The sequence below is a fragment of the Nanorana parkeri genome, unplaced genomic scaffold (assembly GCF_000935625.1).
Source record: "Nanorana parkeri isolate BGI_ZX_2015 unplaced genomic scaffold, ASM93562v1 scaffold69, whole genome shotgun sequence".
Classification (NCBI taxonomy): domain Eukaryota; kingdom Metazoa; phylum Chordata; class Amphibia; order Anura; family Dicroglossidae; genus Nanorana; species Nanorana parkeri.
Genome location: NW_017306337.1, coordinates 2,683,542 through 2,738,952, shown reverse-complemented (window position 1 = coordinate 2,738,952; position 55,411 = coordinate 2,683,542). Strand labels below are relative to the sequence as shown.

Here is a 55,411-nt window from a genome sequence, read left to right as displayed (position 1 = left end):
AAAAGTAGATCTTAACACAAAAAAATGTGGGCACCCCTGTTCTAAGGTATAAATTGTTTTTAAGATATAGTTTTATTGATTTATTATTTTATCTGCTGTACCAAAAACCTGTCATCCCTAACACCACCTATTTGATGTTCCCTGATTATAGTCCATGGTGAATTGATAAGAACTCCCCACAGTGTATAGTACACAGATTATGAATTATGTAATCCATGATATCTTATATATCATATTAATAGTGATTTGGATTTTTATACATCAAAATAAGATGTTGCAGCTTAAACAGCTTTGTCTTGTAGCCCTGGAAAAGGGAGATGTGTTTTATCTGTGAAAAACGTTGATAGCTTTATTGATCTAACCAAATTTTAAATATTAAACATTTTATGGACTCTGCGAATTGGCCAGTGTGACGTCTTTCTTTTTGATCCTTTTTATTGTCAGCGTGGGAAGCTGCAGTGTTGGTAAAAGAGTAACCCCCAGTAATAGCATCACCACTAAGCAGTAACTGAAAAACGTGGCTGAGAAGGTGCTATTTTTGTAGCCTCCTCTAAGTCCAAGCCAAGGTTTAGTTATAATACATTGAATATAGTTGATATATAAAAAAAAAAAAAAAGGTGTCGTGGGAAGCTGCAGTGTTGGTAAAAGAGTAACCCCCAGTAATAGCATCACCACTAAGCAGTAACTGAAAAACGTGGCTGAGAAGGTGCTATTTTTGTAGCCTCCTCTAAGTCCAAGCCAAGGTTTAGTTATAATACATTGAATATAGTTGATATATAAAAAAAAAAAAAAGGTGCACAATCAAAAGAGGTTTTGTAGTTTCAGGAAGAAACTGGAAAATTACACTTCTCCTTCACTCCACTGCTGACTGGTAGAGGATTCTCTCCAAAAAAATTTGTTTAAAGTGTACACAAAAGTGTTAGGTCTTCTTCAGATGACAAAATCCACCTTCAGAAACCCACTGTGGATCGTAGGTACATTCCACCTTCACAAAGCCAATGAAAAGTGATGGGAAAACTCAGGGCCGCTGTAAAACACAGCAGGAAAGTAAGCCAGAACAGAGATTTTTGCCTGAAGTAGGACACCAAGGGGGTTATTTATAAACACTTGCACCGCTCTTCACTGTGCAAAAGAGATTCAGAGTGCCGTATGGCTTTGCCAATTCTTTCTGGAGCTGCGTTTTAAATGACACTGCTCATCTGAGTGAGCTATACATAAAAAAGCGCCTAGATGTACAGAACAGAAAGGCCATTGGCTTTGAGCTAACAGGAGCTGGTAGCTCTTGGTTATGTATAGTACAGCTTACTTCAATTCCAGAATAAAAATGTAGAGAAATAATGAAAATCAGACATTTCTCTTATAAAAGTCTGAGGTAATTGTAAAAGCCAATGTCTATTCAAAAACCTTTATTTATGATGTGCATTACTACATGCGTTTTCACCCCTTCATGCAAGAATGCACTTTTTATAGTGTGTTCCAGTGACGTGCGGTACCTCTTACTCTGGGGGAGGAACTCCCCAGCCAGGCCCCAAGCCGGCCAAAGATCCCCCCTTTTCCCCCCAAAGCTCCGCCTCATGCCGGCCGAAGCCCCACCCTGTCACAAGCTAGTGTAGAGGAGTAAGGGAGGAGCCTCCCTGTCCCTCACTTGCTCCTCACCGCTGAGGCTCCGTGACAGGTTCCACAGCGGGGAGGATTTCCCTGCTGTGTAACCCGTTAGATGCCGATCTGAATGGAGAAAAAGCTGTCATCTTCAGACATGAAGCCGACAGCTTTTTCCTCCGTAATTCTAAACCTGCCTCCCCTGACCGCACGTCCCTGGTGTGTTCATAGGCGTTTTAGGGCCCATTTATTTACACTTAAGTGTTTTAAAGTATTATGCATGTGTTCCGAGTGTGCTGATGCACACCTTTGTGTATTTGTTATCCAAAGTGAGGAAAAACGCTTAAAGCTGAATTGCGGGCACAAAAAAATGTAATTTAAATATATTCCTCAATAGCCACAAATGATATAAATCCACTTTTTTCACACCACATGCAGTTACCATTATTACCACATAAAAGTAGCAGTGATCTCATTACTGTGGTGCACATAACCTGCGCAAAAAGCACAGCTGTGGGAGTGGTACTGCAGACCCACAGAGAACAGAAAACTACAGAGGGAGTGGAGAGAAGACCAGTGACCCTGCACAAGGGGAGACCAAGAGCAGTGACTGGTCTTTATTTCACAGTAGATTATTGCACAGATCTGGAAGAAATACACAAAGCACACAAGATACAACTAAGAATACACATCTCCCAAATACTGATTGTTATTGTTGTGGGGGCGTGACCGCAAGCCGATGTAGGAAGACGCTGGGATAGCTCTTCCCTGCCGATTAGCTGCTATTAATCAGCATAGAGGGCATTGACCTTTTCTTTACTCCCCGGCTTTAACGATACTGGCGGCAGGGTGATTCAGAGATCTGTCCGGCAGTAAATTGGAAAGTGTAAGAGCAAGATGACAAGGAAAAATAAAGAGGGTCAAGCTATCTCGGATCGATCGTTTCACGACGGTGTCAGCTTAAACACTCAGCGTGCGGTGAGAGAAAAAGAAAAGGCAGAAGGAGGCTGCATGTAAGTTGGAACGCTTTGCCCGTAGTACTCCAAGTTAAGAAGCGAAAGACCAGAAACATAAAACAAGTAATCTCCCTCATGTGCAAACGGAGGGGGATGGGGGCATGATGGAGTCTTCAGCAAGTAAGGATGGGGGGTTAGACCCCCGGCAGCAAGATTCAGCTACTGCAGGTACTGTGAATATACAGGACAGTGTGGGCGCTGAAAATGCTCTGCAATCTACTATGCAGCCAGAGGGGGAACCAACATTAAAGGATGTGTATAATGCAGTGCAGGACTGTGGCTCTACATTATCTATTCTTACTGGTCAAGTTCAAGGTCTTAGAGAAGACATGGTGATTCTGAGACATGACTTACAAAAAAATAAGAGAGCGTACTGCAGCTGTGGAGGGGAGAGTGGGTATGCTGGAGGATGAGGTTACCCCATTACGCAAAGACATGCGGTCTGTTAACGCTGATCTATCAGTATATTCCTCTCGGTTGGAGGATATGGAAAACCGTCTAAGAAGAAATAATGTGCGCCTTCTGGGGCTGCCAGAACAAGCAGAAGGGAGGAATCCTACAGTGTTTATTGAAAAATGGCTGCTGGATACTTTTGGAGTGGACTTTTTTTCATCAATGTTTGCAATAGAGAGAGCGCATCGAATCCCTACTACATCGTTACCTCCTGGAAAATTCCCTCGGCCATTTAGCATAAAATTCTTCAATTATAAGGACCGTGAGCTTTTGATCTTTGTTTGTTTGTATAAATTGTTAAAAATTGAATAAAGAGATTTAAAAAAAAAAAAAGAATACACATCTCTTGTATTTATACAATATTTGCTTATCCCAGAGATTAGCTTTAAGAATATACATTTTTCTATGGTGCATTTCCGCGTGTTCATCATTTATTTCAAAGGGCCTGCTCGGCCAGCTTAACCAGCTAGTAATGCAAAGGATTAGACACCAACGGGTTGTCTTTGAGCTCTTGTCTATGCAGTATAAAGTAATATAGAGACTGATAACACTAAAATGTTTTATACTAGATTTTTTTTTTTTTTAAAGGAAAAAGAAAGGGCTTTTATTTTAGAAGGCAGTGCTGTTTATGGCCACTAGAGGGAGGATCTCCAGTGAACACAATACAGGACAACTCTCAGTAGCACGGACCAAAAAAAAATACCCACTGCTAAGGACGAGAAAATTGATTCAAAGTCAGGGAAAAATAGCAGAAAATAAAGTGAAATATCCCTAGAGAGACACAGATGGCAAAAAAAACAACAACTGATACCCATTTTAACCCTCCCCTACTCTATCCACAAAAAAGAGATTCTCTGGCTACTGTAACCCTTAAAGAGGTTGACACATCCTGCAGTGTGGGTGGCAGGACAGAAGGTGACAGGTAGAGTATAACATCTCTGATATCCAGGGAAATCTTTTTTGCTCATTTTTAATTTTTTCAACAGGATCACTTTGATGGGAACGTATTGAATTTTTTTCTTTTTATTACATTACTTTTCTTTATTTGTTAGATTCAAGATTAAAAATAAAAAAAATCTTTAAACATAATATTTTATGTGAAATAATAAAACTGAAAAACAGTGTATGAATAATCCATACATCAGTGCTTACCAGGCTAATCTTAAGTGCTAAAGCTAGGATTATACGGCGTGACGTGATGTAACGTCAATGTGTTAAAGGAGTGACTTATTCCCCACAAAGAAAAAAAAATGTGCTGCTATTGGAAAACTGATATTGCCTTGTGAAACCAGTGTCATGGGTACCAACTTTATTAAAGGAGAACTATGGGGTTAAGGCTTTTCCCCATAGTTCTCCTTAGGGTAACGGGAGGACACAAACTAGCGTCCTCCCGTCACCCTAGGCTCAGTATACCACGAGCTGTAGCTCGCGGTATACTGAGACGCCGCAGTATAACGCGAGCTACTGCTCGCGGTATACTGAGACGCCGCAGCTGAAGTGGATCCCGACAATTGTGCCGGGATCCGCCCAGCTGCGTGACTGACAGCTGGCTCTGCCTATCTAGAGGCAGAGCCAGCTGTACCCGCCCCCTCCTCCCTCCGATCCGCCAGTCAGCGCTGGCAGATCGGAGCGGGGAGGGGGGAATCCAGCCCCTCCCCTATCATGGCAGAGAGCCGTGACAGGATCGAGAGGTGAGCGAACGCCGGTATGTGTTCGCTCACCTCCTGATCTACTGAGCCGACCTGTGACAGTCTCATTGTCACAGGTCGGCTAGAACTACGAGGTGAGTGAAAAGCACTCACCTCATAGTTCTCCTTTAAATGTTTATTTCCAAAAGTAAAATAGTTTATCTTAGTAGCTGATCAATTCAACAATCCAAACATAAAGAAAGAAGCAAAACTGGTCCAAAGCCATTATGATTTTCTGTAATGCCTTCTAACTCAAATATTTCCTATCCTGTCAGAAAGGGTAAACTGTTGGTTTGTGTACCAGAGCTGTAACTGTCCTTTTAACAGGGGTTCTTGATAAGGTGGTAAACCTTGCTAATTATATAGACAAGAGCTGTCCCTACCTCAGTTTAAGTCATAAATACTAGCCAAATGTTTTAGGACAGACAGAATAATTTTAGGTTCACTAAATGAATTGTCTGTTAATTACATAAACCCGAACCATGTAGGGGTCCTGGCCATCAGAACTATGTTGCAAAATGCTTTCACTGGAAATGTTTAAAATAAACACCATAATGAAACTGGGACAAGTAACAATTCATAGTAGTTCATTTACTTGCAATATAAAAAGAAGGCCACTGGAAACAAAGGTGTAAAATAAAAAGGTGATACCGTTTAGTTCCACTTTAGGTACTTACAGTGCCAGGTCGGGTAAAGTCAATGCTCTGTGCAGCACTTTGTCTCATCTGGCTGTGAAAAAGTCGTACACACACATTCTGCAGGTACTCTGGAGTTATCTAAAATATAGATGGTATATGGCACAATTGTGAAACAGGAAGTTAATGTAATGCAAGTCAAATCATACTGGTCTAACAACAATGCATTATAATATGTCTTAATACTTTCTTATATGTGGTCAGTTGTGCACAACAAAATTGCTTGCTGTAAAATCTAACACATAAAGGTCTTTAAAATACGCACCCTCTCAGGCAGACCTAGGCATTTGACATCACGCATGCCGTATCCGGCTCTTGGTCTGCGGTTGTCCAGCACTCTGTTATGGCGGGCTGACAGTGGATGCGCATCCACTGCAAGCCATAGCCCAGCGCAGGTCGGTGATCGGTCCATGTTGGGACCGCGTTTCTTTTGGGTCCTTGGTTGTTAGGACAGCTGGCATCCTAGCAATCAATAAAATCAAAAGTTCTCCTCTGCAATCATTGGTTGCTAGGACTGCTGGGTGGTCATAGCAACCAATTACATTGGGGACCTTCTCTGCGATCATTGGTTGGGTAGGTCCTGGCATCTGTAGGTTCCCGCCAAGCAGCAACTAACACACAGTACTGTACAACATGCCTACTGTGCACAATTTTTTTCAAATGCACCACAATGCATGGCATCACAATACCACGTGTTACGGCTGTCAATCGCATTGCGGCCAGGAGGTGCGTTTGGGGTGCCATTCAAATAAATGGCAATGCAAAGCACCTGCCGCAATGTAATACATGCACGGTCGGTGTATTGTACGATACCGTGCACTGATCAGTTCACACCTGTATATTGCAGTGATGCACTGTGTTAAAAAGCCCATTCATTTTGAATGGACCACAAACACACTAAAGATGCTGTATGCCACAATGCACCGTAACACTCAGATCCTTCACATTTTTGTGCTGTAGAGCATAACCACACACATGAGCGCTCTCAGTGCATTGGGGCATTATTAAAGATAAATAGCTACAAAATGCACTGCACTGTGGTACAAGCGTTGCTGTGCGATTGTAGAAACACATTGTAAAATACATATTTTACAGTGCATTACCACAGTGCAAATGTGTGAACAGGCCCCTTAGTGTTTTACAAGAATCAAGACTTATTTTTTCCTCCTTAATCCCTTTTCCCTTTATTAAAGTCAACAGATTTGTAATCCATTTTAGAAGCTGATTACATCACTTACAATGGATGCTGCTTCTTGATGTTTAAAAGTTTTAGTTTCCTGCAGAATCAGCTGGGCTCCTGAGTTTGTAAAGATACACAAAGCTTACTAGCACACACAGGGGTGGCTCCATAGGACTAGGGAAAGGGAAAGAAGCCACCTTAAAACAGGATGTCTGGACCAGCGCTTAGGGGACCAGATGAATCTGCAGGTAACTCATCATCAAGGAGCAGCATCCAATGTAAGTCATTTAATCAGCATCAGAAATAACTTAACAACCTTTTGACTTTAAAATGAATGGGAAGTCAAAACTTTTTAAAATTCTGCACAGAGCAGAGAAGGGCTAGAACCCCTCAGGTTTTAACTGCTATCTGGGATGTCATTAGACACATTTTCCTTCACTTTCTGCTCCACTGACAAAGGTTTATCCAGGAAGTAGACAAGAACAGAGACATGAAAAAAGGAGACAGGGATACTAGCCTTTTCCTACTCTGACAAAAAAAAAGTTTTGATCTATGTTGCTATAGGAAACTGTCTGCAGAAACCTTTGTCAGCAGAACAGGAAGTTAGGGGTTATCTTTATAAACAGAGTAGACAGAAACAGGAACCATGCCGCACTGCTTACCGGGATTCCCACAATCTCTAAAAGGTGCCCACACACCTTGCGATAATCGTACGATAATCGCAGGAAATCCCGCGATCATACGATTATCGCAAGGTGTGTGGAAGGCGTGCGACCGTTTCTACTGTGTTTATCTTAGGAACATGTTCGAAAATCCGCCGAGAATCGTACGATTGTCGGCGGGTGTGTGGTATGCCACACACGCGCACACTGCCCGTTCAGCATTGCGGTCATCAGTTGTCAGGTCTGTGGCACCTTAAGCCTGATGAAGGGGGCCCTGGGTGGCCCCAAAAGCGCTTGCCAATGAGATACAGCTATTGGCAATAAATGAACATTTTGCTTTTTCAACTTGCGGTGTGCTGGTGACGTTTTTCTATTATCTTTATAACAGAGACCCAGCAGTACAAACCTGATAGGGGTTCTAAACCCTTCCACACTGTTCAAAACGTTAAAAAAAAACGAAACGTTTTGCCTGGACATCCATTTTAAAAGAGACGCTAAAGCTGGCCGTACACTGCTTAGATTTTCGAAAACACTTTAAGAGAAAGTCAATCAAAAGATCTTTTGTACAAGTTGATGGGGTCAAATTGACAATCGAATCCAACCGTAGTAACAAAACAAAAACAACAAAAAAGATCGAAGGAGCAGAATGTAACATTTTTCTCAAACGAATGAAATTCTAACTGTGAACGTGGTTTTGTTTAGGAAACTCCATTCATTCCAAAACCAAACGTTAAAATAAAACGAAATTTCGTTTGACATTCGGCCTAGTGTCTGATTGCATTACTGTTTGGTAAAGAAAAATCTTTCGTTCGGAAATCTTCTAGTGTATGGCCAGCTTTATGGTTTATAAACCCATAAGCAGTATGGTCCCACTCCTCAAATGCCAAAATATTCCTACCCACCTTTTCTCCTGCTCACCAAAATCTGACTGATTATAGAGACAAACTAGCAAAGCAGAAGGGAACTGCCTTTGATTTAGGCTATAGAAGCGATTTTAATCTCTTGATACTACGTGATTTGACTACTTGCTGACAATCACATAAGAAGCATATGCATTTCAGTGTGCTGCCGTTTAGGGGACTGCCATGTGGTTAAATCTCTCAGTAGGAATAGATTAGCATAGGTAACAGTTTCCTAGCTGACGACAGCATCTGCTGCAACATTATCAAAAACCATGGATACTGCTTTAGAAATCTGCGCCATCTGCTGGATGTCATTTCAGTCTTCAAAACTTTAGAGTAATTAAAAAAAAAAAGCAGCTTTAGCATGCCACCTGGTGGAAGAACTAGGAGAAACCAGCATGATTGCTACAAACTATGGTTGCCATGTAAAAGTGGATCTAAACCCAAGAATAACTATTGAAACTACTGTAGCTTACCTGTCATGGCTGAATTCGGTTTATTTTTATAGACTCTTTTCCATTTAATTATTATCTGTTGATTCTGCTCGTAATATACTTCCTGTACTAGGGTGACAACACAAGCCATGGAACTGCTGATGCCGAAAAGTTGGTCTTGGCTGGACTGAAGAGAAACTGCCTCCCCACAGACGTAACATTTAGAAAAATTGACACCTTTAGGGAAATTCTTTTGGGGACATTCCCGTATATATACCGTTTAGTGTGGATGGGGGAATTGATATATTTCTATGTTTGGTTGCGGCCTGAACCAAGGAAAATCTAGCTGTGCATGATTAGCATAAAAGGTACGTTCACACCATATGCAGTGCGTTCCGGCCCGATTCCGCCCGGAACACAATGCATCGCATTGCGGCCAGCTCACTATTTCATGGGGCTGGAGAGGGCGTGGCGGGCCATTGAAGTGAATGGCACCATAGCCACGCCATCGGGCCGCAATGCGATTGCCCGCACGGGATCGCAGGGCACATTGTGCCTGCGGTCTGGTGCGATCAAAATGCTGCTCTATTTTTGACATTGTGCCTGCGGTCCGGTGCTTGCAGCATTTTGACCGCACCAGACCGCAGGCACAATGTGCCCTGCGATCCCGTGCGGGCCGAAGGGCGTGGCTACGGTGCCATTCACTTCAATGGCCCGCCACGCCCCCTTCAGCCACACGAAATAGTGAGCCGGATGCAATGCGATGCGTTCCGGCCGGAACGCACTGCATATGGTGTGAACATACCCAAAGAGAGAAATATTGGGATAGTAACATTTACTCTTCCAAATACTAAAGCCGGTGTGGGACACTGCAGCTGTCACACACTGACTATGTATCGAGAGCTGAGCAATCACAAACGGCTCACGCCTTTCCCTGCAAAGTGCGGTTACACCTCTCTGTAGGGATTTCTCCCTTCCCCTCACTCATGCTCCAGCGCTCACTGGAGGGACAGAGACGGGTCTGAATTTTCCAGCCACCTTCTCATGTCTGTAAATACGTTAAATCTGCAAGCAGTAAATTAACCTTATCCTGCAATCTAAGCAGCATTCCCCTCAATGTTACAAACGCTATAATTTCTTACCAGCTTTCCATTGATGGTTGCCTCCAGAGAATCAACAAGCTCAGCTGTGACACCAATCAGATTATGGTAGTCAGACTGCATCTTATTAAACCGCTTCATGTAGGTGATAGCTCTCTGCTCAGCCTCCAACAACTGCTGCTGTGATTGTAAATCTGTACAAAAACAAACAGTTAAGCTATGTTTTGTTTCTGAAACAAGAGAATCATAAAAAAAAGGCATTATATCATACAGGAGCTGAAGGAATAAGCCCACCCAAAATTCATAAAGCAGCTACATGGAAGCAAGGAAGTCATCTAGCATTGTTTGAAGATCCCATGGCAAAGTTCTTTCGATGGAATCCCAGCCACCAAAACTGAGACAGTCAAGTTAAAAGGTGGCTGAGCACTACTCTATAGGCATGAAGAAATCATCAGTCACCATGCTTGGTAGCTAATCTATCTAACAAAATCTTGCTGCTTGAGCCCCAGCACTAAATAAGTAGCAAAATGTTTTGTTTTTCATATAATTTCACTGAGGAATATGAGGAAAAAAAATGCCTTTATCATAAGGTTTACATGGCTCACTAGCCAAGTATTTACAGGTGAAACTCGAATAATTAGAATATCGTGCAAAAGTAATTGCAGTAAGTGCTGCAAAAGGGGTCCAAACCAAGTACTGAGTACATATGCATGCTTGTACTTTTCAGAGGTCCGATATTGTTCTATGTACAATCCTTGTTTTATTGATTGCATGTAATAATCTACTCTTTTGAGGTTGTGGATTTGGGGTTCTTGGGGGTTTTCATGAGCTGTAAGCCATAATCATCACAATTATGACAAATCACGGCTTGAACTATCTTGCTTTGCATGTAATGAGTCTATCTCATATATTAGTTTCACCTTTTAAGTTGCATTAGTGAAATAAATGAACTTTGCACGATATTCTAATTATTCGAGTTTCACCTGTATGTGAAATACATAGGAGACACATGTTGTCCAATATGTTCATGGATAGAAGAGACTAGCTTGAATCATGTCAATTTGTATCATAATAAACGATTGCCTCTTTAGCTGTGTGTGCCAACAGCATAACATTATTTTAAAGGATTGAAAGAGAGTATATAAAATGTTTGCTGGTCAAGTCGGGTAAATAGACACCAAACATGTCAAGCCTTAAAATTGCGTGTGGCCGCACAATCGCAAAAAATGACCACACCGAAAATTGGCCATAGGTGGTGCTTTAAACGCTTTTACTGCTCATCAGTTTAGTGTCATCAGTGATTGATGGCCCTAAAATTATTGCTCTCATTCCGACGCTCACGGCGATATGTAATATGTGCGGCACAATTGTCGTTTTTGCAGTTAGGCGCACCCGACGCATGTTTGCGTGTGTATGTGGGGGGCGGGGGACTTAAAAAAAGTTTAGTTTCTTTTATGCATCTTTCATTTTTTATTACTCTTTTTTTAACACTTAACTTTATTGCCATCACATGGGGGGCTAAGAAGCCCCTTATGTGATAGGCAATTTATATGACAGGTCCTCTTTATGGAGACATCAGGGGTCTCCAAGACCCCTAATGTCACCTAGAACCGCTGGAGAGTGACATCAGTATGCGGAAGTGATGTAATATACATCACTTCCTGCATTCCAGGACTGGAGATCAGAGGGAGATTGTGTACAGAGCTCCCTTTGATCTCCTGTCACAGAGCAGCCGTGTCGGTCCCAGCGGATCTCGTGACTGGCAATAGCAGTGACAGCTGCTGCGAATACAAGCGATTGGGCGTCTCTAGAGACACCCAATCGCTTGAATTTAATTGCAACGGCTGGACTGGAAGCTTCCAGATAAATGCAGTTTCTGGGTGCTTGAGAGTTGCTATTAAAAATAGGTCTAACTAATGCCATACCTCATTCTATACCATATCATAAAATAAACTCTGTATGAACTTGATATTAATATTGAATTGCAATAATTAAAAGTCAATTAAGACAAATAGACACACTTAACCATTTGAAGACCAGGGTGTTAAACCCGTGATAGGAACCCATTTCTGAGTTGTCATGTGACCCTTGCAGAATAAGTGTAAGAAATATTGTACCTACTGAGTAGGGAATGCCAATCTATATAAGTGTACCAGTAAAGTTTCAGCTTCAAGTGGCCTTCTCTATTAAATTTTTTGCATGGTTTACTTGTCTTTACAAATAACTTAGTCCCATGACCAACAATAAGAAACAGTTCAACATCGAGATGACTATGGGGAGTTAATAAATTAGTGTTGATGTTTCACACATGCCTATGGAAATATTATCCACAAAACAAACCTAAGTTACCCAAGTGTCAATTCTCATAACATAGTCGTGACTAAGGTGGAAGAAAAGTACAGGTCAAAATCTTCCATTTCATCATAGCATACATTTTTAAATCATGATCCAATAGCGATTTTATATGCTCCAAAAATGTTGATTTACTCAAACTATGGCCCACTACCAACTAAAAAACTCTTCAAAGAACAAAAATATCAAATTAACCCACTGTGGTCTTTGTCAGAAGAAAAGCACATCTTTCTTAATTCTTACAATTATAGTTCAAAAGGAGAACTATGAGGTGAGTGAAAATCACTCAGCGCTGACTGGCGGAACGGACGGGGGAGGGGGCGGGTACAGCTGGCTCTGCTCTAGATAGGCAGAGCCAGCTGTCAATCACGCAGCTGGGTGGATCCAGACAGTAATGTAGGGATCCGTCCCAGCGGCGGTCTCAGTATACCGCGAGCTGTAGCTCGCAGTATACTGAGCTTTGGGTCACGGGAGGACGCTAGTTTGTGTCCTCCCGTGACCCATAGGAGAATTATGGGGAAAAGCACTGACCCCATGGTTCTCCTTTAATCATTTTTAAAGGTCTTAGAAATGTAGCTATAAACATACTTGTAGCGATGCATATGTTGACAATCAGAAATGACAATAAAATGACAATGCAATTATGATTACCTTTGTTGTATTGGTTACTCTCTTTCTGTATGATAAATGTGTCAAGGTAAACTGTACAGTTCAGGTCACTTATATTCACATCGCTTCTCTGTTATAAACATGCTGTGGGGTTTTTGTGTATATGTTGGACCAGAACATGATTTTTAATCTTTGTGAGCATCTCACAAGTTCAGCCAAAGAGTGTCGACGCAATCCCTCCATTACTACATATGGTATATTTTAAAATACATATAATATAAAACACAAAAGCATCACAGCTTGTACATGATGAATACAAGTCAAGTCTAAAATGAAATCCGCCTAGAAAGTGATATTTGTAAATGCCATCCAAATGTGCTTTTAAAGAAACCCTGTCAAAAACTTAAATGAATTGCAGGTAAAAGCACAGACAATAAAGTATTTTAAATGCTTACTTGCAGTGTCTTTTCTATCCATAAATAATTTATTTTTAATTTGCAAATTTGGAAATCACGAGGAAATGTCAATTTTCTAGCAGAACCTCTTCCCTCCTTACATGTCAGAGCCCTCTTTATTTCTAGGAGTGTCTAATTACTCTATGTGCTAACTCTCTGGTAGCATCTCTGCTACCCCCTCACCTCACAACATAACCTTTTATGTAACTGATGGAAAGAAAGGAACGGAATACATTATAGTGTCACTTTAGAGCTCTAAAGTCGGGTATACACGCTTCTATTTTCTGAACAAAGAAAATAGAACAGATTCCTCCATCAACGCTTACGAGTGTTGATTGAAGGAATCTCCTGCTGTTTCCGTTGTATTCTGACAGCAGCCTCCAGCCCCTGTCAGAATAGCCTAACAGAGTAAGCAGCTCATTGGCTTCTAGCTCTGTTTGCCCGACAATTTTATTTTAATATGTTCCTCCGATCAGCTGACCGAAGGATACTGGTCGAAAAGGTCAAGGTCACTGGCTAAAATTCGAAACGTGTATACCCGGCTTTAGTCTGCTGGAGCTGCTGACATCATATCCAAGATGGTGGCGCCCAGCATCATCTTAGGCCTTTTGGATGTTGACACAAAAAAGCTTTTACAGCTAACAACATATATAATATAATAAATACACATGTAATCTTATGGGAAGATTTTTGTTAAAATTCATTGTCTAGAGATAGGGTCTCTTTAAAAGAGAAGTAAAGCCAAACCTTTGCTAACATTCTCGGGTAACCCAAAGTCAGCAGATGCATGCTATCTGCTGACAGCGCAGATCCACCCCACCTACCTAAGTGACAGCTGGTGCTGCCTCTATAGAGCCAGTCATGCCTGCCTCCTCCCATCTGTCCCTCCACTGAGCACTGGAGACACAGAGAGGTGGGAAACCCTGGAGCAGTGACTGACGGTGCTCTCCGCAGGAAGAAGAGACAGCTGAGCGTTCAGCAGATCCATGATCAATCATCTCTCAGTATAGAGCCCACATGTGACAGCTGCAGTGTCCTATGCTGGCTCTAAGCAGAGGAAAGAGTATGTTTTACTCTTCCTACACTTCTCCTTGAACATTAAACAAACATCTAAACAAACAAACAAACAAAACTTAGAAAACTAAAGCCATACTTTTGTTTGACTTAAGTCCTCTTTGGGGTCAAAGGAGCAAATTTACTAATGTACTCCTGTGACCCAAAGTCAGCATCTAGCGGACTACTGCCTCCTATCTGCTGACATCATAGAGCTGCGCCTCAGCTGGAAAAGGTCCTGACAATATTGTCAATACCCACCCTGATACCTGATGGACAGCTTGCTCTGCCTCTCTAGAGACACTGCGAGCTGTGCCAGAACCCCTCCACTGTCTGTCCCTCTAATAAGTGTTTGAAGAACAGAGAGGGGGGAATCCCTGTGGTTAACGGTGACTGTCAGAGACTCTGGAGGGAAACGTGATCGCACAGCTCTCAATCTATAGAGCCAGCATGTGACAACTGCAGTGTCTCAAACCGGCTCTAAGTATTGGAAATAATATATTTTACTCTCCCAATACTTCTCCTTTAGGTAGAATAAAGTGACATCTAGGTGATCTGCTATTTAGCAAGTAGTCTCAGACAGCCCCACACTTCCCTTCTAAAAGGAAAAAAGTAACTACAGTAGATAAGTTCGTAAACTTTTTCCAGTTGCTATTATGTCCCCCAAAATAAGCTGGTACCAGGACTGCATGCATGGTCCCCGTCCCTCATTAACTGCCTAAAAAGGAATACTTGTGTGACCCAGCTTTCCTGCTTAAAACAAAAGTTTTGCTTGCAAACAATGTAAAACGGCAGGATCATGCACAAAAATTCAATTATCCGTGTATGTCTATGACCAGCTTATCAGCTGGCTGCCATTTTTTCCCATATACAAGAACGTTTTACAAAGAATAAGATATGAACTTGCACTAACATTTCTGACACTTAATTTTTGCTATATTTAGACCAGGGGTAGGCAACCTCAGCACTTCAGTTGTTGTGAATCTACACATTCCATGATGCATTGCAAGACTGACAGCAACAGACATGACTCCCAGAAGCAGAGGCATAATGGCGTGTCAAGGTTGCCTACCCCTGATATATACTTAAGAAGAATGTTATTTTGTTGTTACAGGAAATGCCCAAACACTTTTCAGTATATCTTAGACAACATATAGACCATGATATCATGTAGAATTGGTGAAGATTTGTAGCCAACCCCTTTGGTACCTCCCCTTCAGGATGTCAGAAATGCCTCATTATTGCTTGCAATCATAAAAGTTGGAGCTATGCTTACTATTATCTTTACAGGTTACAGGTCTCTTTACAGGTTAATATATATTTACACATAACTTACATTGGTCATTAAGATTCAGTATTAAAAACTATAATGGTAGAACAGAAATACTATCACACAGCTTACGAAAACAATTTAAAAGATACATATAATGTAAGGAGTCGAGGTGCAGTCCCAGCTTTAAGGGTCACCGACAAGAACTTCTCCAAACGTGATTTCAGCTCAAGAGCCCAGGAATCCTGAAAACGAGACACAATGTATACATTTTAAATACATCAAGCTTGTAAGTTCACATCACACAGTGTAATGTCAACCATGCTGATGCAATGGGAATTATATAGGGCCACATGGACAATCTCAGACAGTGACAAGCAGTAGTAGAATATTATATGCTTGGAATTTACCACAAACTTACATTTACCCCATCACAAAGCCCTCCTCCAGTTAAGCGGTATCAGTGACCTCACAGATAGTAAAGAGACGATTTGATGACTCAGTCCATGGGAATGCTTAACTCTCTAATGCAATTTCTCTGTTTTTTAACAACACTTTCACATCCAGCAAACATCTTTTCTTTTTTCTAGCTCCATGTAATGAAGAGAAGCTGGTAGACTGTATACTGATCTTTCAGTTTGTGGATGAGCATGACAATTTTCTGTATCTATGCCTAAAAAATAAAGTCCAGAAGTGTCCTTTTAACGTGAACCTGACAAAAAAAATAGTTTCCAAGGCAACAGTGCAGAAGTGCAGGTACCTTGCCTGTGCCACCAAATGCCTATGTTAGTCTTTAAATTAATCCCTGCGCTACTGTGGAGCAACCTTTGATTCTAGGCCCAGCCCAAACATGAGGCGTCTGAAGAAAACATCTGCAGAAACAGAATAAAGGATATCCAGAGCCAAGAAAAAAATCTATTATATTGCATCTTACCAGTCCTTACATGTGGTGGATGCATTCATTTTCATCTTACAGGCAAAGAGCGTTTTCAGCAAGTACAGAAAATACCCGCTGATCTTGCCAAAAATATTGCGTCTTTTCATTTTCTGCAAGCTGCACTGAAAGCTCACGCAATGGTAACACTCTTCTGTAAACTACTATCCCCCAGTAGTCCAGCCTAAGTGACAACCAAAGTTCCCTCTATAGATACAGTGGAATAGGTAGGCATAGTCACCCTAGGACAGGAGTGGTATTATTTTCAAGAGGACCAGGTCAAAATAAAAGAAAACTAATGCAGCCACCTCATCCAAGGACTGGTAACTGCAATATATTAAAGACTCTGGCTTCCACCACGAATATAGAAAACAAAAGGCAACAGAGCGCCACCTCCGTGTATAAAATCGTTTATTAGGATTAATAAAACAAGGGATAAATGTACTCACAAGCAAACGTTTTCATCAGGCTTTAGCGACAAACAAGAGGCCACACTGTCTGTTAACCCACATGGTATCACCCTGACTATGCAACACGGTAGCCTCCGGTCACATCACCGTCCACTGGGCCGCAGTCAGCCAAGATTGACGCGTTTCAGGGGCAAGCCCCCTTCATCAGAATCATAGCTTGCTTACAAAGGTTAACAGGCTTACGAAAAAAACAGAAACCTGGGGGGCTGTCTGCGACTCAAAGTGCTGCATGAAGGACCTAACACTCAAAGCTGGCATCAGGTGGGGCCTGAATATCTGCCTGATAAAACTTAAGAAAAAACCCAGAACACCATGTGGTAGGACCTTGTGCACCTTAATAGAAAAAAGTGGAACCCGATTCTTAAGACCATGAGTTTGAATGATCGTCTGTCAGAATCACCTAGAGATGGTTAATAGAGAAATCGATGTACCCTTAAGGGGTCCATCCGGAATACAAGAAGAAATCAGGCCTCTAATAGATAATGGTCACGAGATAGACTCTTACAGTCTGAACCACATCCAGAAACTCACTCTTGGTGAACTGGAGCCGAACAGAAAGAAGGAAGAACAATGTTCTGGTTGATGTGTTAAGGCAAAAACTATCTAGGCAAAGGCAAGAATGAGGTTCTGGGCCTCAACATCACCTTGTCCCTAGGCAAAACAAAGAGGGGATATGTTACAAGATAGGGCCACCAATTCAGACAGCAGCTAACTTCCAATGCTCTTCTTTGTACAATGCAACCCTCCCAACTTAAGAAAACAAAGAGAGTAACAGTTATTGAAAGGTTACATGTAGACGTTAGCACAGCTCTGTCATTAGAATTGTTAGGAAAGTGTTTGCTGAGGACAGTTCTTTAAAAGGAGAACTATGGGGTAAGTGTTTTCCCCCATAGTTCTCCTGAGGGTCACAGGAGGACACAAACTAGCATCCTCCCGTCACCCTAGGCTCAGTATATCGTGAGCTACAGCTCGCGCTATACTGAGACCGCCGCAGCCGGGACGGATCCCGACATTAAGGTCGAGATCCATCCAGCAGCGTGATTGACAGCTGGCTCTGCCTATCTTTGAGGCAGAGCCAGCTGTACCCACCCACTCCCCTGTCCGTTCCACTAGTCAGCGCTTGAGGATCGGAGCGGAGAGGGGGAATCACTGCAGGGAGCCGTGAGTGACGGTCACTGCTCCCTGCAGGGAGATGATCGAGAAGTGAGCGAGCGACGGCATGTGTTCACTCACTTCCCGATCTATTGAGCCGACGTGTGACAGTTTCATTGTCACACGTCGGCTCGAACTATGAGGTTGAGTGAAAATCACTCACCTCATAGTTCTCCTTTAAATAGATACATTGAAGAACATTCAAATGTATTTTAGCTGCCAACAACTGGGCATGCAAACCAAACCCATTGTCTTTAGTGTTTTTTCTGACCTGCAACAATTAAACAGATCAGGGGTTTTGACATCACAACGACCCACCCTGCAGCATGCTTACTCCACGTCAGTGAAAAGTAGTGAAGCCATAGACTAGCCAAAAACTAGTATTTTTCAGAAGGGGGATCAGCAATAGCAACCGAATTTCATATAAAGAAATGTCCAGGTCATCATTTATATTTCCAGAATAAAATAAAAAGGAAAATATCATATTAATAAAATGGTAGACTTTTTAAAATAAGGTTATTTATAAAATGTACTGGATTCAGCAAAGATTAGCTGTATATTCAGCAGCAGTGCAATTGATGGACTTCTAAAACACATCCACCTTCAAGATTTACGAGCTTGCAATCTCTCTTCGTGAAATGAGCATTATCTCACAAATCAGTCTTGTCACCAATGTGTTTCCATTCTGCAGCCAGGTAAATTATTTAAATTAACATTTACCTGGAAAAGCTCTTTGAAGGAGGGATGTACAGCTGGGTTAGGGACGAAGGGGAGGGCATAAAACGGAAGAAATTCTGTAGTCTGGCTTAAAGCAGCACCACTGGTCTCCAGGTATGTTTTAAGATGAGAAATTCGCTCTTCACAATCGGCCCGATCCTAAAAATAAATAGCAAAAAAATTAAAAGGGAATTTATGACCTTTTTAGAGTTTTTTTTTTTTTAATCTTATACATGAAAATGTGATCACCTTACAGGGAACCTGTTCCTGAGAGAACAGGTATTCTACCACTGCTGTTGTGAAAATGTAATTACCTGGCTGTCATGATGATCCAATAGATTTAAAAACCTTCCGAGTCAGTGACGTGGAACGTATGAAAATCACCAGAGTTCACTCTGACTTTTTAATCTGACTGCTTTTATAAAAGTCAGTGGCTTAGAATGCACTGAAACCAGACACAACCAGGCAATTAAATTCTTAGAAAGGGACAGCAATGGCATCCCTGTATTTCCCTCAGTATATATTTCTTCTCATGTAAATAATCTAAAAAAAGCCTTTCTTATAAACTTTCTTCATGTATGGTGTTCATAGGACACATTACAAATGTAAAGTTTTGCTTTACTGTTCCTCTCTGTTCCTACGGCTGATACTTGCCATACACATTACAATTCTCCCATAATTCTGATCACAAAACTGTATAAAAAAAAAAAAAGTGATCTGCAGGAAATCATCTAAAGTTTCAATGTGAATTATTGGTGGTACGGTTGTAGGGTGGCCTGATCTGGTTGTTTCTAGGATCATAGGCTGGCTGAATGTGGGTAAAACTGCTTGAAAAGTGTTCTGTGTATCAGCAATCATAAGGTTGGACCTCACTGCCAAAAATGCTAATGTTAACTCCAAAAGGTAAGAATTCAGCGGTGCAGGCGTTCACTAGCTGGCAAAAAGCAATATCAGTCATGAGAAGCCCTAATCATCACACATATAGCTTTTCCAACAGTATGGGAATTCTTAGTGAAGCAAACAAACCTTCCCTTTTCTTGAGAGAAAAGGCAGGAAAGCATACTAATGTGCACACTGTTGATATATTGGTCTCCAGCACAGCAAGATGTCTAGTCAGTTAAAGTTCTAAGTGAGATCCAAAGGAAACCCATACAAATGTGATGCAGGTAAGGTGGTCCTGGTAGCAACTGAACCCAGGATCTCACTGAAAAACAAAAATGTTGACCACTTAGCTAGTCAGGTCTGAAAGTGGTTGGTTGCTGTGAACCAACACAGTTAAAAACCTTTGATAAATTAGACCCAGTGCAAAAAATTATGATCTGGTTTCTGCTTTCAGTGATGACTAGTGTCTGTGAACCCAGACCCCTTTCAGACCTCGGCCATTTCACTAGATCAGCGGCTTTTTACATGTGGGTCGCAACTCACTGTTGAGGGGGTCGCAGCATCCACTTCTGCTTCGCTAGGTGGGAGGCTACTCAGCCTCCTCCTAGCGCAGCAGTGTCAGCCAGCAGGAGGACAGCAAAGGCTGTGAATAGTGATGGGCTCGGGCGTGTTCGCAGCTCCACATGCCGAGCCCGCCAGGAAGCTGACAGCGCCAATTACAGGCACGGAGACATTTCCTGATCTCTGCAGCTGCGGACCGGGATAACGTCTCAGTACCTGTGATTGGCGCTGTGAGCTTCCTGGCGGGCTCGGCGCGTGGAGCTGCGAACACGCACGAGCCCATCACTAGCTGTGAATATAAAAGTGCCGCTACAAAACACTCCATGGCCGTTGCAGCGACATCTAGTGGCCGGGGAGTGTGTACAGCAGGGGTTTTCTATTCACAGCCGCTGCTGTCCTCCTGCCTCCCATACAATGTGAGCTCTGCAGGAGGCAGGCGTCTAAGCAGTGCTGGGGCTGAGAAGGCTGCATGGAGACAATGCAGGCAACAGGTAGCAGGGCCTGAGGAGGGTTTGTATTCTTGTGAGTGTGCTTCTATTTTTAGTCACAAGTCCAGTGCCTTACTAATTCTGGAGTCCAGCGCTCTGTTGGGGGTCACAACAACTTGGCAAATGTTATCAAGGGGTCCGGGCCCTAGAAAGGTTGAGAACCACTGCACTAGATCAAACTAAAATATTGCCAGTGATAATGAAAATGATTTTGTTCTTTGTCACTGGCATGTTGTTGGCTTTCTGCACTGCCAAAGAGAATGACTTAGTACTGAGAGCTCAGAGATGCCTGAGCAGGGTTTAAATGACCACAAGCAGAAGTTCAGCAATATATCATACAGGACAGAATCTTCACTATTTTCCAAAAAACTGAAATTTTCATAAAATAAAAAATTGGATACATTTGTCAGTTGAGAAAAACAGCACTTCTGCATACTGATCCAGTGACATAGTGACTAAACAATCTAACCCAACGTAAAGACAAAGCTGGTGATTAGAAGGATAGAAAAAAAACATTTGTAAAAAAAATTACAGAAAACTGAACATTTCCAGAATCCAATAGGAATGAACTATTACTGGTATTGTGAACTGAAGATAAGATAATTTTTCGGGTTTATGACCTATTCACGCATCTTGTATATAGTTTGAGCAGAAAGCATTAAGCGTGACAGGAAGCTTCAGGGAAAGGAGAATATGACAAAATGGGAGGCTAGGACATCAATAATCACACACAATAGACCATTAATACACCATTACATGTGGTTGGAGACAAGGATGTGAGAAGTTATCTCTAGTGGGCCAAGAAAAGCAAACCACTCCTGAAGCTGTGATAACATTTACTTATTTTAGCTTAATTTATGTATCAGTAACTTTATATATTGTGCCGACACCCTAGGGAAGGTCCATAATGCTAAATCAACACCCGTTTTTTAATCCAACTTACTCCTTTATTTTTGTGTATATGGATTCATGGCTCCAGAAAGAACGTGTTATTTACAATAGCAGCTTTAATTATCTAGACATTATATAATTAAATATTAACAACCGCGTACAAAGCCATCCACAACTCTGGCCCCGGCTATATCTCCAACCTGGGCTCAAAGTATTACCCTAAGCGTCCCCTCCGCTCTTCACAAGACCTCCTGCTTTCCAGCTCCGTCATCAACTCCTCCCATGCTCGCCTCCAGGACCTCACTAGAGTGTCTCCCATTCTATGGAACTCTCTACCCCAACCTGTCCGTCTATCTCCCACACTGACTAACTTTAGGCGATCCCTTAAGACTCATCTCTTCAGGGAAGCCTATCCCACCTAAACCTAACCACTGAACAATCACTTTCTCAAACAATCATCCCCGCGCAGCTACCTCCTCATGTATCATTTGCCCCTCCCTTTTAGATGGTAAGCCGTCACAGGCAGGACCCTCCTTACCATCTTGTCTTAAATTGTATTGTGACTGTAATGTCTTGCTTATATTGTAAAGCGCTGTACAAACTATTGGCTCTATATAAATCCTGTATAATAATAATAATTTTATGATCAGACACGATCATATGAAAGTGAATCCGACCAGACCTAAAATAACAACTTTATGGTGCCAGCAAACACCTGCGTTGATCTTCAAATTGACACCTGCCCCCCTTGTGGAGGCTTTTAGAAACTAGTACCAACCAAGCTGCATATGCGGCTTCGACTACAACCCACGTCAAACTTATACCCCACCACTTCCGAAAATGATGGCCTACCCGTTATTCAACTGGTAAAGTACTGTCAGCACTGGAAATTATATATCCTTTGGAAGGTAAAACAATAAACATATGTACTTCAACTCTGTACTTTAAATAACATCTACTTTTCCCTGTACATTAGTTTTCCTTAAAAAAAAATGTGGAAGATTATCGTGTGCTGGTTCTATAGTTTTTGAGCCCATCACTCCAGAAGAGGGTCATCTGTGCACCAAATTGGATTACAAGGATGCATGACAGGGGTGAGTTGGGCGCTTTGTGTTTCTATTCTATCAAGATAGCCGCCTCCACACAGCCACACAGTGCAGAGCAAGGCATGACAAGTCAGTAATGGGGAGAAAGATCAGTTGCAAGGAGACCACATGCTTTACTGGTGAATAGTCTTTTGAGAGTTTAGCTCCCCTTTGAAGGATTTGTTAACTATTATTATCGCTATTATTATTAATATAAAACACATACAATTCGGCTGGTATTGTTCTTTAGTGGGAAAATGGCAAAGTGGATGTGTAAGTAGAATTCTAGCTTCTGAGCCAAGGGGTCATTGCTGCGAGTCTCCGTAGGTACATGCTCTTCCCACTTGTCAAAAAATGTTTTCCGGTCCCCATCTTCAAAAGCACTGAGGAGGTCTTTCTGCAAGACATGATAATGCATCAGGTCAGATAAATAAAAGATATTAGATCCTGAACATCACATCATGGCGCAACACTATGTAACCTTGTGCATTTGTGCAGAAACACATTATACATAATTTTACATTTTAAGAGGCTGAAAAATAACAAGAGATACATTCCACCCAAGATATATACGCAGTGACCAGAAAACTAGAAACACCAATTTAGCACTGCATTGGGCCAGCTTTGGCCATAATAGTTGGCACACATCCAGGCAGTGGCTCCACAAGGGTCCTGTAGTATTGTTATGTTTAAGCCAATGAAAAAAGGCATCAGCAACTGCCAACAGCTGATGGGTGTAGGCTCCGTTGTCTTTGGAATGAACATCCGTTCATTAAAACCACTCCCAGAGTTTACCATGATGGCACTGAGTGGGAACTGGAATTGGTCAGACAAGATAATTTTTTTCAATGCACCAACTATTCAGTGTTGATGTCCCTCGGCCGACTAGAAATCCTTTCATCTGTTTAGCATAGACAGCAGAGGTTCCCCCCTGCTTAGTCACCTACTCGTTTCCAACATAAAGCTGGAAGGCAACACACCGTGTTTGTCATTCTACCCCAAAATATGTTTCAGATATTTCAGATATTAATTGTTTTACTATAGATGGCGAGTTGCTGTTATGGGTCAAGCCTCCAGACTTCCATGTTCGTCCGCCAAGGGATCCCTCCCACAAAGCAGATTATTTTCATAAAGTGCCTTGTGATCTGGTACAATGTTTAGAAAATGTTAGCTTTTCGACATGTGGACCCCCTTGTTTTAAATACCTTGAATCAGGAACCTTGAATAATAACTGTACAGATAAGGAACGGTCACTTTGCTCCAACTTTACTAATCTGCACAGTTGTTACAGGGCAGTGACTAAAAGTATTAAACCTATTTGACCAGTATAACAGACAGTCAACTAACACTTTCAGAAGAGGGTCAACAATGGATGCCCTCATATTTCTCTTGTACTTGAATCTCACAACTCTAGTCTTCCTGATTACATGGCTGCGCAGGAACTGGGGTCTAATGCAATGACAATGATATGTCTGACACCATATTAAAATTGAAAGTTGGAAAAACTTAACATTTAAAAGTAGTCATTAATATACAACACATCCATTGTGTAAAAGAACAGGAACTCTTTTACAATAAGATGAGGTCAAGTACACTTCTAAAATGTATTAAAGGGTTTAAGTGATTTCTCATTAGTCACTGTATAATTAGAAGCGATGTACTCTTATCATATCCTGTAACTGCACCCACATACACACCAGTGCCAATCCACTCGCCTCCACCACAGGAAGGATGACCTTATCCTAATTCACCCTCTCTTGCCTAAACGGAGAAGAATTAAGCAATATATTCTGACGGACAAGACATTTCCTAGCATTCTCCGCCCTGTCTGTAGAAGCTCCTACCAGAAGGTGAAGATCAGCTCAGACTGGGTGTTGCTGCATTTTAGCAGAAAGGCATCCCCCCAGTGTTAACATTCCACACATTGCAAGTCTATCTGCTCCAGAATTATTCATCACAACAGCTTCCATTTCAAACTACAATAAATGTCCAGTGATATTCTCCGGGGAAACTGTTAACAGTTTACAGCTCAGTAAACATATACATATGTAACATTCCCTAAACAAGAACAGGCTTTCTGTCAACAAGTTATAGAATATGAGTCTGTCCTAAGACATAGAGCCTAAAGTAAATTGTAAGGCAGGTACAGTGCCTTGTGAAAGTATTCACCCCCTTGGCGTTTTTCCTGTTTTATTGCATTACAACCTGGATTTAAAATTGATTTTTTTTTTAATGAGTTTTGTGAGTTTGCATTATGTGATGTACACAACATGCCTACCACCTCGTAATGCAATAAAACAGGAAAAACACCAAAGGGAGTGAATACATTTGCAAGGCACTGTATACATGGACACATGATCTTGCCTTATACTAGATCCATGGCTACCCATTAAGATAACATTTGTGCTGCAGCACGTCATTGTAAATGCATCTGCATGTACAGTTTTCTCTTACTCCCCACTGCCAAGACTCACAAATACATGTTGGTCCAGCCTGTGAGGTCCACTACATACAGCTTCCTCCTGGAGAGACAACACTGCTGCATTGGTCCTGAATTCAAAGCAGTATTGTCACCCTAATGTAAACTGCACCTGCTTCCCCTATAGTGGGATGAGAAGATGTTGCAGGAATTGCGGCCATCTGCACCGTCACTGTTGACTCACCTGATTCACGCCTGTAGCTTGTCAAGTAAAAATGTAGCCATTGCAAATGGCTTTATTTGTTTCTGCATTCCAAATGCTGACCTGTGTCAGAGAAAAACTTGCCTTATAGTCTCATATACATCATTCCTTCACTTAAACACTGATAAATAGTATGTGTTAAAAGCAAACGAAGAACAAACCTTTTTTGGCCATAGTTCTCTTTAGGGTCACAGGACGACATTTTTGTGACCCTAAATAGAACTACAGCCAAAAAAGGTTGCAGATGCGGACGGCCACAATTCCTGCAACATCTTCTCAGCCCACTGTAGCAATTTACAAATGTCCTCCTGTGACCCAAACCTCAACATATAGCGGGCTATATTGCCTGCTATATGCTGACAGCACAGAGCCGCTCTGCAGCCAGGAAGGATCCAGACAATATTGTCTGGAACCATCCCGCTACCTGATTGACAGCTGTCTCCACTTCTCAAAAGCCAGCTGTGCCCACCCCTCACCCATCCCTCCAGTCAGTGCTCGAGGAATGGAGAGGGGAGGGCAAAATCCCTGCGGAGAGCGGTGACTAACTGTACTTTTACCCCTACATGGTAAAAGTAGAATCAAATTCTCAAACTTTTTTTTAATATTGAATCCATATCAAACAAATCTACAGTACATTATAGTAACATTCTGCCAAGTGGAAAGAACAAAAGATCGGCCTAGGGGAAACTTGAATAGACAGCTATGTCTAAAACAGGGACCAGTCAGTCACCTGTGCAGGCTTGAGCCTAGCAATCCTAACCCTTGACTTCAGGGCAAGAAAGGACCATAATTTTGTAAGAGGTTGCTTGATCAGACATACGTTTTGCAATGTTATACCCATTGGTGTGACATCACTCACAGCACAACATCTTGATGGTTAGAAGGGAATGACCAACAGGGCAGGAATAAACTGACAGCTACTAAATCTGCATCCCCATGAAGGATATGGCTGGGTGATAAACAATATCCGCACTAACAGATAGCAGGGATTCGGGCATATTGGAACACTGCTTGGTGTATATGAACACCAGGATCAGAAGGGGTCCTTCCAACCAAACATCCAAAGTTGTTTCTAGAGCGTGATAGACCACACTGTAATCTGCCTAACTGCTTACCAATTATTTGATTCTTAGAATCATTAAAAACTTTCCCCTGAGGAGGGTATCACCTAAAAGTGAGGGGTAGAAATCCTAGTGCTACAAGTAGAAACTTGCACCTGATTAAGGCCTTGTTCACACCAAATGCAGAGCAGATCCGGTCAGGCTTCTGCACACGCACGCTAGTCTTTTAGACGCGTTTTTGGTTAAAAAAAAACAACATATTTTTTTAAGTTTAACATGGGCTTTCAGTGCGTTCCAGGCATTTGCATGCGTTTGATGCGTTTGCAGATCCAGAGCAGGTAAAATGGGGTCTGCTGCAGTTTTTTTACCTGCTCTGGATCTGCACGCTGCGATGTGAACTGGAGCTCAAAATACCATAGGAATACATTGGACGCAGTTTTGATCCGGTCTCCACCTGCTCTGCTCTGGATCTGCTCCGCGCTTGGTGTGAACTAGCCCTAAGGAAAGAAGGAAGCAATCTAAGGAGAATCCTTAAGAAAACTGCAGCTCCGCAGAAAGAGGCTTTATCTCTTAGGCTGGGTTCAAACCTAGGCGTATCGAATATGCGCGTTTGTCGCGTATTTCGTGCCGCGCGTTACTGCAATTCGCCGTAATAAAAACATGCGACAATCGCGCGTTTCCGAGGGCTACCTGGCGGCAAATACGCCCCAAAGAAGCTCCTGTACTTCTTTGGGCGTAGGGCGTTTTGCAGCGCGCTCCTACGCGCTGTAAAACGCCCAGGTGGGAACAAAGCCCATAGGCAATCATTGGTTTTCACATGTTGAGCGTTTTACAGAGCGTAGGAACGCGCTGTAAAACGCCCAGGTGTGAACCAGGCCTTAGTGATCATGTCCCACAAAGGCCTGTGAACTTACAGTTACCCATTGTGGAAATCTGCAGCACGGTCCCAGCATGTTGTGCTTGCTGACTGTCCAGGGCAATACAGAACCCTCCAGAAATGGATACTTTTTTCCAAGAAGGAAAAGAAGAACATCCAAGTGCTAAGCCCTCACCCTTCAATGTAGAGATTGTCCGTTGTGGGAGATTCAGAATGCAGGGATCAGGAGGGCGTAAGGGACAAAGCACAGAGGGTGGAAGTGCATAATGCACAGAGAACAAAGGACAAGAGTCCATAAGACACAGAACAAATGGATTAGGAGTATGTAATGCACACTGTGCAGGGGTCAGGAATATGTAATGCACAGAGCGCAGGGGTCAGGAGTGTGTGTGGCACAGAGCGCAGGGGTCAGGAGTGTATGAAGCATAAAGAGCAGGGGTCAGGAGTGTATAAAGCATAAAACGTAGGGGTCAAAAGTACGTAACTCACAGAATGCAGGGGGTCAGGAGAGCATAATGCATAAAAAATAGGAGTCAAGAATACGCAATGCAGAGCGCGGGAGTGTGTAACGCTCAGAGCGCAGGGCTCAGGAGTGAGTAGTGCACAAAGCATATGTGCCAAGAATATGGCACAGAGAGCAAGGTTCTAGAGAACATAACACACAAAGTGCAGGGTTTAGGAGTGCATAACACACAAAGTTCAGGGGTCAGGAGTGTACCAGAACCAGTGAGTGGTGAAGCAAAGTAAAAAAAAAAAAAATGAACAGCATCGCAAATGGAGAACCCAGGAGATGCTGGGCACGTGCCCCAAGTGCCCTACACGAGTGATGCCACTGCCCCAGTTTCTAGACTTGTGACTTTGATGTAATAAAACTAGATCTACTGTATATCAAGAGCTAAAGATCTTTATCGAAAGTTTGCTTTTTTCCTTTGACCTCTGATCATTTCCTGTACTGAAAGATGGTCTCACTGTTTATGTTAAACTAGATTCACCATCAAAGTGGACCTGTGCTGAAATGCCAATATAAATTTACATTAGGCATCTTCCTGGAAGATGGAGGAATCTCCAATGCTAGTCACAAGACAAAAAGCATAAGCCTTTCACTACATGATCTCTGCTGAAAAGGAAGATCGGGCAATCTGAATTCTGATCCTTCTCTTTAGCAGGCACCCCATGAATATATACACAGGCTTTGGGCCATGTAAATGCAGAACTAGAGGGAACAACATTTTCTCCAGGAAAGGCAAGAAGCTCTTTACCGGTAGTACTCATTACATATCCCAGCAAAACTGTTAATAAAGATATCAATTAAAGTGATATTAAAAAGGCAAACAAATGTTTCCCTCCCCCCCCATGTAAATGTTAGCACTTACCTTAAATGATGTCTCTTATAATGGTCTTCCTCTTCTTTCCGGATGTTTTCATGTGTCCCTCCAGCGGTGCGGCGTCTCTCCGATCCAGCACTGACTGCTCTGTCCCTCCGATCCAGCGGTGTCTGCAGGCGGGTACACGCGTCCATAGACTTACCTTGCGTCTCTGCTCGTCTCCCGGCCGAGAATCGGAACTGCGCATGCGCCCTCCCCAAGATCCTTTGCGGCCGTACGAGCAGTTCCTGATTCTCGGCGCGGGAGCGAGCAGCGATAAGCAAAAAAACCGGAGGGTTTAGAACCCCTTTAGGAATTGATTACAGACCCACTTTAAAGCAAACCTGTGGGTGGTATAAGTATGTTAAGCTGGCTTCTTTTTCGAGTTGCAGACTTCTTTAGGTTACTGAAAGGGCACAACAATTGTCAGAAGTCCTGGGATGTTTTAAAGGAAAATTGCAGAAATAGCTTGCATTTATGCCATGTGGCTTCCATGTAAAAAGCACAGGAGTTATGAATATATGGAACTTTATGGTGACCACGCAAGCAGTAATTGCAATTACCTTTAAAGTGTATTTCCACTTTCGCTGTCAAAATGATAAAAAAAAAAAAAAACAACACTATATGATGGTTATGTGTTCCCATTCACACAGAATACCTAAAAAATAATTTCTTACCTTTTAGATATTTCTTTGGCAAAGGTCTTTGTGCAGATTCCAGGCTACTCTGAGCAGTTTCAAAGTGAACATGGGAGGGGCAGACTGAGCATCTTCTCAATACCATAAAATACTTCTTCGGGGCCCAGCCAATCAAGTAGCCAAAGACTCGAAACCCGAAAGAAGACCAGGGGCGAGAAGGAAGCGCTGGAGAGGGAGAAGCGCAATGCTGGAGGGGGATCAGTTGGACCGGCAAGTCCGCCATGCATACTAGCACATTATGGCTAAAAGCTCCAGGCCCCCCTCCTTTTTTTTTTCTTAACACTTTACATCCGCTTTCACCCTTTGTTAGGACAGACAGTGTACAAATCTAGTTTATAGCTAATAATTAAATATGCCAGCACAGTACCGACAGGGTTAATTAGAATAAACATAACTTCCCACAGCCCTCTCCTTAACATTGCATTGCGGGGAAGCTAGGTAGGATTTTTTATGCAAGTAAGAAGCACTTAAACATGTAAAGGAGCAATTTTTAGATTTTCTTTTTAAAGTTATGCAATGGGAAAATGTAAGAAATATAAAAGTAGGTGTTTTCCCAATTTGGCTGCAAAAAAGTAAATACACTTTAAATAGCACTCCAGAATTTCAGGCTTCTGGTGTACTCTCTAATATGTGTGCAGGAGCCAGCTTAACGTGCCTAAACCACATACCGACCCACAGAATGTTTTTACTAGTGTGATTTACATATTACTGAATTAGCTTTACAAACAGTTAAGACAATAAGCATAAAAAGAATTTACCAACCTGTATTAGTAATGTCTTAGATTCTCTTGCAGCAGATCCATCACTTTTTGAGAGTGGTTTTCCTTTACTTTTACACTCTTTTGTGAAGCTTTTCAAGGTGTCATTGAATTCGCCAAAGCTTAGGAACTGATAAACCACACAAACATAATTCAGCAAAGTAATACAGTACAAAGAATGCATAAGATTCATAAAAACATATGTTTATAAATGAAGCATGGGTATTTTCCGGTTACCAGTTTTCCCCAAACCTTTTATCACGTTTCACTGTGGTTAGGTTGTATTTAAGTTAATTACTTGAGGAAACAGGGATCAATTAGTGTAACATAAGGATTTATGTATATGAGGAAAGCCACGTAGGCTGTTTTCAGGCACATTTTGTAAAACGGAAGCCAGAGCATAAAGTGATTGTTTGATGAGGGGCCCAATGCAGGTCATGGGAAGACTAACATTGGTTCTGCACATTGAGCAAAAAAGATTTATGCTGTACAGACTCATACACACCCTCTTCAATCACCACATATGTATATAAGGCCATTTTCAAAGGAACCAAAAAGAAAGGGAACTCCACATGCCCAATATTCTTTACATTTACTCTTTTCAATACAATGCTGTCAAAGTGAGTAGGAATCATCACAGCCTTTTGACATTTCCAAGTAGTCAATCAACCTGCGTGAATTTAGACCTCAAGTGTCTATAGCAAGTATCAATAATGAACAAGAGAAAATGACAGCCAATGGCTAGAAGTTTTTTTCATAAAAGCCAAATTATTATCAATGTATCATACAGTATTCTATCAGTGCTTTATTAAAGCATCTTAAAAATACATTCAAGTGCCTTAACTATTAACAAAAATGTATCACTCAGCTGTAGATCCTCAAATCATCTCTTCTGTTCTTCATGGTCCCTGTGTGTGTTGTAAAGTAGCCACCGCTCCAAGCTCACTCCCGTGATGGACTACAATCTCACGTTTAGTTTACCAATTTGTATTGTGATTTAAGTCCATCACAGGAGCGAGCTTGCAGTGGTGGCTACTTTACAACACATACAGGGACCATGGGGAATACAAGTAACCCCCCTCCAAAAGGAAGGACGGTGTCAGCCCCAATTCAGAGATTTGAGCACCTACAGCCACTACATTTTTGTTAACAGTTAGGCCCCATTCACACTGAGCGATTTATGGAGCGATTTTTGCAGCGATATCGCTCATATTTCCACGCGATATCGTTCTATGTAGCTTCTCCAATCCATTTCAATGGAGCTGTTCACATCTTGTCGCTCAATATCGCTTGTAGCTCGTCGCTGGTAGCTTGTCGCTCCTACATGACCCTTTTTTAGAGCGATTTTGAGCGATATTGCTCCTGATTGCATACAGCCCAATAGGAAAAAGTTGCGCGACAGGTCGCTCAATATTGCTCGTCGCGCAATATCGCTCAAAGTCGCGCGATTTTCATGGCGCTCAGTGTGAATGGGGCCTTAAGGTATGAATGCATTTTTAAGATTTAACTTTTCAGTTTAGTGTCACTTTAAATGGTTTTACTTCTATAAAAGATACTGTAGATGCAGAAGACACACATTTCTATCTTTAGTGTCACTAATGCTATAGCTTGTTACTGCTGAAAAGAACTGATAGTGCCATAGTAAGCTATAATTTACCATAAAGGCAGCTTTCAACCTCAAGAACCAATATATTTGTGTATGCCTTTTGCAGCCTGCTTTTTAAAAAAAAAAACCTTAATCAGTTTGTATTGCAACCTTTAGTTCCCAAGACCAAACTTTAAAAATAAAAAGATTTTTCCACTTAAGTTTCCACTTTTCCATGTCATCCCAGTTCACTTCACTGTTTATGTATGTTCCAGTAGAGAGGACATTTGTCTCTGTTACTCAACTTTCCCAGTATTATAAAAAAAAGGAAACACAGATGTAGCACAATGGTTTTCCTACCATGCAATGATCATATGGCTATTTCTAAAAAAGTAGGCAATATATTTCGTGACAAGCATAGGAGAACCTACCAACACACAAAGTAAAACAAAATTATACATACCTCTTTCACTAATCCAAGTAAATCTGCTTCATAGGCCAAAATATCACCCATTTTTTCACACTCCTATTACCTTCCACATAGAAAGAAAGTCTGAAAGGGTAAAAAAAAAAAAAAAAATTCTTTATGAGCTCTTTATCCTAACACAATACTACAAAACAAATTAGACATTTTAAGAAGATAGAAATACTGTAGCTAAAAAAGTAAAAAACAGGCAGTCTTACCTAAGCACTCTCCAAGCAACTTTCTTCCCTGGGATCATGGGCCTGTCTGTCGGCAGCTGCCACCCCCCATGCCTGCCCCTCCTGGCTTCAAGTTCAGTGTCCCTGTGACGATCGTGGATGGTGTTGGCGGGCAGCGGCGAGTCAGTGAGAGCTCAGAGCTGGGTGAGGTAGGAAGAAGAAGTGGCGTGCGGCACGTGTGGAGCCGCGGGCAGGGCAACTAATCAATGAGCTGCCGGCTCTGTTTGTTCGAAGGTTTTCCAACCAGCCCCTTCAATCAGCTGATCAGAGGATGCTGGCCAAAATGGTGCCAACAGCGGCACCCACTGTGCAAAATTTGGCTGGTTCATCAAGAACCAACCAAAATTCGCATTGTGTATTGCCAGCTTTACATGTTTTTTGTGCTAACTCCGGCACTGAAAAATCCTGTTAAGTTCTCACTGACGGGTTGGGGGAGGAATTTTCTTCCAAATAATTAACCCTGTCTGTACTGTGCTGGCAGACCTCATTATCACTTGTAAACCAGAAGACCAGGTCCTGGTCTGTCAAAGTGTTGAAGCACAGAAAACATTGGGTGGATTTTATCCAAACTGGAGCAGACTAAATCTGGAGCAGCTGTGCATGGAACCAATCAGCTTCTCTCTTTCATTTTCAAATCTTAACTGAACAAACTGAAGAGAGAAGCTTATTGGTTGCCATGGGCAACTGCTCCAGATTTTGTCTGCTCCAGTTTTGATAAATACCCCCTAATGCATACTAATGAGGAGATGCTCCATCTGTCCTAGGTCTTTCCATTAGGACAGTCAGAGTTTGATGTTGCCGAAATTGAGAGGAGCATGCTAAATAGAGATATCTGAAAAGGTAAGAAATTTTTTTTTTTTTTTAATTATTTTCAGATATGCTATGTGTATATGAACAATTAAACATATAGGGGTTTTCTCAGTTTTTACTGCAAAAGTGGAAATACACTTTAAGATTTAGACGTCAAACTCACGCAATAAACGTCTGGGAGTCTGTGAAATCAGGCTCTACTTCACAGGTCAGCGGACAAAGTCTCAAAACACATGGACTAATTTTTAAGTCTTTATTCTCCACAATGTCATTAACCAAACTTTAGGGGGGGGGCTTGCTTTTGATCTCTACAATTGTTATACTGTTACTATGAGAACATATGTAAAAAGACATTCCTCGACACGGTCCATGACCTGCTAAGATCTCCGCCTGGCTCTCAGTGACCATGTTAACAAGGTTTTTTAAGCGTGTGTAGCCCACAAGTTTTATTATGTCTGCAAGTAGGGTTGCACAGATACCAAGTACAGTACTCGGTACAAGTACGAGTACATGTACCGATACTTTTGAGCTCCAGGACTAGACTAGAAAAAAATCCAGAAGTTAGGAGTCAGCTGTCATTTGTAAGGAGCACACGGAGCTCCTGTGATTTGTACATCTCTGTTTTAATGTACGCTTTTGTTTTTATAAATATAAATAAAGTGATGCACAGATACCAGTTTTGCGAGTACGAGTACTGGTACTTGCCGAGTACTTACAAGTACTGATACATTTTTGTTTATTGTCATGTGACAGTTTTTCTAAAACAATACAGACTAATGATTTCAGGACAGTGGTGGAGCGCCAGAGCCTGGTCCCAGCTGCAACCGCTGCAACCCTGGTAGTTCTCATGAAAATGCCAAGTATCTGCACTGGTACTCGAAAAGTATCTGTGCATCCCTATCTGCAAGGTTAGTTGTTTATGTGTCCTTTCACCTACTGAGAATGTATTTATCTCCAGCTATGCCCGGCAGACAGACATTTTTGTATACCTGGTTTGACTTATGCGGATTCCTAAATAAAGAAAAAAAAAAGACATTCCTAGATACTCCAGTACATGGATAAACCAATTAACGGAAAGTACATTTCTGTGTTGGCGTTCACCACTGGGCAGTGTTTAAACAGGCATAATGTTACTTCTGGAATTCTTGTCTCCAGCGCAAAAGGTGTAATTTTACTTTTGGTGGATTTATTGGATTAGAACTGCTTGTACTGAACAAGGGTACAGAATTAAACAACAGAATGGTGTTCTGTACAGTTGGTTAGTAATACAGACTGAAAACTATACAATTTGATTACATCATGCAGTAACTTTGTTATGCTTTGTCTGCCACTTCTCAAATAATTATATAGCTATTGGGACTACAATGACCCTTAAACCAACCAAATCATAAATATGTGCCACGTCAGCAGCCAATAGATTTATATCAGGAAGTAGATTTACAGAGAAAAGCTAACAAACCTCAGGGAACCATCGTGAAGTAAATCAGTTTAATTATGATTTGTACTTAACACATGGATATAAACAGAACAAGTAGAAAAGAGTAGATACTGGCGTTTTAATTATTCAAATTGAAGCAGCTGCCTTAGGTCCCATGCTTGCTGGGGACCTCGCAGTAGCCTTCTTGGGAACCATGTGGCGCCTGTGTACAGTGCTTTTGCCGGCCTGCCCCCTCCTGAGACCCACAGAGCAGAGCGTCAGCACAGAGAATGTACAGGTATGGTGCAGCAAAACTGCACCTGAACTCTACAGCTACTTAAGCAATATTGCCTGCTGTCTCTGTCCTGTGCTTTATTCTGCATTATTGTATAATGTACTGCTGGGATTTGTAGTCCTCAAGAGCTAATGGTATTATTCTGCATTGATGTATAATGTATTGCTTGGATTTGTATTCCTCTATATCTGATGCAATTCTGCATTGCTATACAATGCATTACTGGGATTTTTAGTCCTCTGTAGCTGGAGGCATTTGCATTGCTATATAATGTATTGCTGAGATATGTAGTCCCTCTGCAGTTTGGAGTCAGTAGCAGAACTACCAGGGTCGCAGGTGCAACCTAGCCCTGGTTCTCTACCTTTGTCCTAAAATCATTCGTTTGTATTGTTTTAGAAAAAACTGTCACATGACAATAAAAAGGAAAAGGTCATTGGTATTGGCGAGTACTTAAGAAAAAGTATCAGTACTCGTACCCGGTCTGGAAAGAAAAATTGTATGGTCGGTGCATTCCGCAATCATAGGACTTATAGAAGACCAAAGAGAAAGAGGACCCAGCAAATAACATGACCAGACAGAAGACTATTGAAAAAAAAATAAAATAAAAGCAAGCCCTCCGGGTGGGAGGAAGGATGGCCTCGAAATAAGAGCACCAACTTTTAACATCCCCTTCTACATCCATCTGATCTAACTCCATTCAACTGAAAACAGATTACCACACTTTGCACTGTTTATTTGTGTCATCTAGTTCCACAGTGTCCTAGACTAAAATATGACCCACTGAATTTACCTGAATAGGCCTTTATATATGCCATGGCATACAGAAGCAATTGGACACTCAAGGCATTCTTGGCACAAATCATTTTTAGAAGGGCAAGCATGAACAGATCTCTATCTTGTTTTATTATGGTACTGATGACATATTTGGCAAAACCACTGTGTAAATACTTAGGCGTCTTCCAAGATTTCGGGATGATTGGCTCTGATTTTTATCTAAAGTATACTAACAAAGATAGCCTTATGAAACACACACAAAATGTTACATTGCCGTATCTTTAGTCAACAAAACAGTTTAAGCAATCTTATATTACAGCAGAACTGCAACCTCCTATCTCCGACAGCCAAGGAAGGGGCCATCTTAGCCTCTATTTGGATTTCACTTGCCATGGTGCTGCACAAGTGATCAGCTATGACACCAGCCATTTGAGGGCTTGAAAGTTGGTTTGATAGCTGAAATAGGCACACTGACAACCCTGACAGTTGGCATGCCTTAAATGTAAGTGTTTGGGAGACTACTGGTGGGTAAAGTTCCTTTTTAAATGAGAACTATGGGGTTAGGGCTTTTCCCCGTAGTTCTTCTTAGGGTAACGGGAGGACACAAACTAGCGTCCTCCCGTCACCCTAAGCTCAGTATAACACGAGCTACAACTCGCAGTATACCGAGACGCCGCAGTATACCGCAAGCTGCTGCTCGCGGTATACTGAGACGCCGCAGCTGAAGCGGATCCCGACAATTATGTCTGGATCCGCCCAGCTGCGTGGCAGCTGGCTCTGCCTATCTAGAGGCAGAGCCAGCTGTACCCACCCCCTCCCCCGTCATTTCCGCCAGTCAGCGCTGGAGGATCGGAGCGGGGAGGGGGGAATCCAGCCCCTCCCCTGTCACAGCAGAGGGCCGTGACAGGATCGAGAAGTGAGCGAACGCCGGTATGTGTTCGCTCACTTCCCGATCTACTGAGCCGACCTGTGACAGTCTCATTGTCACAGGTCGGCTAGAACTATGAGGTGAGTAAAAAGCACTCACCTCATAGTTCTCCTTTAAGTAACTGGTAGAATCTGCTTTTGCATGTATAACCTCAATCAAAAGTTTTCTGCAGCTGCTAAGACCTCCTTTCAACACATACATATTTTATGGAAGTTTTATTAAATAGGTCTTCAATCATTGAATATTAGATAACAGGCAGACACCCCAATATTCTGCCATCCCTTCTGATGATCCAAATGTATTTCTACTGCAATAGAGCAAGACATCTGGCCAATGGCATGGCAGAACTGCTAAATACAACCATATCCTCTGCACCATTCCTTACAGCTAGGATGAGCTTTTGAGGTTTGTAGTGTTTTGTTTTATTCTTGACCTCACAACACCTCTGTCAGACCCTGAATTAAAACTCTCTTCCTCCTTTTCCGAATACAGTAACAGAGAAAGCAATATTTCCTTTATTGTAACAAGGTATAGGAATGAATATTATGAATGGACAAAGTAGGATTGATCCTTAATGGTCTTGTCCTTAACTGAACTGACATGATGTGACAACATGACCTAAAGTGAGGAGTTCATTCAAGGCTGCCCAAAACATCAGCAAGGTAAAACAGTTCTGTAAAGAAGAGCGTGCCAAGATACCCCCGAGCCAATGTGCTAGTTTGATCAGCAGATATGGGAAATGTTTTCATGAAGTCACTTCTGCTTAAGAAGGTGCCAGCTGTTACTATACCTTAGACTTTATTAAAGTTACTTCACTTCAAGGTGTCTGATAAAGATCAGCAAAACATATTTAAGAAAATAACCAAGTAATTGGTACTCCAAATTAATAAATAAGTAAAGGCTATTTAAATGTGTTCCCAAAATCCATTTCATTTAACATACTAAACCTCTTCTAGCCCTAGTCCAACTATCAGGCAAATTCAACATTGTACGGCATTGGACGCGGCCGGGAGGGGAGGTGAGTCACAGGACCCGCCCCCTCACTGTGAAGCCCGTCGGCAGTGCGGGGCCCCGGTGTTCAAACACCGGGACCCTGCACTGCCCCATATTGCAGGACCGGACCGCACTGAGACTGTGCGGCCCGGTACCGGGGGTTGGGGACCACTGCTGTAAACAATCGGAAGCTGTAAGTGTTCTAATTACAGTCAACAATAACAAAAGCTGGACTTTTGCTTGCTTTGGTGTGTTTTACAGCACTTCCCTCTAATCCATTAATAAAGGGAATGCATAGAAGATTTGTTCATATTTTGGTCTGATAGTTTAAGGAGTAAAATATACTCTTCCCAAAACTTAAAGCCTGCGTGTGACACTGCAGCAGTCTCGTGTAGGCTCCATATACTGAGAAATAAGCCATAATGTAACCGCTGATCACTCAGCTCACGATCTTCTACCAGCAGAGAGTCGTGACTGTTAGTCACGCTCTTTACAGGGATTCCCCCTCCCCTCTTTGTTCTTCCAGTGGTCATTGGAAGGACAGACGGGAGGGGGTGAGCACAGCTGGCTCTGACTCTAGAGAGGCAGCGGTCACTCAGGCAGCAGGGTGGATCCCAACAATATTGTCAGGATCCTTACCTGCTGCAGTGCGGCTCTGCGCTGTCAACATATACTGGAGCGGGAAGTAGCCCGCTATATGCTGACTTTGGGTCTGAGGAGTACATTAGTAAATCTACTCCTGTGACCCAAAAGATCAATAAACCCAATAAATGGTTTGGCCTGAAACACTAGCGGAAAACAGGGCTATAGTCACACCTCTGTGCTTTGGTGCTGTATGGTGCTTAAAAGAGAACTAAAGCCAAAACATTTTTGGCTCAAAAGAGTACGTTTATAAATGTGCTCCTGTGACCCAAAGTCAGCATCTAGTGAGCTACTGCCCGCTATATGCTGACAGCGCAGATCCGTGATGCACCTGGGAAAGATCACGACAATATTGCTGGCATCCACACCCCACTGCCTGACTGACAGCTGGCTCTGCTTCTCTAGAGCCAGAGCGGGGTGTGCATGACCCATCCCGTCTGTCCCTCCAATAAGCACATGGGAGGGAAAAGACCATGAGCTGAGCGATCAATGGTTCGTGATCACTCAACTCTTGATCTATAGAGCTGGCATATGACACCTGTAGTGTCACACGATTGGGCGGGGCGGGAGCTGTGGCCGGCTAAAATTCAGTTTATGTGCCGCTACCCCGAAAGTAAGACCTAGCGGATTTCTGCAATATAAGACCTAACACCGAACTAGGTCTTATTTTCGGGGTAGGTCTTATATTACAGAAATCACTGAAGATAGCGCTAGGTCTTACTATCGGGGTAGGTCTTACTTTCGGGGAAACACGGTAGTACTGGGAAGAGTACATTTTACTCTCCCGTCTGGATACAATTCTGTCTGGATACACCCAGCTGCGTGAGTGACAGCTGGCTCTGCCTATCTAGAGGCAGAGCCAGCTGTACCCACCCCTCCCCTGTCCGTTCCGCCAGTCAGCGCTGGAGGATCGGATAGGGGAGGGGGAATCCCTGCAGGGAGCCGTGAGCGACTGTCACGGCTCTCTGCACGGATAGATCCAAAAGTGAGCGAGTGCCGGTATGTGTTTGCTCACTTCCCGATCTACTGAGCCGACCTGTGACAGTTTCATTGTCACAGGTCGGCTCAGATTATAAGGCTGAGTGAAAATCACTCACCTCATAATTCTCCTTTAAAATGGGGAAACTTCTCCATAGTACAGCTGTTAAAAGGAAACATCCTGTTTGCTGCATCCTAGAGGTGCATAGCTATATGTTACATGCATATAAAAGCACCACATGAAAATTGCTCTGTGGACTGTAATGATTTATAGAGCAATCTGTCGCACTCAGCCATCAGGACTATTATATGGTGCCTCTATGTCCAACCACCCTCTAAAGTTAATGGGCAGCCTTAGGCCAGCCAGAGGCAATGCAAACCATTTTCCTAAACAGTCCTACTGTGTTGAGAGACCATAGCAATGACAAAGTTGTATAGTGGATAACAAATGAGCAAAAAAAAACTATTAAAGCATAAAGTGAATTGTGATTAACTGCCATAGGTTTTACTGGATAAATAAGTAATGAAACCACTTAAAATGTATATAAAAAGGAACAAAACATTTTTTTCTTGATTCTCAAATCATCTCTGAATTCATGCTGACACTGTCCTTCCTTCTGGAGGGTGTCTACTTTTGTTCCCCATGGTCCCTGTGTGTGTTGTAAAGTAGCCACCGCTCCAAGCTCACTCCCGTGATGGACTACAATCTCACGTTTAGTTTACCAATTTGTATTGAGATTGTAGTCCATCTCAGGAGTGAGCTTGCAGTGGTGACTACTTTACAACACACATAGGGACCATGGGGAATACAAGTAACCCCCCTCCAAAAGGAAGGACAGTGTCAGCCCCAATTCAGAGATTTGAGGACCTACAGCCACTACATTTTTGTTAACAGTTAAGGTATGAATGCATTTTTAAGATTTAACTTTTGAGTTTAGTGTCACTTTAAATGGTTTTACTTCTATAAAGTATACTGTAGATGCAGAAGACAAAAAATTGTATCTTTAGTGTCACTAATGCTAGAACTTGTTACTGCTGAAAAGAACTGATACTGCCATAGTAAGCTATAATTTACCATAAAGTAGTCACCCTCCAGAAGGAAGGACAGTGTCAGCTCCAATTCAGAGATGATCTGAGGATCTACAGCTAAGCGATACACAAGTAAGATATTTTTGTTAATAGTTAAAAGTTCTTGAATGCATTTATAAGATTTAACTCCTGAGTTTAGTGTCACATTAAGTCAGCAACATGCATATGTAAAAATCTGGTTATACAGTCCCTACAATGCACATGCTGACCTCATCTGCTGCTGCTGCAACACAGGGAGAGAGCGCACTACACATGCACAGGTTTTAAATGAGCCAGAGCACCTGTGGCATAGGGGGTAAGCGCCCAAGGTCTAATGCATCCTCCCATCTAGGCAGTATGGGGGCACCTTACCTGTCCTTTTTGGACAGGCTGCACACGGCATACAGGTATGCCACTGAAAAGGAGCTTAGTTTACAAAATCTGAGCAGTGTTTTGTTTTTTTTAAGCCTCTTGCTCTGCACTCTTCCCACTGTTAACCCTCTGATTTCAGGTAGTGGGTAAATCCTGGTGTACATGAAAACAGTTGAAAACAGTTGGTTCTGCATTGATACCTGTACAGCCACAGCTTCAGCCAGCCTGTCATTGATTTGTTCAGGCTGGCTATACACTGCTGTATTTATACCTGTCACCCTCAACCAGAAAAATACTCTAGATGTGTGTTGTATGGCCCTCTTGCGATCATGTGCTAGAGTCCTAAATGTACTAGACATCGGAATGCATGGGCAATTTTATTTTAAAGGTGAACTAATCTTTTAAGCCAGCAACACACATATGTCAAAATCTGGTTCTACAGTCTCTCCAATCTTCATGAATGATGACGTCCCACGGCCTACCTAAACCATTCATTCAGTGTGTATCCAGAAAGTCCCCGGTACTACATAATGGTCAGTAAATCGTATGAAGGGCAATCCGTTTATAGTGTGTGGGCACTTTCTATATCTTCTGTTATCCTTACCAGGGCCGTAGATAATTTTTTTCCCTGTTTATATTTCATTAAAAAAATTGGTAATTTGTTGTGTTTTGGGGCATTTAATTAAATTTGTCACTAAATTTTGGGGTTTAATAAGGAGTTGCGCTAATATTGCGCAACATAAAAATTTTCAACTACCACCATTTTATTCTATAGGGTCTTGGCATTCAGAAAATATATAATGTTGGGGGGTTTTACGTCATTTTCAGGCCTAAAATGTGGAATATAACATGGGTGCAAAAATTGAAAAAAGGGCCTCAGTCATGAAGGGGTTAAGGAGAACAGGAGAGATAGGTGGTCGTTTAGGGACGAACTGTCACTGTATTGGACTACAATTCCCTTGAACACCGGATCACTTTCCTTTATCTTCAAAGTGATGTAAGGATTATCTTGCAAAACAGTGTCCTAAACGGACATATGTAACATAGTTCAATCACTCACGTTATTGGAGTTTCTCAAGGTCCAAACGATTCTGATCCAGTGGTCCAGTTATGAGGGTGTATGTCCCATTTCTTTAAGGAGTATATCGGTGTCACCGGCACAGTTGGAAGATGACAGGCAGAAGCACTTAGCACTTTTTCTCTGTATCAGAGGGTCTTTAGGGTAAATTGTTCACCGTGATCTATGACGTGTGAAGGAATGTCACCCCGTTGTTTGCCGTCACTTCTGCCGAGCTGCGGTAACTATGTGCTATAACGAAATTCCAACCGATTTAGGCTCAACACCCTGAATGGACCGACTCCAGAAAGGCCTCGAGCATCGAACGCAGCCACAGCAGACGGTTACAGCGTAACCAGGGTAACGCTCCACTTCCGGTGTTGTATCGAAGTCTGTTCCCCCCAGCCGCTCGGCTATTTCCGTAACAGCTTTTCCTCCCTTCAGCTGCATATCAATCTACATAGACCCGCCTCCGCCCCGCCTCTCTGGAAGCTCCGGTTTTCAGTTATTTAGAGAGGACAGTGTGTGCGATGTGATCGCTGGACTCTGCCCGATGAGATCGTCTGTCCCTCACATTCCTCCACAGTCTTATGCTGATGTCCTCTTCTATTCTCCACAGGATAAAACACAGGATTCCAAATAAACATTGTTTTTATTTATCTGTATTTGTGTGTGGTATATGTGTGTGAATGAGAATTTAACACAGACACATGTGTATATAGAGTCCTCACTTTCTGCTAAATTCCAAAATGCTTATAATCCGCAACGCTCGTCATAGTCTGCAGCGCTCATCATAATCCGCACATCATAATCCACTCATCATAGTCCGCTCTTCATAGTCCGCAGCGCTCATCATAGTCCGCTCTTCATAGTCCGCAGCGCTCATCATAGTCCGCTCTTCATAGTCCGCAAACGCTCATCATAGTCCGCTCTTCATAGTCCGCAGCGCTCATCAGAGTCCGCTCTTCATAGTCCGCAGCGCTCATCATAGTCCGCAGCGCTTATCATAACTAGCAGCGCTTGTCATAATCCGCACATTGTCATAATCCGCACATCATAGTCTGCAGCGCTCATCATAATCTATCATAATCCGTTCATCATAGTCCGCAGCGCTTATCATAATCCGCAGCGCTCATCATAATCCACAGCGCTTGTCATAATCCGCAGCGCTTGTCATAATCCGCAGCGCTTGTCATAATCCGCAGGGCTTGTCATAATCCGCAGCGCTTCTCATAATCCGCAGCGCTCATCATAATCCACACATCATAACCAGCAGCGCTTCTCATAATCCGCAGCGCTTATCATAATCAGCAGCGCTTCTCATAATCCGCAGCGCTTATCATAAACAGCAGCGCTTCTCATAATCCGCACATTGTCATAATCCGCACTGCAGATCATAGTCTGCAGCGCTCATCATAATCCACAGTGCTTCTCATAATCCGCAGCGCTCATCATAATCCGCAGCGCTTATCATAATCAGCAGCGCTCATCATGGTCCGCTCATCATAGTCCGCTCATAGTCCGCAGGGCTTATCATAATCCGGAGGGTTTATCATAATCCGCACATCATAACCAGCAGCGCATCTCATAATCCGCTCATCATAATCTGCAGCGCTTCTCATAATCAGCAGCGCTTCTCATAATCCGTACATTGTCATAATCCGCACATAGTCTGCAGCGCTCATCATAATCCGCACATCATAACCAGCAGCGCTTCTCATAATCCGCAGCGCTTATCATAATCAGCAGCGCTTTTCATAATCCGCTCATGATAATCTGCAGCGCTTCTCATAATCCACAGCGCTTGTCATAATCTGCACATCATAATCCGTACATTGTCATAATCCGCACATCATAATCCGTACATTGGCATAATCCGCACATCATAATCCTTACATTGGCATAATCCGCACATCATAGTCTGCAGCGCTTATCATAATCCACACTTATAATCTTAATCCATACAACCGATTGTAATCCATACTGCTCATTGTAATCAACAATGAGAATCTTAATCAGCAATACTCCTTATAAGCATGCCCCACACCCCAGATAGACCATCCTCACTGTTCCTCAATTCATCAGACCCTTGTTGTCCAGGGGAAACGGAATCTGATAGCAGGCTGACATTTGCTATCATATTTGGTTCCCCATTCCAATATGGCCTCTACGCCATTACAAGGGTGAAAATCAATTGTGAATGCCACCTCTGAGTGCCCCACACCCCAGATAGACCATCCTCACTGTTCCTCAATTCATCAGACCCTTGTTGTCCAGGGGAAACGGATTCTGATAGCAGGCTGACGTTTGCTATCATATTTGGTTCCCCCCTCCAATATGGCCTCTACGCCATTACAAGGGTAAAAATCAATTGTCTCGCCGGGCCGCCTCGTCACTGGGCGCCGCGTCCCTGCATCAGACGGCCCAGCCAGGACCGGACCGCGGCCCGAGTTCCGACACCCCCCTCCAATATGGCCTCTACACCATTTCAAGGGTAAGGATCAATTGTTTATGCCACCCCTGAGTGCCCCACACCCCAGATAGACCATCCTCACTGTTCCTCAATTCATCAGACCCTTGTTGTCCAGGGGAAACGGATTCTGATAGCAGGCTGACGTTTGCTATCATATTTGGTTCCCCCCTCCAATAATGCCTCTACGCCATTACAAGGGTAAAAATCAATTGTGAATGCCACCCCTGAGTGCCCCACACCCCAGAAAGACCATCCTCACTGTTCCTCAATTCATCAGACCCTTGTTGTCCATGGGAAACGGAATCTGATAGCAGGCTGCCGTTTGCTATCATATTTGGTTCCCCCCTCCAATAATGCCTCTACGCCATTACAAGGGTAAAAATCAATTGTGAATGCCACCTCTGAGTGCCCCACACCCCAGATAGACCATCCTCACTGTTCCTCAATTCATCAGACCCTTGTTGTCCAGGGGAAACGGATTCTGATAGCAGGCTGACGTTTGCTATCATATTTGGTTCCCCCCTCCAATATGGCCTCTACACCATTACAAGGGTGAAAATCAATTGTGTATGCCACCCCTGAGTGCCCCACACCCCAGATAGACCATCCTCACTGTTCCTCAATTCATCAGACCCTTGTTGTCCAGGGGAAACGGAATCTGATAGCAGGCTGCCATTTGATGTCTGAATTGGTTACACCCTCCAATATGTATTCAACAACATTGCCAGTGTTAATAGGTGGTATTCTGCATTGCTGTATAATCTGTCACTGAGTTGTATAGTCTCCTATAATCATTAGCAGAACTTACAGGGTCACAGGTCTTGCAGCTCAGAATAGGCTCTGATCCTCCACCACTGCCCTACAATTATAATCCTCTATTGTTTTTTTTCAATATGTCACATGTCACTTTTAAAAAAACAGTCATTGGTATGGGTTAGTACTTGTGGGGCAATCTGTGAACCTGGATTACTTGCCATGTAATAAGTGTTTTGCTACTGTTAAGAGAGTATCTTAGTCATTGTACTATTATTAAATGCTATATGATTTTGTTACCGTAAGCACGAGGGTGCATTCATTGAACTCAATGGCAACGCAGCTGCGCCCTCCAGCCTGCAATGCCATTGGCAACACAGGCCGTGTTTTACATCAATTATGGTGTTTCTGTCGATTGCGGTCAGAAAAATGATGCATGCCCTTTTTTTTTACTCACAGGACAGGAGCACAGGCATTCAAGTGCCGCGCGTTTTCGAGTGGCCGATCGCTTTGCCGACAGAGGGCCATGGCTGTGGTGCCATTGAGTCCTATACACCGACATTGCCCCTACCCGCCAAAAAACAACATGAGCTTGCCGTAATGCGATCCAGTGCGTTCAGGACAGAATCAGGACGGAACGCAGTAGGGCTGGTGGGAAATAGCTTTAAATATACTGTAGATCTTTTGAGTGTTTCAGGAAAAGGACTGTCAGTTATAGGGTCTCTCATGCGATAGTGCCACCTCTTGCTTGTTACTGTATAATGAAACATGCAGGTAGCCCGTTTTTCTGCAGCCCTTTCTTGATGGGTACTCCTAAAAATTTATAAAGAGCTCTACCTCTACTGAAGTTGCAGATTGCCTTGTGAGAGAGAGTTTTTTTTAGGTGTTTCAGACAAGAATGTTGTCTGAAACACAAAAAGAAATATAACAGAGACTGGGGTGAGCAGTCATCCTTTTGTACTGTATCTATCTCCGCTTATACCGTCATTCATATTTGTGTCTGCGGTTTGATTTAACGCTCTCTTAAGTTTCATTCTATGCCGCCCCTCTATTTGCTATGTCGTCATGTGCCGCAGGCGCTGAATTAAAGGAGAACTATGAGGTGAGTGATTTTCACTCACCTCATAGTTCTAGCCGACCTGTGACAATGAGACTGCCACAGGTCGGCTCAGTAGATCGGGAGGTGAGCGAACACATACCAGGTTCGCTCACCTCTCGATCCTGTCACGGCTCTCTGCGGGGAGGGGCTGGATTCCCCTCTCCCCACTCCGATCTGCCAATTATGTCATTAATAAAATGTATATGGACTTATTTTTGGCATGAAAAATAAGTGCAAACCACTTGCGTGGTTAAGGTGCTTTGTTAATATTTCATCTTCAATATTGATATGAACATACAATTGTATTTGTTATTTATTTGACCATTTTTTTAAATTAATTGATAGAGTTCAAATATGCTCGAACATTGAACATGAGAAGATAAAATGTAATACAAAAGAACACATTAAAGCAGACCTTTAAAATAAAAAAGCAAATTCTACCAATGCTTCCCTCTAAGTATGATGATTAAAAATAACTACAAGGAAAACAATGGGATAAGTGTTTTTCCCCATAGTTCTCGTCAGGGTCAAAGCAGGACATAAACTAGCGTCCTACCGTGCCCCAAAGCTCAGTATATAGGGAGCAACAGCTTGCGGAATACTGAGACCGCCGCAGCCGGGACTGATCCCAACATTACTGTCGAGATTCACCCAGCTGCATGATTGACAGCTGGCTCTGCCTATCTAGAGGCAGAACCAGCTGTACCAGCACCCTCCCTCGTCCGTTCCGCCAGGCAGCGCTAGAGGATCGGAGTAGGGAGGGGGGGAATCCCTGCGGGCAGCCGTGACTGAGAGTCACGGCTCTCTGCAGGGACAGGATCGATAAGTGAGCGAGTGACGGTATGTGTTTGCTGAGTTCCCGATCTACTGATCCGAGGTGTGACAGTTCCATAGTCACACATAGCCTCTAATTAGGCGGATGAGTAAAAATCACTAACCTCATATAGTTCTCCTTTAAACATGTCAGATGCAAAATGCTGTGCTTATGAAATATTTACAGTTGCAGGAGCATTCACTTCCTGCATTGAAATAAAAAAATGACCTAGGCCTAAGATCTCTTGGAAAGACATATTCCTACACTTTGATGATGTGCATGTTCACATGCCCCTAGTAACATGTCTAGTACTTCATTTTTTTTATTAATGAAGTAATAGCATAACTAGTAATAGACCCTTAGTTATCATGCCCACTACCAGAATCCTGGGGCAGAAAAGAGAAAGTATACCAAAACACAAAAACCCTGGAAATAATCTTGACGTATGTCTTTGTAGATTGTCAATTGTCAAAAAGGAGTGTTTCTTGTTATTGTAACAATATGGCTAATAAGGTGTTTTTTAAGAAAGCATTAATTATCAGATAAATTGATTAGATTAAATATTTTATAAAATTAGCATAGTGTTCTAAATTATAATGAGTAAAACATTTTTTGGTTACTATGTTCATGTCTTAACAATCTAAAGCCACGTAACTAATGAAATATAATCTTTATAAATCAAAATCTGAAAAAAAATATATGTTTTGTTTTTAGGTTGCATGTGACAGATGTTGCTTGTGGTTTCACCTTTTATGCATAGAGCAGAATCAAAGGCCAAGACATCCGGAAACAGAATCATTTATATGTTACCGTTGTGAAAAGAAATAGGAATGTATATGTTCCAGTCAGTGAAATATGTTCAATTTCAGCTTTTCAAATAGTTTGAGTTTATGTTATATTATTTGTATTTTATATTTAAAATGTATTATTTTTTTTGTATAGTTTATTTATAGATTTAATAAAGTAATGGATATTTATATGTTTATGTTTGTTTCCTTTTTTATCAAAATCTATATTATTAATGCTTAAGGAAAATTGGGTTGTATGGAACAATGGATTTTCACCATATCAACAAAGGAGATTATACACTGTAAATAACTAAGGTTAACATTTTAATCTTTACGGGATTACAATGTTAAAAAGCTTCATTAATTTAAATTAAATACATGAAAAGAGTACTAGTGGACCATGAACTATTTCCACAATTCAATAGAAGGCTACTGCCACTGACCAGGTTAAAGTCAAAAAAGTTTGGAATTGTTTATACTATACAAACTGGCAAATATATAAAAAGTCATTAGTGGCAACCGGCCAAAAGACAATAACAGAAATCATAGATGCAGAACACAGAGTATGCTAGGCAGTGGTAGACAGACAAGGGTCACAGCAGTCCAGATGTGACCAACCCCTGGTTTTGTGCTGCTTAGGGGGGATTGAGCCGTGTTAAACACTGACAGTATATTTCCATTAAAAGGCACACAGAAATCCTCAGCACCAGATTAATGATGCCGTTTTTTTGGACCTGATGATGAAGAGCACTTCTATTTGTGTGGAATTATTTGAAAAAAGTGGTCTTCTCTGATGATGTTCGTAATAGATCATATTATATCTAAAATACTATCATCAAAATAATATTTAGAACAACAACTTAAACAATAGGCAACAGGCTATTCAGCAAATGGCAACCTGCTATCAGATTCCGTTTCCCCTGGACAACAAGGGTCTATAGAATTGTGGAACAGTAAGGATGGTCTATCTGGGGTGTGGGGCACTCAGGGGTGGCATTCACAATTTATTTTTACCTTTAAAATGGCGTAGAGGCCATATTGGAAGGGGGAACCAAATATGATGGCAAACGGCAGCCTGCTATCAGATTCCATTTCCCATGGACAACAAGGGTCTGATGATTTGTGGAACAGTGAGGATGGTCTATCTGGGGTGTGGGGCACTCAGGGGTGGCATTCACAATTTATTTTTACCTTTAAAATGGCGTAGAGGCCATATTGGAAGGGGGAACCAAATATGATGGCAAACGGCAGCCTGCTATCAGATTCCATTTCCCATGGACAACAAGGGTCTGATGATTTGTGGAACAGTGAGGATGGTCTATCTGGGGTGTGGGGCACTCAGGGGTGGCATTCACAATTTATTTTTACCTTTAAAATGGCGTAGAGGCCATATTGGAAGGGGGAACCAAATATGATGGCAAACGGCAGCCTGCTATCAGATTCCATTTCCCATGGACAACAAGGGTCTGATGATTTGTGGAACAGTGAGGATGGTCTATCTGGGGTGTGGGGCACTCAGAGGTGGCATTCACAATTGATTTTCACCCTTGTAATGGCGTGGAGGCCATATTGGAGGGGGGAACCAAATATGATAGCAAACGGCAGCCTGCTATCAGATTCCGTTTCCCCTGGACAACAAGGGTCTGATGAATTGAGGAACAGTGAGGATGGTCTATCTGGGGTGTGGGGCATGCTTATAATGAGTATTGCTGATTAAGATTATAATTGTTGATTACAATGAGCAGTATGGATTACGATCGGTTGTATGGATTAAGATTATAAATGTGGATTAGGATGAGCGGACTATGATGAGTGGATTATGATGAGCGGTAAGGATTATGATGAGCAGTGCGGACTATGATGAGAAGATTGCGGATGAGCGGTGCAGATTATGATGAGTAACTCGGACTATCATGAGCGCTGCGGATTATGATAAACTCTGCCGATTTTGATAAGCGCTGCGGATTATGATGTGCGGATTATGATAAGCTCTGCGGATTATGATGTGCGGATTATGATGTGCGGATTATGATAAGTGCTGCGGATTATGATAAGTGCTGCTGGTTATGATGAGTGGATTATGATGAGCGTTGCAGTTTATGATAAACCCTGCGGACTATGATGAGCGGACTATGATGTGCGGATTATGAGAAGCGCTGCTGATTATGAGAAGCGCTGTTGATTATTATAAGTGCTGCGGATTATGATGAGTGGATTATGATAAGCGTTGCAGATTATGATAAACCCTGCAGACTATGATGAGCGGACTATGATGAGCGGACTATGATGAGTGGATTATGATGTGCGGATTATGATGAGCGCTGCAGACTATGACGAGCGTTGCGGATTATAAGCATTTTGGAATTTAGCAGAAAGTGAGGAAACTCTATACACATGTGTCTGTGTTAAATTCTCATTCACACACATATACCACACACAAATACAGATAAATAAAAACAATGTTTATTTGGAATCCTGTGTTTTATCCTGCGGAGAATAGAAGAGGACATCAGCATAAAACTGTGGAGGAATGTGAGGGACAGACGATCTCATCGGGCAGAGTCCAGCGATCACATCGCACACACTGTCCTCTCTAACTAAGTGAAAACCGGAGCTTCCAGAGAGGCGGGGCGGAGGCGGGATAGAGGCGGCTCTATGTAGATTGATATGCAGCTGAAGGGAGGAAAAGCTGTTACGGAAATAGCCGAGCGGCTGGGGGGAACAGATCTCGACGGGGAACAAATTTCGACACAACACCGGCAACTTTAACCAATCACATAGCCTGACAGTAGCTGTATAGTATTCTTTACAATAGACAGGTCTCAGCGGTGTCACTGCTCCGAGACTCGGAAGGAAGCCATGCAATACAGCTGTGTACTTGTTATTTCTGATTTTCTGTTCCAGTGTAGCCAGCACGAAGTCAGTCTTTTCGAGACCGAAGTTGTTACCTGGTAAGAGAACAATAAAGTTGTGTTGAATGCGCTACAACAGGTCGCTATGGCGATTGTCACCTGACTCACAGCGCTTCGGTCTCTGCCAGAAGAGAAGGCGTGAGGTCTTACATGCTAGTTGGGGGTGTTTTAATAGTCGGACTCAATGGAATGGCCAACGTATAAATGGAAGTATTTTTTGTATTTTATTAAGTGCAGTCTGTCAGAGGTTTCCTGTCCCTGCAGAAATAAAACAGCTTCACCCTATAACGTATATTTTTCATACTTACCTTTATGACAGCTGGTGTGTTAAAGACATAGTCCACCTTTAAAAAATTATACACACACATTACTAAAAGAAAAAGTGTGCATTCAAAACCGTGATCAGTGGAACATGGGTGCAGTGCTCAGGGTCCTACAGACTATTTTCCTAGCCCATGTCCACACTGAGGATATGTGACTAGAGGAAGTAATCAATGTGTGGGTGCAGTAAAGTCACAGCACTTATACTCAATTGACATGTACGAATCCATCCGCTGCAGTGACAGGTAGGACTTGTAGAAAACATGGACACCGGCACTCCAATATCAGCATGAAATAAAGTCTTATTTATTGCAAAAATGCATCATGTCACATAAATGCGACGACCGTTTCGGGGTCACGCAGGATCCCCTTCCTCAAGCAAATGACATGTCATGTCATTTGCTTGAGGAAGGGGATCTGCGTGACCCCGATACCTGTACAGCCACTGGACATGACATGTCATTTGCTTGAGAAAGGGGATCCTGCGTGACCCCGATACCTGTACAGCCACTGGACATGACATGTCATATACTTGAAGAAGGGGATCCTGCGTGACCCCGAAACGGTCGTAGCATTTATGGAGGCTCTGGGGACTGTCGGGGGTCCAAACAGACTCCTGATATTTCCCTTTTAAAATTGAACAAGAGATTGAGGACACAATGTCTTTAGGAGGGCAGCTTTATACAGGGCAAAGTTTTGGTTTTATGCCTATGCCAGCTATGTCTGTTGAGACTTTTGATGTCTGTTTTCCAAGGTTGCAGCAGTCAGGGCATAACTCTGTATGTAGTGAGGGGAGCAAGTGTGCCCCAGGAGGATAAGAGTGAACTGCTGTAGACAACAGTGGCCAGGTCAAGGTAGAACAGCAATGATATTTTGCCATAGAAGTAGTCCACAAAATAGAGAACAGAAAGGTTGAAGTGGGGAAGGTTTCTATGGGTAACTATTTGCCGTGTGGAGGGATAGGGGTTTGATTATCGGGTGAGCATAAAAACTGATAAGGCTTTGGTCAGAGAGCATAAAAGGGATGTTGTAGAAGTTGCAGGAAGTGGAGAGGGGAGAAAATACATGGTCAAGTGTGTTGCCATCACAGTCATTAGAAGTATGTGTACATTGTGTTAGGTCAAACGATGACGTTAGGTTTGGAGGCACCCTCAATTCCTGTTCTAGAGACAACACAAAGTGAGTAGACAGTTGTCATCTGAACAGGTGTACCCTTTGAAAGTTTTGCTCTCACCTCCTTTTCCGGTGACAACTATAAATGTTTGGCTTTCCCATCACTTTCTGTCCTGGTCACAATGGAGAGAGGGCAAATCTCCCCAGGGGGATGAAGACAGCACTATACCTTAAAAAGGAATATATTTATTCCCACTCTTGGAAGAAAAGTTTTGTCTAGAGATATACTTTAACATTGTACACCGTCATTACTTTATCATTGTACGCCATCCTTTGCACACTTGCTTTGTTTTCATAACTTTATTTTTTGTAGGATAATAACCATTTAAAGCAAATCTTGGTGTTAAACAGTGGCACCAAGATACTAAGCCTTCAAATCACATGTTGCTATTCTACCCAATCTACGATCTAGATTATGTCCATTTAGAAGGTGTTTTGCATTAAACTAACAGGAAACATATTGTGGATCGTGCCATCAGACCGCCACGGCATATGGTCATTATTATAGTCTCTTTACACAGTTATACTGTAAATTATTAAAAAATATTTTTGTAAGATATTCAGTGACCGCTAAGAAGAAAAGCGTCTAGATGTGAGCAGCTTCCGATTGTGATATTCTTTATTTATGTAATCTGATGCTTAGTCTGATGGTTTCCCATCTGAACAGCAAAGCAAAGCAATTCCCTTGCAGATAAACTACTGCCATCTGCAAACCCCATTTTAGCTTATTTAGAAAGAAGTCGACTAGAAGCCCTTTGTAAGTCTATATTGCAGTATATGGGTATGGCAGGCAAGACCTCCATTTAATTTGCTGATGTGAAATCCTCTTATAATGAGACACTGGGCGGTGTCACCCCCACATCTGCTTCAGCTCTGTCTGTGCTGACTCCCAGTATCGGTGCTTTTGAATTTTCTCTTTTAGAATTATTAGGCTCTCTTACTTAAAGCAAAACTGGGAAACAGATGTGATTTACAAACTGTGCTGTCTCATGGAAGCTTCACATAATTAAGTGGAAGGTCGCAGATAACATCAAATGGATTGCACCTTTAATACTAACAGTGGTGGACATAGCGTGGTTCATATTGACAGGTATTTTTCTTTTTTTGTAATCAAATATCTGCTGTCCTTTTCCTAGCAATACACAGGCACGAAAGACTTAACAACAGTACTGTGCAAGGTTTGGCGAGCTTGGTAAATAACAGATACTGTACATGTAATTAGGAATGCAAGTTGAGAATTCACACGACTGGTTCAATTTGTAACAAAAGTGATATTGGTAAAGATTGAGCATAGCAGGTGAGGTTATTGCCATCCTAAGCTGGCATAGTACTTTATAATGTACATGTTTTTCATACAAATATTTATTATTATTTCACATTTTAGTGAACAACTATCAAAGGAAACAAATTGGGATAAAAAGGTATATATGGATATATTTTTTTCCATAAAGAAAAGTTTATTGGTTCAGTAAACAAGAAAATGTACAGTGCATAACAGGGGTACAATGTCAAAGGGGTGGGGAACAATTGGCAAGTGCATGTCAGGATTTCATATGGACAAAAAGTCCAAAAGGATTGTAATAAAAGTAATGAACAGGGGTAAACTGTACTCATAGTGGAACTTGTTACAGAATTCAAGTTGTAATAAGATGTTCAGCAAAGTATCAGTCTGATACAAGTAGGGGAAGAATACCATAGTTTCAAGCAAGGGATCTAGTGGAGAGTGGGTTAGGTACAGCCACGCCACTAGGTTGCCCATGGTAGAACACATTTTGGAAAGGCATCCATCATGATAGTATTTTCTGTCAGTGCAGTGGATCAGAGGGTATATGCCAAGTATCCACCTTCAAGTAGTGGAACTATATGGTCCCGGAGGCAAAAGAGTGAGCACAGAGGGTGTCTGATGAAGCGGTACAGGGGGTCGGGTATGGGAAACAAAGAGAATTTCCTTGGTTTTCATTGGGAATAAATAGCAAAAAAACATTTTCCAAACACAATCTTTATATGATTTTCAAAGTATGTGGACTGGATGTATAGCCTGTTACAAGAATAGGCAGTGATCCAGTGTAGGAGAACAGTTGTGGAGTTCTGTTTGAAATGTTTTCTCCATTAGAAATAGATGCATTTAAAAGTCATCTTGCATTAAACTTTTTGTCAGGCAAAGAATGCAAAATGGAATCATTCTCTCACTGCCTCTTGAAAAGTACATATATAGGTGCTGAAAATACGAATCTATGTACCACAGAGTTTGGCACAGCTGGCTGGAATTGTGTGAATTATTAAACCACAGTAAAGGTGGCTATACACTGGCTGAATTTCGGCCGACTTTTAATGTTCCGTCTGACATTCGGCCAGTGTATGGGGCTGTCGGCTCCCTTGCAGCCGGCATTCCTTGATCAGCTGATCGAAGGAGCTTGTAGGAGCAGGTGCATGGCCAGCTTTAGAGTGACCAATCTATAATCATCAGTCCTCTAGATCAGGGGCCCCACTCCCAGGCCACGGACTGCTACTGGTCCGTGGCCTGTTAGGAACTGGGCTGCAGCTCCCGCTCCCGCTCCAGGCCTGCCCCTACAAATAGGCTTGGCCAGCACGGATCACCTCGGTATGGCCGATGGCAATCCAGTCCGGCTACAATCAGGCAGAGGCAGCCCTCTAATCAGTACAAAACACAGAAGTTTCCCAGCACACTTAACGGCTAGCCTGCAACAAAGCAAATTGCCCTGTCTAACAGTATGCATTAAAATCAGAGGTTTTAGTAGCACAACTTTTTTGCAAAAAATATGTGGAAGCCACACTGTCTCATCAAGGCTCATCTGTGTAATGTGGTCCTAACTCTCATTTTTGTGAATCTCCATATTGGAGCATTGTTAAGCAGTTGATAAATTGAATGAAGCCCACTCCTCCCTAAAGGCACAGAGATGCACTGGAGGCCCAGCAATTCAAAATGGATGCTGGGGCCCCCAGTGCGTCCCCACACCAAATACAGCCAAGGTAAAGATACAAGGCAACCACTCAATTTAAACTTAGCCTTTGTAGCAAGGTGCTGTATTTGGTGTGGGGACACATTGGGGGCCCTAGCGTGCATTTTGGATTGCTGGGCCTCTAGTGCACCAGCCACCTGAGAGCCCCAATGACCACTTGAGGGCCCACACTGGCCACCTGGAAGCCCCAATGACCACCTGAGAGCAGGAAAACCAAGCTCAGGGCTCCCACTGATTGTGCATTATCGTGAGTTGTATACTTATTTCATTATATAGCACAAGGCTTAAAATTTCAAGTCTAGACCTACTAGCCAGGCAAAAACCTTACTCTCCACCAGTTGTCCCACCAAACCTTGCCCAGGTCCGCCTCCAACCCCACCCCAGGCCCG

The 55,411-nt window shown here is 42.4% G+C and overlaps 1 protein-coding gene across 1 annotated transcript; it reads right to left on the bottom strand.

The window, feature by feature from the left end:
* Positions 1 to 5,421: 5,421 nt before the first annotated feature.
* On the bottom strand, positions 5,422 to 42,080 carry ARMC9 (armadillo repeat containing 9). Its single transcript, XM_018576528.1, has 9 exons — positions 41,887 to 42,080; positions 32,136 to 32,225; positions 30,092 to 30,217; positions 22,875 to 23,045; positions 18,745 to 18,900; positions 15,621 to 15,713; positions 12,733 to 12,757; positions 9,772 to 9,923; positions 5,422 to 5,532 (listed from the first exon to the last, which is right to left on the bottom strand). The coding sequence occupies exons 2-9, from the start codon at positions 32,184 to 32,186 to the stop codon at positions 5,422 to 5,424; spliced, it is 885 nt and encodes a 294-aa protein (XP_018432030.1). The 5' UTR covers positions 32,187 to 32,225; positions 41,887 to 42,080.
* Positions 42,081 to 55,411: the final 13,331 nt, after the last annotated feature.

Excerpts from the sequence above, each read along its gene's own strand:
- ARMC9 (XM_018576528.1), bottom strand. The coding sequence starts at position 32,186 with ATGGGTGATATTTTGGCCTATGAAGCAGATTTACTTGGATTAGTGAAA. Across the intron at positions 15,714-18,744 it reads CCTTCAAAGAGCTTTTCCAG|GATTCCTGGGCTCTTGAGCT; the intron begins GTAAATGTTAAT and ends TCTCGTTTTCAG. Across the intron at positions 5,533-9,771 it reads CAACCATCAATGGAAAGCTG|ATAACTCCAGAGTACCTGCA; the intron begins GTAAGAAATTAT and ends TCTATATTTTAG.